The sequence below is a fragment of the Zingiber officinale genome, chromosome 8A (assembly GCF_018446385.1).
Source record: "Zingiber officinale cultivar Zhangliang chromosome 8A, Zo_v1.1, whole genome shotgun sequence".
In the NCBI taxonomy this organism is placed as follows: domain Eukaryota; kingdom Viridiplantae; phylum Streptophyta; class Magnoliopsida; order Zingiberales; family Zingiberaceae; genus Zingiber; species Zingiber officinale.
Window position 1 is genome coordinate 74190315 of NC_056000.1, and position 71820 is coordinate 74262134.

The window sequence follows — 71820 nt, forward strand, 5'->3', positions numbered from 1 at the left end:
AAGGTTAACTAAAACCTTGAAAATGCTCCTTGAGTGTCAATTTCCTCAAAGTTAGGTTAACTACCCTTCTAATCGGAGTTGACACTCTCTAACCCATCTATGGGGTAGAGAAGATGCTCCTAGGAACCCAACACCTATTGGTGCTCCTTGGATGCTCTAGGTACTCACTAGGGATAACTTCCCTAGATACCTTCCTAGTGACCTTGTTGGGCTTCTTAGAAGCCTTGGTCACATTTTCTAGGTCAACTCTAGGGATAGCCTCCCTTGTGACCTTGTTTGTGACTTTCTTAGACTTCTTAGAAGTCTTAGTCACATTTATTGCAAAAATACTCTTAGGGATGACTTCCCTAGTATTCTTGGCTTGACCACTAGACCTAGGGTTTGTTCCATAACTATATGGAACTCTATGGTAAGAGGGCACATCCTTCTTAGCCTTTGGTTTGTATCCCAAACCTCTATGGCCATTAGATGACCTTTGTGCTCCTAGACCTAGGCTATGCTCATTTTGCCCTTTTAGGATATTTTCCATCCTTTTTAGGGTCCTTTCCATTTTATCAAGCCTTGACCTCAAGACTTGATTTTCTATCACTAAGTCCTTAGTTTTAGATTTTTCATTTGATTCATGAGCATATTTGTTCTTGGGCTTGTATCTAAAATCTTTAGAGTTATTGCCCAAGTGTCTATCTACCTTCCTAACCTTAGGTTGGGTAGTTTTGGCATGTAGGGCCACATGTTTTTCCTTAAAGCCCTCATGCTTTCTATTCTTATGGTAAATTGCATTAAAATGATAAAAGTTAGAACTATCATGCTTTTCACCATAATGTAAGGGGGTAGGCTCAATAAATGTTACCTTCTTCTTTACCTTGGAGGCTCCCCCTTGACGAATGCCTCCTTGAGCCTTGACCATCTTCTTCCCCTTGGGGCATTGACTTCGGTAATGCCCTTTTTGGTTGCAAGAAAAGCACACAATGTGCTCCTTGCTCCTTTTTATTCCGGGGATGGTCTCCTTGGGCTTCGCCTTGCCCTTTTGTGCCACTTGGCCCTTCTTCTTGGCCAATTTAGGGCACTTGCTCTTGTAGTGCCCATGTTCCCTACACTCAAAGCATATAATATGATTTTTATTTTTAATTGAAATATTTATACCTTTGCTTGTAGGGGTGGCATCTTTCCCTTTGGATCCGGAGGTAGAAGCTTCCTCTTGATCCGATCTTGATTCTCCTCCATTTGATTTTTCTTGACTCGTGGAGGTAGAAGCTTCTTCAATCTCTTCATCTCTTGACCCGGATGTAGAAGCTTCTCCTTCTTCTTGATCCGGTGTCACCAAGGATTGCTCCCCCTCAATCCTAGAGGTGGAGGCTTCATCATCTTGAATATGAAACAAGGAGTATGCTCCCTCCTTGTTCCCTTCGTTGCATTCCCTTGAAGATGAAGCTTCTTCTTGAACTTCTTCTTCGGAGGTTGAGCATCTCTCAACCTCGGAGTCCTCCTCTTGGTCTTGATCCAATGAGTCGCCCTCTTTGGATTCTCCTTGATTTGGTACAGTGGAGGGGATCTCATGAATTCTTGCCAATTTGCTCCAAAGCTCCTTGGCATCTTCAAACTCTCCAATTTGTTCCAAGATGTTGCTTGGCAATAAATTGACCAAAAGCTTGGTCACTTTGTCATTGGCCTCACATCTTTGGATTTGGTCTTTGCTCCACTTGCTCCTTTTGAGTACTTTGCCCTTGGAATTTGTGGGAGCTTCAAAACCTTCCATGAGAGCAAACCATTGCTCTATCTCCATCATAAGAAAATTTTCGATTCTTGATTTCCAAGAATCGAAGCTTGTAGATGAATATGGTGGAGCCACCCTTGTGTCAAATCCAAGTCCATCTTGGAATTGCATCTTGAAGTTGAGCTTGATAAAATCTTGAACTTGAAGAATTTGCTCCAACTTCTTCACCCCCTCTAGCTTTTCTTGTTATGCTTGACCCTTCCGGCGATGATTCCGGTGAAGAGCGGCCTCGCTCTGATACCACTTGTTAGGACCAAAAGTAGCTAGAGGGGAGGGTGAATAGCTCGTCGCGTTCGCTCGGTGCTCGGCGTTGCTTGTTCCTTCAAAGATGTGCAGCGGAAATACAAAGAAACAAATCACACAACGCTAACAAGGTTGGTTTACTTGGTATCCACCTCACAAGAGGTGTCTAGTCCAAGGATCCACACCTACGCACGCACCCTCCACTAAATAAAACTCTCCTTTATGGTAACTACCAAGGGCGGAGAAGCCCTACAAGACTCAGTACAAGAAGAGAGGGAAAGGATACAAGAAATACAAGCTTACAAGCTTACAATGAGTACAAACCCTAACCCTAGCTTCTCTTCTTTGACTTTGATCCGCCTCTTGACTTGGAAACCTTCCAAGATCCTTCAAGAACTGGCGATCTGAGCTTTGTGAGTGCTGTGGAGGAGCTGGCGAGAAATCTGGAGTGAATCGGAGAAGAGATGCCGAAGGAAATGAACGCCTGCGGCCTTTATCGACGCCAACGGTCGGATCCCGATCGATTCGAATGTTCCCAATCGATCGGGGAGGCTTTGGATCGATCCACGGATCGATCCAGAGCGCCTCTGTGCTCTGGAAAAGCGCCTGGATCGATCCACGGATCGATCCAGCGCTTATCGCGCAAAGCAGCCGCGTCCCAATCGATCCACTGATCGATTGGAACATCTGGATCGATCCACGGATCGATCCAGAGGCTCTCTGTTCGCTTAGGAGAAGCCTGGATCGATCCACTGATCGATCCAACACTTGGTTTTTGCCCAAAACCAAGTTCCAAGCCTCTCAAACCAACATCCGGTCAACCTTGACCTGTTGGTACATCATGCCTAGCATCTGGTCACTCCTTTGACCTGCTAGGACTTCCCACCAAGTGTCTGGTCAATCCCTTTGACCCACTTAGACTTTTCTATTCATGCCAAGTATCTGGTCACTCCCTTGACCTACTTGGACTTCCATCAGATGTCTGGTCAATCCCTTTGACCTATCTGTATTTCCTCGTGCCAAGTATCCAGTCAATCCTTTGACCTACTTGGACTTCCCAACACCAGATGTCCGATCATCCTTGATCCATCTGGATTTTCCCTTGCCTGGCTTCACTCACCAGGACTTTCACCTAGCTTCACTCACTAGGGTTTTCCATCTGCCTAGCTTCACTCACTAGGGCTTTCACCTGGCTTCACTCACCAGGACTTTCACCTAGTTTCACTCACTAGGGTTTTCCTTCTGCCTGGCTTCACTCACCAGGACTTTCACCTAGCTTCACTCACTAGGGTTTTCACCTGGTTTCACTCACCAGGACTTTCACCTAGCTTCACTCACTAGGACTTTCACCTAGCTTCACTCACTAGGGTTTTCCTTCTGCCTGGCTTCACTCACCAGGACTTCCCTGTCAAGTATCCGGTCAACCTTGACCTACTTGACTCTTCTTCAATCAATTTCTTATTGTCAAACATCTAAACTCAAACCAAGACTCAGCTTGGTCACCCAGGTCAACCTTGACCTGAGGGATGTTGCACCAACATTTTCCACTGCGTACTGATCTTTTAAAACCAAAAAAACTAGTTTTTAAAATCATGTTATTCACCCCCCCCCTCTCATGTGTGTCTTAATTCAACAATTAGGACCTTTAAAAAGTTCTGATATTTCTGATTGTAGTGGTTGTAAACTGGCTAAATTTTATGCCTTACCATTTTTTAAAAGTTTTTATTTTTCTTCTACTCCATTTGATCTTATCCATTTTGATGTGTGGGGATCATCTCCTATTCCTACAAAAGGGGGGGGTCAAGGTATTATATTTCGTTTATTGATGATTGCACTCGTTACTCTTGGGTTTATCTTATAAAATACAAGTCTAATTATCTTATCATTTTCAACAACTTTAGAGCTCTTGTGAAAACTCAACATTCTAGTGTCATAAAGTATTTTCATTGTGATTTAAAAGGTAAATACACTTCAAATTATTTTTCACATTTACTTACTTTTGATGATACTATTCATCAAATCTCATGTACAGATACTCCTGAACAGAATGGTGTTGTTAAATGGAAATATAGACATATTGTTGAAACATCTCATTCATTTTTATTGCCTACCAGTGTTCCTAGTACCTTTTAGGGGGAAGCAATCTTTACCGCTACTCACGTAATTAATAGAATTCCAATCTCATACAATTCAAACTTGTCACCTTTTAAAAAATTATATGGGCATGCTCTTGTCTATTCCTCTTTACATATTTTTTTTTATTGTACTTGTTTCATTTTTCATCCACATGTCGAGCGTAATAAGTTAGTCTTTTAGTCTGTTCTTTATATCTTTTTGGATTATAGTGTTAGTCAAAAAAGATATCGTTGTTTTGATCCCGTTAGTCAAAAATTGTATGTCTCTTGTCATATTATGTTTCTTGAGCATATTCCATTTTTTTCTATTTTGGCTAGTTTGTATAATATGACAAAGTTAGATCTGCTTTGCATTGATCCTTTCAATACCAACAATGAGAAAGCTTCACCCACAACTCCTACTGGTAGCTCAATTGAATCTAATACTTTGATTCCCAAGATATCCGCTCCATATGCTCCTCCTTCTACCACTACCCAATAATCTCCTGAGGTTGCAGATGATCCTTCTCTCTACCATCGTTAATCCACTCATGTTTGTAAGTCTACTAAACTACCAGATTTTGCTTACTTTTGTTATTCTCGTTCTTTTGCTTCATTTGTTGCATATGTTCATTGTCTTAATAAGCATGTATCTTATAGAAAAGTTGTTCGTAACCCACTTAGGCAAAGTGTTATGGCTGAGAAACTAATTGTTTTGAATCAAACTTATAAATGGAATTTAGTACCGTTGCCACTAGGAAAATACACTATTAGTTTTCGTTGGGTATATAAGATCAAAATTAAATCTGATGGATCTATCGAATGACACAAAGCTTGTCTTGTTGGTAAAGGTTATTCTCAGGAGATGACATGGATTATGAGGAAACATTTGCTCCTACTATAAAAATGACGACTGCTCATACTCTGATTGTTGTTGCTTCTGTTTGTTGATGGAGAATATCTCATATAAATGTCAAGAATGAATTTCTAAATAGTGATTTTCTTGAAGAAGTTTATATGACACCTCCTCCTGGTATTTCACACCAACCTGGTAAAGTTTGCAAGCTTCGTAAAGTGCTTTTATGTTGGACCCCCTGGTAGCTTTGATGTGATCAACCAAGTTGGTTAGGTCTTGCGTTTTGTCTGAACCCTGTGTCTGAGTGTGCAGGAACTTAGGAGCACAGAAAGTCGAGCGTGTAACGACCCAATTTTCCTCATTAGGAGTCCTAAAAGTGCTTTAAAATATTTAGAAATACTTTAGAAAAATTCTAGAGATTTTTAGAAATTTTTAGAGTATTTTTATGGAATTTTTGGAGGTCGTTTGGTATTTTTACCAAAAGAAAGAAGTTGTGACAAAAAATGTCCAAGCCGAGGCTCGAACCGGCAACCCCTGACCCAAGCAAAACCCAGCTAACCAACTGGGCTAGCAGTTGTTACTTAATCAAATAAGGGTCGAAATTGTACTTAAGCCGTAGTTAGGAAATCGAAATTAATTAAAATGAAAAAGGGTGCTGCGGGGGAATCGAACCAGCGACGGTTTGATTTGATCAAACGCGACTGACCAGGTGATCCAACGGGAATTTCATAATAAGAAGGAAGCGAAATAATCTTAAGCTGTAACAGAAGTATTAGGTTATAAAAGGGGAATAAGAGGATGTTGATTCGGGCAGTGACCGAAAAAAAAAAACCCTCTCCTTCTTCTCTCGCTCGCGACAACAGGGCTCGGGCAGAAACAAGCCAGAGCTAAGCTCCTCTCCGGCGGCCGGCGAAGGGCAAGTCCCGAGAGTTCTTCACCCCCTTAAGACCCCCTCGTCGAAGGGAAGTCGTGGGCACAAGAAGGGCCGGGAACTCGAGCCAGCCAAAACCCTAGAAGTTCTCCTCCTCCGGTTGTGAGACCAAGAAGCCAAGTGAGTTGCTACTCACCTGCAGTAGGAGTAGTTCCGAGTTTTGATTTGTTTTCATGGCTTTCGGATTTTAGGTTGTAGAGATTTTTGGTTTTATGCTTACTGTCGTGAGTTAGATTTCTGAAGCATGTAGTAGTAGTTTTGGATTTTGTTCCTTCTTGACTTAAAGTTATGTTGTAAAGTTTGTTGTCTTGAAACCTTCTGCCGTGACCCCTAAAGAAGAAAAGATGATGGTTAGTATAGATTGAGCATGTAGGTTTGTGTTTTTTTGTGAATTCTTGCAGAATAGTTAGGAAAGAGTTTTTTTGTTTTGTTTTTCCCTACCATGGTATTGAGCATGAAGAACAGTTATACCTTGTTTCCCTTATTGCGGCATTGAGCATGAAGAATAGAGTATTGAGCATGTATTTTCCTTCATGTTGTTACCCTAATGGTTTCTATTACTAATAGATTTAATAATAGAAGAATGGTTTTCCATGCTAGATGAATGCTAGATGAATGTTACAGAAGCTCTTATTATGTTTAATTTCTGTTTAAAGTGTTCGGAGTTCTTGATCATGAGGTTTTAAGCGTTGTACCATGTTATTTTTAGGCATTTCAGTTTAGTATGGCATGCAGATTTTATTAAGTTATAATGCAGAATCTAATTAAGTTAGTATGCAGAATTGTGTTAGCTTAATATGCAGCATTTTAGTGTGCAAAATTCATTTACCCTTAGCTGAACATGTGCGGAATTTTAGATTCCTTGCTATTGGAATAACATGAGCAGATTTTTATAAGTATAGTATGCAATGTTTCAATTGTTTTTAGTTCTTTTTAGTATGAGATAGTTCTATGCTTTTAGGTTGCTTGTGACCTTAAACAGATTCAGTTTTGTTGGTTTAGCATTGGAATAGCTAGAGATTATTGAGTAGCATGCATTCTTTGCTCTCTTTCTTTATCTCTGTTGTAGCAAGATTTAAGGTTTTAATTCCAACAAGTTTTAGATTTAGTTTAAGCTTGTATGATATGCAGACTTTCATAAGTATTGCTTGCAGATTTTAGATAAGCTTAGTATGCAGATTTTAGATAAGCTTAGTATGCAGATTTTGTTAAGCTTAGTATGCAAATTTTAGATAAGCTTAATATGCAGATTTTTGTTAAGCTTTGCATGCAGATTTATGTTATGCTTTGTATACAGATTTTTGTTTAAGCATTTCAGTGTTAGAATTTGTTTAAACATTTCAGTTTTGTAAGAGACATTCTTTTATAAGAAAAGTATAAGAAAGATAAAGAAAAGTATAAGAAAGATAAAGGAAAGAAAGAAAAAGGCCAAGGCCTTAAGTAGATCCCAAAGTCAAGACTTTAGGGATTTTGACACACAAGGTGCTTATTAAAATGCCAAGACATTATATATTAGAAGTATTAAAAGATAACAAGTATTTTACTTTTATCAGTGGCACTGTACTGGACTCTCAGATGTCCTTGGGTTGGGCTCCCATAGTGGTCCTTAGGTTTAGATAACCTAGTATGCAGGACTCTCAGTAGTCCTTGGGCTGGGCTCCCATAGTCAGTCCCTAGGTTTAGATAACCTAGTAAACCCTACTAGATTCGGGACCAGCTATCTCGGGTCTAGTTAGGGATGCGCGCATAGCAAGTACAGTTGCCGGGCCCAAGAAGAAGTTGATTATTATTTTGAAGTATTATAAGTATAAGTTTTTGAACAAGTAAAGTAATTTTTACATAAGTATAAAGTATTAAAGAATAAGTTTTAAACAAGTGAAATAAAAGAATAAGTTTAGAACAAATGAACTAAGTTTCACTTTGTTTTAAAATCAGCAAGTTTAGTTTCCTTTTATGTTAGCATGTTATTTAGATTAGCTTACTGTTCTTTGCTATTAGAAGAGAATGAGTAGCTTTACATGTTTAACACTTCAGTATGTTTGTTTATTTACTAGTAGATGAGAATGAGTAGCTTTCCTTTTGAGCATTCAGTTTTAGTTTTCAGTATATTCACATGCCTATCGAGTTTTTGTGAGTTAGATAGCGCTTACTAAGCATTTTGCTTATAGTTTGCATTTCCTCTTACTGCAGATAAAGGAAGGCGACAAGGAGGTGCGGATGATGTGTGATGTCAGGACTATGGAAGTCTTGGGACTAGTAAGGAGTTCCTTTAGTCTTCTTTCCTTATTTTTAGTTTCCGCATTTTAGTTATTGTAAACATTTGAGTTGTATTTTAAGTTCATGTCATTTGAGATTATTCCGTTTAGATTGCATGTAGGATGAGTTCAGTTTAGTAAGTAGATATTTGTGTGTTGATACTTATTTAACTGCGTGAGTGATTGATAAATGTTCCAGCCGCCTGTGACTGATGTATACTATGTTTGTATCTCATTTTAAAGTCACCGGTACAGGGGAGACTCTGTCGAAATTTTTCGATAGAGACTCCTCGTGGTTTTGATCATACCGGTTAAGTAGAGTTAGTAGTTAAGTAACGGTCATCCTTAGAGTGTAGTAGTAGTAAGAAGGGTGGTCGTTACAGAGCGGAAGACGCAGCTGGTGAGAAGGATGACACGGGAAGGGAGCCGACTGGCTCGGTGCGTCCGAAGGACGAGAGGGCTGTGGAAGAGTACTCCGGTGGAGCGAGAAGAACGTGTGCGGCGTTCGAGGGACGAGAAGCCGGACGGAAGACTGCTCGAGGAGAAGGCCGAGAACTGGGTTCGGGTGAGCCCTATTCCGGATGGCCGCAATCACCCAAGGAGTCGAACCGGAGCAAGTCAACTGGGAGTTGACTTATCAACGGTTCGGTCGACCGAACCTATTGATCGGTCGATCGAACCATTCTTTAACCGAAGACAGCCGTTGGTGACACATCAGCATCACATCAGCCAGCGGTGAAGTGATCGGTCGACCGAACCTCATGATCAGTCGACCGAACCCAAGTTTATCTAGAGATCAAGTCGAGCAGTTTGATCTAGCCAACTCAACTGGAGACCGTTGGCTAATCGGTCGACCGAACAAAAGGATCGGTCGACCGAACCTAAGCTCGATCCACAGAGGTTGTACCTGGACGAAAGAATGGGCAGATACAACAGGTTCGGTCGACCGAACCTGGGGATCGGTCGACCGATCCCTCTCGAGTCAAACCTGATCCCGAAGGATCAGGTGATCTGATAAGCTCGAGAACCCCTATATAAAGAGGGTCTCGGGCAGCTTTAGAGAACAACGAATACGAACGAAATTCAACTCTTGCACTTTCTAGTTAAGCAATAGTTCTGTGCTCTTCAAAGTGTAAAAGGCTTCTCCACCTTCAGAGAAGGAGTTTCTTAGTGCGCCTTTCATCACCCTGGATTAACAACCCTCTTGGTTGTAATTAGGTTAAAATAGCTGAGTCTTTCTTTTCTGTTCATACTTTAGTTCTGTTTAATCTTGTAGCTATTGCATCTATTTGAGTTTAAATTGGTTGAGGAGGGTTTAGTTTTTACTTGCAGGCAATTCACCCCCTCTTGCCGGTCCACGCTGCACCAACACTTTATAGTCAAATAATCATCTTGTGCTTGATTTGAGAAGTTCTCTACAGTGATTGCTTCGCTTGATTTTCATTCTAGTAATTATGATTCAATATTGTTTGTCAGATGTACGAGTACAGGTCATATTCTTTTATCATTATATGTTGATGACATGATTATTACTGGTCATAATTCTGATAGAATTGCTTCCTTAAAGTCTGAGTTGGCTCATTGTTTTGCTATGAAAGATTTGAGTTTACTACGCTATTTTCTGAGCATTAAAGTTGCTTATTCCTCGAAAAGTTATATTTTATCCCAGTCAAAGTATATATCTAATTTGTTTAAGCGTGCTCATCTTACTGATAATAAAGTCGTTGATACTTATATTGAGACTAATGCTCAATATTCTCCATCTGATGACTCAGCTTTACCAGATCCTAGTTTGTACAGAACTATTATTGGAAACTTGATTGATCTCATTGTGACTCGTCTAGACATTGTATATGTTATTTATATGGTTAGTCAATTTGTCGCTGCACCAACTACAGTTCATTGGGTTGCTGTTCTTCATATTCTCAGATATCTTTGGGGTACTCAATTTTAAAGTCTTTTATTTTATTCTACTTTATCTCTAGAGCTATGTGCATATTCTGATGCTATAGATCACAAATCCACCACTGACTTCTGTGTTTTTTTATGACTCCCTCATTTCTTGAAAGAGTAAAAAATAAGATATTCTTTCTAAATCTTCCACAGAAGATCTAGAATGGATAAAATATGTTGAAATTAATTATCACATTACTCGTTTCTTGTCTGAGACCCTCAATACTTAAATATATTTTTATTTGTTTATAGTTTTAGGATAGTTTATTATTTTTTTTCTTTTATATTTTAGGTTAGGATTTTTAACTTAATTATATAATATTTTATACTCTCTATTTTCAATAATTTTTTCTCGATTAACAGTTTATACTCTTGTATGTATAATAGTTTTTCCTCATATAATAGTTTTAGCTTTTTCTTTTTTTTTAGTTAATCAAATGGCCATCATTTGTACCCGTGAAAGTTGGATTATTGAGAGGACTATTATGGAGTGTCTCTTTAGAAGATTTTAGCAGTGCAATGCTCACATTGCTCATGTATTCAAGTGACTCACGCTTGATGTATTCAAGTGACCAGATAGTTGTCTCATAGCATGAAGCGACTAAAGCATGATAAAAAAACACAAATGGTTCAACCCAATTTCTGAACCAAGTGACTGAATAACTGTGAAGTCAATCATCTATGCGATAGCTGAGATCAGATTTGGCAGCCCGCAATAAATCGGACACATCGCCGCGCTGAGTGGCCCAGGACTTTCCTAAATTGTCCGATCTTGTCACTTCAACCTACAAGTCTGCGGAGTTTATACTCTCTATTTTCAATAGTTTTTTCTTGGCTAACCGTTTATACTCTTGTATTTATAATAGCTTTTCCTCATATAACAGTTTTAGCATTTTCTTTTTTTTCAGTTAATCAAATAGACATCATTTGTACCTGTGAAAGCTATATTATTGAGAGGATGATTACGGAGTGCCTCTTCAGAAGATTTTAGCAATGCAATGTTCACATTGCTTGTGTATTCAAGTGACTCACGCTTGATGTATTCAAGTGAACAGATAGTCGACTAAAGCACGACAAAAAAACATAATTGGTTCAACCTAATTTCTGAGCCAAATGATTGAATAACTGTGAAGTCAATAATCTATGCGGCAGCCCGCAATAAATCGGACACATCACCGCGCTGAGTGGCCCAGGACTTTCCTAAATTGTCCGATCCCGTCACTTCAACCTACAAGTTTGCGGAGTTTATACTCTCTATTTTCAATAGTTTTTTCTCGAATAACCATTTATACTCTTGTATTTATAATAGCTTTTCCTCATATAACAGTTTTAGCTTTTTTTTTTTTCCAGTTAATCAAATTGACATCATTTGTACTCGTGAAAACTGGATTATTGAGAGGACGATTACGGAGTGCCTCTTCCGAAGATTTTAGCAATGCAATGTTCACTTTGCTTGTGTATTCAAGTGGCTCATGCTTGATGTATTCAAGTGACCAGATAGTTGTCCCATAGCATGAAGCGACTAAAGCACGACAAAAAAATATAATTGGTTCAACCTAATTTCTGAGCCAAATGATTGAATAACTGTGAAGTCAATAATCTATGCGGCAGCCCGCAATAAATCGGACACATCGTCGTGCTGAGTGGCCTAGGACTTTCCTAAATTGTCCGATCCCGTCACTTCAACCTACAAGTTTGCGGAGTTTATACTCTCTATTTTCAATAGTTTTTTCTCGACTAACCATTTATACTCTTGTATTTATAATAGCTTTTCCTCATATAACAATTTTAACTTTTTCTTTTTTTTCAGTTAATCAAATAGACATCATTTGTACCCGTGAAAGCTGGATTATTGAGAGGATGATTACGGAGTGCCTCTTCAAAAGATTTTAGCAATGCAATGCTCACTTTGCTTGTGTATTCAAGTGGCTCATGCTTGATGTATTCAAGTGACCATATAGTTGTCCCATAGCATGTAGCAACTAAAGCACGATAAAAAAAATATAATTGGTTCAACCCAATTTCTGAGCCAAGTGATTGAATAATGAAGTCAATAATCTATGCGATGATTGAGATCAAATTCAACAGCCCGTAATAGATCGGAAGGATTTTCCTAAATTATCTAATCCCATCACTTCAACCTATAAGTTTGCAGAGCATAGCTCATATAACATTTTATGGAGCATTTTAAATCGAGAAATTTAAGTTGTGGGACTAAGTAACTCCAAACCGAATTAGGAGTACAAATTTATTATAGCAAAAAATTGTCAAAAAACTGACAAAAAAAAAAAAAAAAAAAGTAAGAAAAGGACAATGGAGGGCGAATGAGGAGTGACGGAGCTCTCGAAGCTTGCGCTCCAGAATCGGAAGGAGTGGAGCGAGAGTATGGGCGACAAACCGCTCTGGAACAAAGATTTAATCAACATCTCTTTGAATCCGGAAAAGTCGCCTACCTTTTTCCTCTGGATTTGGATCCCTTTCCTGCTCTTTCGGCTCCTCTTCTATAAAACGCCGACCTACTGCTACTGCTTCCGCCTCTGTGTTCTCAGCCATGGTGCTCGAGGGCCATCCCCAGACCAAGGTTGGGATCGGCATTCCATCGAACGATTCGTGCGCGCCGGCGGCGGCAGCGATCAAGTCCTCAAAGAGGAGCAGGCTGAATAAGACCCCGCAGCGCGGCCTCGGGGTCGCGCAATTGGAGCGTCTCCGCTGCCTCGAAGAGCAGCACAAGAACGCCGGCGACGCTTCTTCCTCCTTGGACCCCTCACAGCCTTTTGGACTCTCGCCGCCGCCACGGCCTGTAACCGATGCCGCCCCCATGAATGAGCAGCAACGGCCGCACCAGCAACAGCCGCCAGGATTTTCCCCGACGCTTTGGGATGCTGTCGATCTTAACGATGATCCTTCAGCGAAGAAAATCGAAACCCCTTTTTTCAGTAGCAATGCCCGATCGGCAAACTTGGTCTACATGAAGCGGCAACAGCGACCGCCAACTGAACTGGTTGGCGAAGCTTGTTCTCCGATTCCTGGTCTGCTTTTACTGATTTGAAATGATGGACGTTGCATGTTTTGCAGGTGAATTCTTCTTCGACATTTCTCTTGTCACCTGGAGTGAATCAGCCTATGGAGCCCCCTTCAAACCAAAACACCTCTAACAATTACGACTTGCTTTCTTGTTGGAGAGATCAGGGAAAGGTATGAGGAAGAACTTTTGGTTCCAATGTTGTATGTATGTGTTGCGTTGTGATTGTTGTTAATTTTGCTAGAATTTAGTAGAAATAGTTGGCAACAAGCTGTCTCACCCTTCTCACCTCGACAATCCCACGGCTTATTACCCTCAAAATCCTTTGCTCTCCAGAGACGATTACTGGCCACCAATTCCGTACACTTGCAGAAAAAGGTCAGATAGATGCTCGTCGACAAATGACAGTAATTTGGGAAAACATGAATTCCAAGCTATTAGGTACTTGATGATTTTCTTCTTGTTAAGTTGAAATTTAGCTTGTTTAGCAAAGTAACATGCTCCATCTCAGAGGAACCACTTCAACTTCCTTCATGGACATGAGGAGTTCGGATAGTTATAGTGAGAAAAGGAACAAAGAAGGTTGCAGGGGTAATGATGGTGTTTGTTTTAGCTTAGGTTCGGTCTCCACATCGAGTTCGCGATCTATTGGCAACCCTGTGTATCGTCAGTATGATTGTCCTAATTTCGGCTTGCAACATAATCAGGCAAGAAAAATACATGGTGTCTTTGTTTTTGGTGGATAGTAGTTTGAGTAAATTGTTTATATTCTGCAGAAAAGCTTGGACAATGTCTCTTCATCTAATGGAGTACTGTTCTATAATTTCCTGCCTCCTGGTCCAACTAGAAATGAGAAAAGACCATCTGAGATGAGAGAACCACTAGCTGGTGGCATTGATCTCGACTTGAAACTTTAGGAGATTTTTGTGCTTTGGATGGATTCTTCATACAAATAATTATTCCACGGTCATCGTTTGCTATTTATTGTATCAAGGTAACAACAACTATGTTTATTTCCAACCATTGTTCCTTTCATATGTTACTTCTTTTCATAGTTCAGTAGTCTCACCATTCGTTGAGTAAAACATTAGTTTTGTGTTTATTTGTGGAAATCGATAGTTTTATCAATGTTTCTTTCCTTAGTGATCGTTGACTTTAAAGTCAAAATGGTTCACTATTATAATTCTATCTTCATTCATTGGTCTGATTCTTGATGACAAACTAAAGAAGTATTGTTAATAACTTTGTCAAACAATGCAATTAGATAAGTGGATCAGTGATTTTATGATAACAATTTGCATAAATGGTGAATTCCAATGCATACAAATTCTAAATTAAAATAGATAAAACAAGTAGATGCCTTAATGATATAGGTGTTTACCTCTTCAGGCCCTAGATTTTTAAATGGTACCCTCTATACAGAGGTCTCTAAATCGCTTGTGAGCCTACTTTTGTGTGTTGCTACTTGCTTACTCTTGCCACTCCATAATCTGCAATTTGAGTACAACTAAAGCATCAGCCTAATTGCTCTTATTATCTATTGGAAGCACACCTAACTACTCTCAAATACAACTTTTATATCCTATCTTTTTTGTGTAAACACAGTCATCTTAGCATTTTTATCCATGTCACATTTAACTTTTTGTCTCTTTTTCAGAAATGGATGAAAAGGCCATGCGAATGAAGAATTCCCATGGCTCAACTTGAAATGGAGAGAGTTGTTCACTTAAATACCAGAAACCTTTTGATGTAGCGTAATAAGATATTGATCTAGCGAATGTGTAAGCTGGTATTTGATGAGAGGCCAAGAGTGGTGCATGATCATATGATCCAGAACTGTCTGACCTCCACAGCCACACTACCTGCTTTCTTAGGTTGGTTACAGTCTCGCTAACAAATGTGTCCTCCCCAATCTAGTGGCGGACAAAGTGGCTGAGTTGATAGGGCTAGGCACCAACGAATGTCTTGCTGAACATCATTCCCTAATCGTGTTTGTTGGGTTGTAATGGTTGCAAACAAAGTCCCAAAAAACACATGGAAATGATCATGAACTTATAAGAGAAAGATATCTCCATTGGTACGAGGCCTTTTGGCTAGAGTCCAAAAATAAAACCATGAGAACTTAGGCTCAAAGTGAACAATATCATATCATTGTAGAGGTATCTAAATTCTTTTAGTCTTAAGTATTAATATCAGAGCTCGGACTGTCAGAAGGTCTAACCCTAGAGTCATGGTTCAATCAAGCTATGTGGATAGAATATTGACCTCTAACGAAGGAAGTGGGGGTTCACATGTCTGGATTAAGACAACCAGACATCAGGCGAAGAAGTCCTAGTAGGTCAGGTCCTAGTAGATCGGTCGGACCGAGGGGTATGATAGGCTTGAGGAGGAGGTACTTTGTTTGAGGGGGGATTGTTGGTTTGAATTGGTTTCAAACAAAGTCCCACAAGAAAAACACATGGAAAGGATTATGAACTTATAAGGGAAAGATATCTTTATTGGTATGAGGTCTTTTGAATATAGCCAAAAACAAAACCATGAGGGTTTAGATCCAAAGTGGACAATATCATATTATTGTGGAGATATCTAAATTCTTTTGGTCCAAACAGTGTCATGGTGGAAGAGAATGAGAATAGGGAATCCATGATTAGCTAATAACAATAGAAATAAAATTGGAGATATAAAGGTAATCAATAGATTTTATCCATCAGCCCTGCATCTGTCCAGTTTGGGCAGACCAAAAACATTGGATAAATTAGAATCTTTTCCTTGCGTTCATATTTTCTGGCTGATTAGTGCTTCTTATCCATCTGCTCAGTTGTCCATTGTTCGACTTACTGTAAACACTCATCAACTAGCACTAAGAAGTTTTATCATACATATGATTAGTGAGTTCATCTAATATTAACATAAAGAGACAATGATTCATATCACATCAATTTCTGTCCCTTTATTCCAGCATCCTGCTTACAGAAGCTGCATTTTATCTTCAGCAAAGTAGTTAAGTTTCCGAATCATTTTTGTTAAACTAGAGGAAACCGAATTGTGATTTCTTCACTAACAAGTCATATTTGTTTGCATAGGGAGGCTTGAATCACTAGAGGAGTTTCAGCACAGTGGACAGGCAGCGACAAGCACCGCACCCAAAATTTCAGCTACACCTTGTTGATGGGTCAAGAACAATCCATCATTGGCTTGATTCAAATTAATCGTATGGACAACCATATAAAACAGAGTAACGGTGTATCAAACGTTCAGATCTCTACTTCCATATTTGTCGTTTGTTCAGTGTCTTTTCTGATGGATTAAATTTATCCCATGTAGTTGTAATTCTTCTTTCTTTAGTAAAAGTGTAAAACCCAGAGTGTTCCGGTTATGATGCAAGTGAGAATGAAAGACACTGAACTTTTTCAATGGGAACATCTAATGTCTTTGCAACTCTTCCTGGTGAAATTACCAAAGCTCTGATTGTGCTAGTTGATCCACACAAAATAGCTTTGATAGGAGAATATCTTTAGCTCATCTCAATAGCCCACATGCATGCAACTGGTGTTTTGTGTTACGATTTAAGCATGAACTTATCGCTAAGCTGACTATGAGCTAGAACACTTACCATAAGGTATCGAGCCTCTGTTGCTTGCAATGTGCTGGGAGTGTCATAGCTCTATGAGCCTCAATTGCTATTGGAGCCGAGAAAGTCATCCTTGTTTGTTTGCTCTAAAAAAAAATGTCAAACTCAATTTGGTGTGGCTCACTTATATTCTTTATTGTCGAAAAAACATTTCAACTATTTGTAATTGGTAACTTTTTTTTGGCTCTTTCTTTCATAAAATAGGATAAAGAAAATTAATGCTAATAGAGACATTGAAACTACTAGGCAAGTTCCATGTAAATTTTTTCCATATTATTCTACATTGTCAGTCAACTTAGTCATTCCTCTAAATCTAGAAAATATAGATAAGAATTATTGCCCTCTCCGTGAAGAGCTACATGCATGAAGATGAAAGGAGAGAGCAAGTAAAATGTTTATTCCATTTTCATAGTTAGCTAACATTTAGGATTTATTTTATTGATGATTACGCTCACGCCCCCTCACAACCCTAGGAAGGTAAATCATAAATCAATTTATAATATACCATGACCAAGAGATGGGAGAAATTTTTCTTACATATAGGATTTTTTTTCCCGAAAAGATAAATATGGTAGGATCCTCAAGTTATGCAAATAAAGATAAATCATCAATTAATTTATAGTCAACTGCTAAGTTGATTAGGGGTAGGAAAAATTTTCTTCCGAGGACATACACTCCTTGGGAATTGATCTTTGCTCTATTATAGGAGTGCGGATCCTCTGGTCCGCAAAACACGAACCAGAGGATGGGTCACTCTCCACCATTGGTGGAGATTGATGACCCCCACTTATTTTACAGGTGGGGTCATCACTCTCTACCAATGGCCCATCCTCTGGTCCACGTTTTGCGGACCAGAGGATCTGAGATGCTATTATAGTAAATCTGTCGCCCTCTTACTCATTTAAGCATCCCGTGGAGACGGTAGAATTTCTTTTATTTAAAAAAATAATAAATCAGATAACACTAAATCTAGGACGACTGATTCGACCTGTCGAAAATTTCTCACCAATAGGATTTCTTTTGTTGGATAAATCCTACAAAAGTTTTTTACTAGTGGAATTTGTTTTATTATGTAAAAGAGTGAAATCCACCATCTTAACGACCCATCTCCCACGACTACCCCACATCATTAGGAGAAAATAAATTAAGAAACTAAAATTAATCATCACATACAAGGATAATTCAACGATTATTATCATAATTCAACTCTTACTCAGTATTATAAATCTACCATATGACGGTGGAAATAAATGAAGAGGACCTCTGGAGAGAAGAAACCAGCTGGAGTTTCACGAGGCGATCGAAGAACCAGCCAACCTCTTAGGATGAGATGGTTAACCTCCATTAATGACCCACACCCCACATCTCCACCTTCTCAAGTCTTCTGCACCATATGGAAAGGCAGGACAAAACACATGGGAACAAAGCCAAATCTTCACAATACATCTATGGACTACATCAAGCTTTATGATCTTGAGAAATTTATCAAAACAGTTCGGGACAAGTCTCCATTCTCAGCATGTGATTCGTCCTTGAGCCAGACAATCCATGTTGAATCTTTCCTTTCTTTGTCACTGTTGTGTATAAAGTCCCAGCTATAACTGCTTTCCTCCACTCAACTACCTTCCCCTTTCCAGCCCAAGCAAGCAAAACATGCTCCTCTCGGGTGCATAGTCCAGTTTCCAGGCCTTTTGTCTTGTTGGCTGCTTCCATGGGGGGCTACAGCTTCTCCAGTGACCTCCTGGGGCACATATCAACCAGTCAGTGAAGCTGAGGAGGTTCATGATATCGCCGTTCGATCCTCGTTACAGGTGAAGCACTGAACAATAGAATGATGGTATTCATCATTAACCTGCTGACTGACTGATTGACTGCTTAATCTTGAATCGATTCACAGAGCATGGCAGCTGTTCCTGATTCTACTTGTCATTTATTCAGCCTGGATTTGCTCATTTGAATTAGCTTCCCTGAGATATATAACTCCCAGCAAAGCTTTTATGGATTGAGAACATTCTCAGCAGTTTCTTCGCAATTGATAGTTGGCAACAAGCTATCTCGGCCTTCTCATCTCGACAATCTCACGGCTTATTCTCCTCAAAATCCTTTGCTCTCCAGAGATGATTACTGGCCACCAATTCCGTACACTTCCCGAAAAAGGTCAGATCGATGCTCGTCGACAAATGGCAGTAATTTTGGAAAACATTAGTTCAAAGCTGTTAGGTACTCGATGCTTTTCTTCTTGTTAAGTTGAAATTAATTAGCTTGTTTAGCGAAGTAACATGCTCCATCTCAGAGGAACCGCTTCAACTTCTTTCATGGACTTAACGAGTTCGGATCATGAAAAGGAACAAAGAAGGTTGCAGAAGAAATGATGGTGGTTTTTTTAACTTAGGTTTGGTCTCCACGTCGAGTTCGAGTTCTATTGGCAACCCTTGGTATCGTCAGGATGATTGTCCTAATTTCAGCTTGCAACATAGCAGGGCGTCTCAAGATTCCTTGAAAAAATTTTTAAAATAAAATTTTTTAATATATTTTTAATTTTCTTTAATATTTTTCATTTAGATTTGGGATGAAAATAATGATTAAAAAAAAATATTTTTAAAATTAGTTATTAAAAAGAATTAAATATTATTTTTAAAAAAACTAATTTTTGATATAAAATTTAGTTTTGATATTTTGATAATAATTTTATTTTTTATTAATAAAATTATTAAATTATTTAATCTTTTTAGTTAGAATGTCAAATAGACTTTATTAATTTTAATTTTAAAAAATTTATTTTTGCTAATGAATTTTACTTTGTATTTTATGATAAAAAATCAAAATTTATTTTTACTAATGGATTTTACTTTGTATTTTATGATAAAAAAATCTCTAATTCATATTATTATTGAGAAATAAAAAGAAAGAACGAGGAAGAAATATTATCGGCAAAGGAAGAGAAGGACGTTCTCTGCGAGTATCATCGGTGAGGATGGATAAACATGCAAAATTGCTGATGAAAAAAAGGAAAGGGCATAATGCACTAATGAAAGAACTATTAGGATTTTTAAGAATTATTGAGGAGCAAAGAATTCATTAGGTTTTATAAGAATAGTATTACTAATTGCAAACTAAAATGGGAATCGGAGTAATAATAAAAAAAAAAGAAAAAATATGTCAATTTAAAAATGAATTATATTTAAGGTAGAATAAAATCTCATATAAAATTATAGTAGGCAATTAATGAGGAAATAAAGATAAGTACAATGTATAAATAGGAAGTGGAATCGATAATGAATTAATTGACAAGGTGTTATTAATGAATTAGTAAGATATTTATAATTAATTAATATTAACGATGCTAATTTAATTTTTTTAATATCTTAATTAATTAATCAATGGGCCCCAATAAAATTGGGATGCCTAAGCATAGACCTTAATGACTTATACCTTGAACCGAGCCTGCAACATAATCCGTATGTTGTTCCACTTAAGCTCTCAGTACCTTACAAGCATTGTTGCTATTTACACTTTATTATAGTCACTTGTTAATGATCATTCCACATTTGTTTCCAACAAGTAAATCTACTGTGAAGTAAATTGTCAAAGCCAAATCCTCAAGAGTGTCAGTAGTGTTATTTGACACATAAGTCGAATCCTTCATTGGTGATGTACTACAATAAAATTATCTGCATCCTATACTACTGTGTCTTTGAGTGATTAAGATCTCTCATAAAGGGCTAGACTTAAAAAATTTATTTTATAGCATTTATTTCATAACCATTTACTGCCTTTAAGGTTTGCAAATTAAAGTGTTATTACACTTTGTGTTTACACTATAGTTCATAGGATTGTGATGATCTATTTGAAGTCAGGATCTGAGCCGTAGGATAAAATTGGCGAGAATTGAATCGGTAGAATCGGACCTTTAGGGTCTAGAATCTTTGGGTAAAAAAAAACATCATAAGATGACCTAATTTAAAGGGCAACAAAATAGTCTAATAAAAATTAAATAGAATTGTTGCAACATAGGATCATACTGATTTTATCGATCCTATGTGATCTCACTGATTTTGCTCTGATTTCATCACAAAAAAATTCTAAATGATCCCGAAACGATTTGGTACTTTTAGACAGTAGGATCTTACTATCAAGATGAAGATTAGCTAAATCATAATTTATATTCACTATAATTAATTTAAGTAACTACCATAATAAAATAGTGTAATTATTTTAAATTTAAACTACTTTTAACTTTCTTTCATATCAAAAGTTTCACTGTTAGAAAATACCTCAAGAATATGTCAAGGAATACAACCTAAAGAGCAACATGATACTTTTGCAGGAGACCATAGTTTCTAGGATCACCATCCTACGTAAAATTGATTTGGAATCAAAATTAGATTGGTCAGAATAGAATTTGTTGGATAGGGATGCACGTGAAAGAAAGGAGAGAGGGGGATGAATCATGTGGTTTTAAAAACTTTTTTTTTTTTTTTTGTTTTAAAAAGTGAGTACGCAGTAGAATTAAAATATAGAAACAAAAAGTCAAAACATAAGTACACAAGCGGTTTATTTGGTTCAGAGCTTTTGGCGACTCCTACTCCAAAACCTGAGTCTCGCGGAGCTATCGATGGATAGTTCACTAATAACTTTTTCTAGAATAGCCGAAAGAGGGGATCAAATACAAAAATAATAATAGGAATAATGTAACACGCTACACTTTCCTTTTAAGCAATAATTAAGTACACGAAAAGAACTTTGTTACCCAACACTTGTTAATAATCGAATCAGGCTCGGTGTTGATCGGCTCCTCAGTAGTAATCGAGGGCAGCAACGTCATAGCAAAGCAGCAACAGGAAATCGGAGTAGTCGGAACGTCAAACGAACGTGTAGAAGCTTGTAGAATTGATGTTGAAGAACTCTTAGTTGAAGTGCTCTTTTATAAGAGATGGAAGGCGTCTTCCATAGCATTGAAGGAGCTTTCAATGCCAAATTCTATCCCCTTAAAAAGCGGCTCCTTAATTATCATCGATGACATCTCTATTTTATCCGACCGAAGGTGCCTTCCAAGTACTCGGAGGTGCCTTCCATGAACAGCCTGGAAGGTGCCTCGAGTACTGTTCACCCGAGACTCTTTGTGCTTCATTTTCCCTGCAAGAAGTATTAGTCTAATACAAAAATATTTAACATGCAAAATATGGTTAGCACAATAATAGTAAGCAGTAATAATTAGTTCATGTCCTTCCAAGACCAGAAACTAGTCAGAGTCTCAGTTTAGAGATCCAAAATGGACCTAAATTAGACCAGCGCCTAAAGTTCAAACTTGGACTCGTTCTCTTTGGAACTTTCTCCTCTAATGACTTACTTTCACTTACCAACTTGTAGTCTATTGACTAACCTCTTGACCCTCCGGGTCTTCTCACCAGTTGTCAGGTCCGCAGACCTAACTAGATTTCGGCCAGTTGTCATACCCCGCGGACCCAGCCAGACTTTCTGCCAAATATCAGGTTGACCCTTTGACGTATTTAGGGTTCGTACCAACTATTAGGTCCTCAAAGCTAGTTAGGTTTCATCCTGGTGTTAAGTCTCTTAAACCCGTCAATCCCTGCACTTGATAAATGCATTAGATTAAAAAAATACCTAACTTAATTAACTTATCATTTATCAAAATATGAGTTAGATCGTTAGTGTAAATTACACCAATAGGATTAGAGAATAGTATGATTCTATTAAAATTATTGAAATTTAAGTTAATATTTGATAGAATAGTCCATAAAAATTAAAGAATGATATTTGAGTGAAATTCTTATGGAAGTTAAATCAAATTAATAATAATATTAATAATGATATTAATAATAAAAAATAAGTTGTAGAAATATATAATAAACAAATATAATTTATTTATATTTTTTTTAAAATTTAAAATAAAATTTTATATATCTTTTCATAAGATAATTTCGTTAGATTTTAAGAAAGTATATTTAAAATATGAATTAATTAATTAAAGTTTTAATTAAACCTAAAACATAAAATGATATCTCCTCTTTCCATCAATTCATTGTGCCACTCTTTTCGCCCCCAGGGCTGGATCAGTTGGTAAGTGGCTGGGAAGTTGTACCATGAAGCAGCAGGTTCGAGTGTCGACGGTTGCAATGTGGGATAATATCCCCGTCTGCCGGCTTAAAGCCTCGAACCCCCAGCCACTTGTCAACCCAGCATTCACCCTGATTAACCCTCCTCCTACATCACCATGGGGCAGGCGTAGGGGGCCATCGGGGCGGCGGATTCCGCCTTTTTTTGTACCATTGTGCCACTCTTTTTTCTTTGGACTCTGTATATCTAATCCCTCTTGGATTGGGTGCAACGGAGCGCTGAGGATGAGGGATTTTACTTTTTACAACAAATTATGCGACTCTCCTCTCTCGTGAAATGCTCACCGCTCCCCTTTTTCCCATCTAGCAGTAAGAGTCGTAGATGACGTCTTCTCGCACGTCCCCCTCTGCAAGCCGTGAGAAACTAGCAACGGCATTTGTGCGTCTCCCGTCCCCCTCCGCAAGCTGCTTGTGTCGCCTCCTCATGCACACTCGCGTGTCCCCCCGACTGCTGCTGGTCGCAAAGACACCGACGAGGACAGTTGGTTCGGGTACTTCATCCGGATCATTTAGAATGTAAGATCAACCAATTCCATGCAATACTGTAATATTCCAAATGATCCATTTTCAATTCTATTGCAAAAATTTGATCAAAATCGATCCCAGATCGTGCGATCGTAAGATTTGAATCGTGATTTTAGAAAGCATGAGCCTCTACGAACAAACATAAACACAACTTAGTAATTATTAAAAAAAAAAAAACTTGCTACGACCATCACAATATGGGTGATGTGAATTACAAACCTAACAAATTTTAAAAATGAAGGTGGGATGTCATCAATTGTGACGAAATAGATTATTGATACAAAATGACTTTAGTTACTAACTTTGCACGCTACCGCTATATATTATACTATATATATAGCTGGCAATGCTGACTTGGAATACTAAAAAAGTATCGTATGAATGACAATAGTTATTGACCCCAAGAAAGTCACCCTTGTTTGTTTGCTCTAAAAAAAATGATCAAACTCAGTTTTGCGTGGCTCACGTATAATCTCTGTTATTGAAAAAACATTTCTAACTGTTTGTAATACGTCACTTTTTGGCTCATCTTTCATAAATATAGGATAAAGAAAATTAATATTGATAGCGAAATTGGAACTGCGAGGCACGTTCCATGGGAAAGGAAAAAACACTTCCCCTTTTGCTTCCCGTAGAGAAAACTCCGATTCCCTTTTGTTTTCATTATTTCTTACTTTTCAACAAAATTGCAGCTGGAAACATAATCTACTCTATCATTCAGCTCTACTTCTCCAGCAAAAATGGCCGATATCATTTCAGGCATCTCCTCTATCTTCACTTGTCTCAAGGGTTGCTGTTTCCAATCTTGCAACTACATCGTCTCATTTGAGGGGGCCATCTCGTCTTTGATCGCAGAGCTCGACCAACTCAAGAGCAAAAGCATGGATATTAAGAGGCAAGTCGAGGCGGCCCAAAGGGATGAGCTCAATGTAAAGCAAGAAGTCCTCGGTTGGGTTAAATCTCTCGAAGACCTCTCTTCGGAGGCTGAAAACATAAATGCCGCGTACCGCCGGAAGTTCAAGTGTCTCTGCAACTTTCCTATTAATGTGTGCTCCAGCTACCCCCTCAGAACCAGAGCTGAGGCGGCGCTCACGGCGGCGGCCGATCTTAAGAAGAAGGCCGGAGAGTTCGCCGACGTGGCTGATGACCTGGATGTCGATCGCGTTCTTGAGGTGCCGAATCCTAAAGTCATCGGCATGGATACAGCCTTGGAGGAACTGCAAGGCCATGTAAGAGATGACGACGTCATCATCATTGGCATTCACGGCATGGGCGGCGTCGGCAAGACGGCACTTTTGAGAAGATTCAACAATGATTTCGCAGGGAAGGAATTGGACAATCTGGATGTCGTCATCTACCTCGACTTACCGACGGAGTACCAAGTGGAGGAGCTCCAGAAGCCCCTCTTCTCTCAATTGAAACTCACATGGAAAGACGAGGCAACGCAGAGGGACAGAGCCGGCCGCCTTTTCCGCGTGCTGAGCAAGATGAGATTTTTACTGTTGCTGGATAACGTATGGGAGCCCTTGAACTGTCAGGTCGTGGGAATTCCACTTCCCCAGCCGCCGTCCAAGAGCAAGATCGTGTTCGCCACCCGCATGGAGGATGTCTGCAGCCGCATGGGCGCCGAGAAGACGATCAAACTAGAATGCTTGTCGAGTGAGGAGGCTTGGGATCTCTTCAGATTCAACGCAAAGCTGAATCTCGCCAGCACCGACGCATCGATACTGGATCTGGCGAGAGCTTTGGCTCGACAGTGCGCCGGCTTACCGGCGGCGCTCATCTCCGTGGCGCATGCAATGGCGAGCAAAAGGACGTTCGCGGAGTGGAGGCATGTGCTGGCCATCATGAAGGAGGCTCCGTTCCAGCTTCCAGGAATGGAGGAGCATGTCTATCATCCACTTAAACTCTCCTACGACCGTCTGAGCGACACATTGCGAACGTGCGCGTCCAACTTCGCCCTGGTGCAGGAAGGACGGTTGCTGAGCAAACAATACGTTACGGATCTCTGGATCGGCCAAGGTTTCATCAACGACTTCGAGAAATCATCAGATACTTCAGACAAAGCATCATATCTGCTCGGAATGCTACTCGCGGCGTCTCTGATACAAAGATTCGACGACAAGTACTTCAAAATGCACCCTATGGTTCGCTCCATGATATTGTGGATGGAATGCGATTGCGGGAAGAAGGAGAGCAAATGGCTGAAAAGAGATGGACATGGTCTTGCAGAAGCACCTGGAGCAGAGAAGTGGAGAGTCGCCGAGAGGATATCTTTGGGCTGGAACAACATAGCTCTTCTTCCTGACGAGCCTCAGTGCCCCGATTTGATCTACTTGAATCTCCGAAAAAATCCTCCTCTCAGGAACATACCCAACAAGTTTTTCTCCCACATGCCTTGTCTCAGAATCCTTGATCTTCAGCAGACATCCATAGAAGAGCTTCCATCGGGGATTGGCAATCTTTCCCAGCTCCAATTGCTTGATTTATCTTTTACAAAGATTGCGTCTCTGCCGAGGGAGATTCAAGCTCTGGTGAATCTCAGATATTTGGCGATGCCATCAGCTACACATTTGAGAAGCATTTCTAGCGCTGTCATACCTTGTCTTCACCGACTGCAATGGCTGGATATATACAACAGCTACAGTGGGTGGAGAGTGGCGGGAGCCCTGCAATCGGATGGAGAGGGGATACTTCTCGACGAGTTAGAAAGCTTGAAGAAATTGAAGGTTCTTGGCATCACCATAAGCTCGGAAACTGCTCTTCGAAGACTCTCCGAGTTGCAAAGGCTTGCAGCCGCTGTGCATTGGCTCCAGATCGAAGGCTGTGGAACCTTGGCGCGTCTCGACATTCCATCTACTTATTGTTTTGGAGAAAACATGAAGAATTTGAAACAGATCCGACTCCAAGCGATGCCTGATCTTGAAGAGGTAATCATTGGTGGTGATCTTCATGCGCGCAATGCTCTATCATGCCTTAACTTCCTTTATCTCTCGGCTCTCCCAAAAGCTAAGATTATATGGAAGAACAGGTGTTTAGCGAATCTATGTGGGCTGGACATTCAAGATTGCAATGTAATTGATCGGCTACTGAAGTTGGAAGACAATGCAGCTAATTCTACGGAGACTATTACAATCTTCCCTAGATTAACAAAAATTGTGCTTCGAAAGTTACCAGAGTTGGAGAGTTTGAGTGACGGAGATCGAGTAATAGCATTCCCTTCCCTGAAGACCATGGAAGTGAGGAATTGTCCCAAGCTAAAGAAGCTGACATTGGTTGCTGAAAACCTGCGAGAGATCCAATGTGACAAAGAATGGTGGGATAAGCTAGATTGGTCAGATGAAAGAACATTGTCCTTCCAGAAACTCTTCAAGCAAGCGGATTGAAGAATTATTGTCTAGATTGGTGAGTTTTTTTACTGGTTGCAGTGTGCTTTTGAGAGAACTATATCTTCATGACTATTAGAATCTAGTAACACTTGCTAATAGAATCTATCACAATATCTAAATCACACAAGTTTTCTTCACCTATTTGAATGATTCTATATATCACATACTTCATAGTGATCTGAAGGAATGAAGTCTCTATAAAAACAATTTGTTTCTCAAAATAACCTACTTGTCACAATGACTTACAGAATCGGAAACACGACAAATGTTTATCTCTAAGTTGTAGGTATGCATGAATATCTTGTGTATAAGAAATATTGTAGATCAATTGGATGTGTCATAATAGATGAAGCATTTCTTTAATTGTCTTCCCTATGATAAACAAGCAAAAACAAGCAGTATAATAATCAATGTATTATCCCTAAGAATGCCATAGCTGGACTCTAATTTTTTATTTTAATGCGAAATTTTTTTTTATAGCATAAATATGTTTATGCAGTTCATCGTGCAGTATGTTGCGGTGGTGGCTAGCTTTTGTTCATTGTAATTCTCTCTTGGAGTTCTTGAAGACGGTCCCTTTCTTATTGCTTTGAAGTGCTTTTGATTTTGTTGGTTTGTGCGTGCTGGGAAAGATACAGGTTATTTTCTAGAAAGTTAATTATAGGAATAAACTTTGCACTATGATGCTGGAGATTCCAAAAACTTTCTTAGCGGAGGTTTCTTGTATTCCGATTCTTTCAAGCTTTTATATGGGCTCGATGTTGTGTTGTTTAGTTGATGTGGTTTCAGTTTTTTCAGTTTAACATTGTGAAAGCCTATTTGTATCTGACTATTCTTCACATTGAGTGATGAAGTTCTTAAAAGTGAATTTTTCTTGATTCATGAATACCATATAGATTCTGAACAATTCTAAACTGGATCATATCATTGATGTATAGTGATTCCGAACACCAACGTGGTTGTTCTCCATAGCCCTCCGAAGAGGGAAGCTGGGTAGTACCCGACCATGGTGTTGCCGTACACCACCCTCAATCTCTAATCTTCGCAGTCTTGAAAATTACATTCTTGAGCTCGTCGACTTGGAATTCGTTAAATATATCGATCCTCGTTTACCTTCCATACTTCTAGTGAGAATTCATACTAAAGTTCAGTCGCCCAAGACATGGGACAAGGAAGATCCTTGTTTACTTTCCATACTTCTAGTGAGAATTCATACTGATGTTCCTGTTAGAGAAAATTGGAAGGGGGATAAGAGGATAAGATGGACAAGTGGAACACAATAATCTTTCACATTTCTTCTTAAATCATAAAATATGTAGCCTATTTATAAGCTACTTACATAACTCATTACAACTCACTAACTCCACAATTCACCCTACTAACTCAACTACTTTATCCCACTACTACCACTCATTGACACCTCTTCAATCTACTAACTTAATTTTGAGTAATTTTATCAACACTCCTCCTTGATTCAAAATTACTAACACCAAGACACAATCTAAAATAAATAAACTTCTCTCTTGGAAGTGACTTTGTCAAGATATCCGACACTTGTTCATGTGTGCTACAGTGCTCTAATATAATTTCATTATTTGCAATTAAGTTTCAAATGAAGTGTAAACGAATATCAATATGCTTACATGGAAAGCCGGATTTTTTGTCATTGTAATTGTTGCCTTGTTACCACAAAAAATAATAGTTGGATCTTTTTGTTGTTGGTGAAGATCTGCAAGTAATCTTCTAACCCAAATTGCTTGACATGCTGCTGAAGTTGCTGTTACATATTCTGCTTCTGAAGACGATAAGACTGTAGTAGCCTGCTTCTATGAACTCCATAAAATTGCTCCTGATCCAATGTTAAAAACATTAGCTGAGGTGCTCTTTTGATCATCCACTAAACTTGCCCAATCACTATCAGTGAACCCGCAAAGATCAAATTTTGAAACTTTAGTATAATAAATTTCATAATCCACGATTCTAGCAACATAGCGTAAAATCCTTTTAGCTGCTTCAAGATGATGCTTTGTAGGATTTTACATAAACCTGGAGATTACACCAATAGAAAAAAGCAATATCTGGTTAGTATGAGTTAAATAAATTAAACCTCCAACTAAATTTCTAAAATATCTTGCATTAGCTTTTTCTAAACCATCATCCAATTGTAATTTCTCATTTATATTCATAGATGTAGTGGCTAGATTGTAATTGAATAAGTTGAACCTTTTCAGAAGATCTGTCGCATATTTTTTTTATGAGATAAAAATCCCATTAACTCCTTGCTTCACTTCAAGACCAAGAAAATAATGCAATATTCCCATATCTGATATCTCAAATCTCTTCATCATAATAGATTTAAAATCGGCCAATAGAGAATCAGAAGAACTCATATAAATTATATCATCAACATAAAGGCACACAATAATATAATCATCTCTATCTTGTTTCTTCACATAAAGAGTGGCTTCATTTTCACTTCTTGTGAAACCATGTTGTCGAAAGTCACGCTCTAGAGGAGTCTCTGTCAGACGAAAATCTAGCAGCACCTCCCCTATACCGATGACAATCTGAATCCTGAAATACATAGCCCTAAGGGCCTCTCAATCCTCGGTCAATACGATTGGAACATATATGATAAAATAAGTAAACATTCCACACAGTTTAATATAAAACCTACTCCACTACAAAGAGGTAAACACAACCCACAACGGAAAACCATCGCAGCGGAAAAACATGGGCAACGTACCAAAAAATCGATATAAAATACACGAGTGCAAGAACTACACATTACAAGTCTGTAGATCACATAACAAGGAAACCAAAGTCCGAAAATAGAAAATCAGCTCGACACAGAGTGGAGACTAGCAACTGGAACCTCTTGACGACTTCAACTTAAAATAAGAATAAATCAACAGAGTGAATTCAAGAACTCAGTGGGTATCGATCAGACATGCATAGTAAAATATAACTATTAGTAATAATCATGTAGTACAATCTCCTGAACAATAACAAATAATGCAAACTGAACAACAGAAGAGACTGTACTCACCAGAACCTCCTATCCGAACATAAGGGTGTGAATCATACCAACAGGTACAGGGTCGTCAGATCAAATACATAATGTCTCATGTATGCATGTCAATCATATGCAACCACCAAAATACAGTATCCAAAATGTAGTAATCACAAGCAATAAATGCAATCCGTGCATATGATGCAAATGACATGGTCACCCCTGACGCAGTTAGCCACCTCACACGCGATGGTGAGGTCAAGTGGATAGGGCTATGATAACTGTGCACTCTGCCATCACTACTCCTGAGTGACAGAGTGGATAGGATGTTATCGGAGTACACCTATCCTCCCACCCCAACTAAATGGGGGAGCCGAAGCTCTCATCTCCCTATATCATAGTCAAGAGGAGGGATCCATGCCCGCTACTACGCTATGTCACCACTACCCATGAGCGGATCAGCGGAGCCCTGACAGAGCAAACTGCACACCCTGCCTGATGTACCACTAACCCATGAGTGGTTGTGTGTGTAGACCATGTAACTGGCGATGTGCTTAACTATAAAGGAGCCGGCAATCGCTCAGCATGCAATCATGCAAAATGGTTCATGATACTAAAACATGTAACTCCTGAAAATATCAGCCTCCATATAATATGTACCAAAAGGAAAAAAACTGAGTTCATAACAATGATTTAGGTATCATAAATCTAAGTACACATACCAGGTAATAAATCTAGGTACACATGTCAGGTAATAAATCTAGGTACACATGCCAAGCAATAAATCTATGTACACATGTCAAGTATATCTAGTAGCTAGACCTGTATCCAGAAATGCATTGTATGTCACTACTTTTATGAATATAAATATACATGGCAAGAATCAAGAGGGCATAAGCATAAATATATAATAGATAACAATATGTGCATACTACAGGTATCACGTAGTGACATACCAAGGCAGATATAAACATAACTATTACTACTAGCTATAATTGATTATGTATATTAGAATGACAATATCAAAAGAGATAAGTCAAGGGCACCCGCCTTTATCTGTCGGTCGTGATAAACAATCTCACGTCGAGACTCTCATCTCGAATCAAAGTCCTGCAAATCAAATGTATAATTTAGCTACTCTAACATGTATCAAATAACTATATCAAATTCCTAATTCAATTAGGAAACCCTAATTATTAATCAACCTTAATTGATCATTGATTAACTCTTTAATCAAACTCATTTGATTAAATTAGATTTAGCCAAATCTTAACCCTCCCATAATCAAATTAGACTAGGCTAAGCATGAATCAATTCATTCATCCCTATTCCACAATCAGTATTCCCATTAAGCAATTCATATTCAATTAAACATAACACCATCATTAATTTAATCAAATTAATCTCTTGTTAATTCACCTAGGCGATATCCAATCAATTTCAACAATTCTCACCAATCAACCACTATCAAATCTCATTATAAATCCTTCTAACTCCACTAATCAATAATTATCCAATCAACTACAGATTACAAAATCTCCAACATAATCTGATACAAAATCATATCCACCAAATCCATCACAAAAATGTAACCAAAACTCCATACATAACTTACCTTGAATCAAAGTTCCCAATCCAGATCTAAAACCTTCACATTTCACATGCCCAATGAATTTACAATCCAAGCACCCTTAAACAGAATAATCTAACATAAGAATCAAAGAGGGCAACCTTGAAAAGAAACTAAACCCACAAAGGAGCAATGATCGGATGCATATACCTCATCAGTGATTTGATGGAGCCGCTCCTTGTCAACCAGAGAACCAATCGAGGTAGAAGAGACGAGGTCAAGCTCACTGCCAAAACAAAGGTAGGTGATCAACGGGTATGTTGGAGCTCGTTCCTGGCAAGAGCATGCATAAAGGACTAGTCACAGTGAGGAAGAAAATCCACTCACTGTTAGGGCAAACGACGATAGGAGGAGGTGGGGACAAAGAAGAGGTGACGGCGCGGCCCTCGCGGCTCACATGAATAAATGGATTGGCGATAGTAGCCCCTACGCAACTGAAGGTGAGTTGGCAGCGATAGATCTGAGATGCCATCGAGCATAGATCCAATAAAATCGACGACGCTGAGGAGTCGAGCAAGAAGATGTCAGCAGATCTGTGTCGACGATGAGATGTGTTGCAGCGTCTTGCGGCAGAGAGGGAACGGAGTCGCCACTCTTCCTCGTGTCGGTTCCTCCCTTCTAGCAATGGCGAAGTGACTGGGATAAGTGACACAGTGGCTCGCCTTTCGTTGGGCGGCACGACGTCAGGCGGTGTCCGTCAGGCAGCGCAGCATCGGGCGGCGTCGGTAATGTTGGGCAGAGGCAACGCAACGAGAGGCGAGAGGGGAGAGGGCAAGGGATCGGGCGGAGAAAGGGGGAAAATGAGGGATATTACCTAGGTATTTAATATTTATACTTAGGTTTAAGTAATCAACCTCTAAGTTAATTCTGTTGGGATATATACTATAAGTCTAGCTTTTGTATGAACATCTGTTTTTGAGATATTTTGAAATGAGAACTATTTTGGTCAAACGTTTGCATTTTATATTTATATATATACAGTTATCTATTTAATTTATATTGTAAATAACATGGTGTGTGGTGCCACACAAAAGATCATGTTATCGGTTATTTATAAATTATAAATAGTAGCTCACAACCAAGATGGATTGGGATAAACCATTGGAACGGTTGTAGTGTAATTTGGTATTAGTCTGTCTTGACTATAAAATTATACTAGTACACTATGTGTGTATTGAGCAGGATCATTTGAGGTTGTTTGATTTATACTAACTATATAAAAGAACAGAACCTCTATTATTATGGATGCGCGTACTCTTAATCCCGATGTAATAACAAACACATATACTTAGTATTTAGGGGGCGTTTGGTATGAGCATGGGAATGGGAATTGGAATGAGAATCATTGTATTGTGGAATGGGAATGGGTATGAGCATGAATACCACTCTTAAAAGCAATGTTTAGTTAGTTGCATACTTTCTATCGGAATAAATTAATATTTCCTTTTTTACCCTTAAAGGAAAATAAGAGAAAAAAATTAGATGTGAGAGAAAGATGAATGTGAGAGAAAAATATGATGAAAGAGAATGATGAGAGAGAAAGTATAATGAGAGAGAAAATGTGATGAGAAAGAATGAAGAGAGAGAAAGTGTGATGAGAGAAAATGAGAAAAGAGAATGTGATAAAAGAGAGCATGATGAGAGATAAAATATAATGTGAGAGAAATTATGATGGAAGATGATGAAGAGATAGAAAATGTAATGAGAAAAAATGAGGGGAGAGAGAGTGTGTGATGAGAGAGATTGAGGAGAGAGAAAGTATGATGAGAGAGAAAGTGTGATAAGAAAAAAAAAAGAACAGTGAGTGTGATGGGAGAGATGATGAGAGAGAAAGTATGTTGAGGAAAAAAAGGAGGGAGTGACAAGAGAGATTGAGGAGAGAGAAAGTGTGATGAGAGCGAAAGTGTGATGAGAAAAAAAAGAGAAATGAGAGTGTGATGGGAGAGATTAAGGAGAGAAAAAGTATGCTGAGAGAGAGTATGATGAAAAAAAAGAAAGAAGAGAATGTGATGGGAGAGATTGAGGAGAGAGAAAGTATGATGAGAGAGTATGATGAAAAAAAGAAAGAAGAGAGTGTGATGGAAGAGATTGAGGAGAGAGAAAGTATGTTGAGAGAGAAAGTGTAATGAGAAAAAAGAGGAAAGAGAGTGTGATAGGAGAGAGGAAGTGTGTGATAAAATGATGAGAGAGAACAAGGAGAGAGAAGTGATATGAAGAAAAAATAAATCAATAAATTTTGATATTTGATATTAAGGGAGAAAATTTTAGTTTTAGGTCAAGGGTATTTTTGGAATAAGAGAATATTTTGATTGATGAAAATAGGGTAATGGCTCATTGAATGGGAGGTATATGGGAATGAGTTATTACCCAATTTCAAGGATTCATTCCCTTATTCATATTCCTATTCCTATAATCCAAACATTAACAATGACAATCAATGATTCTCATTCCCATTCTCCACTCCTATTCCCCAAAACCAAACGCCCCCTTATTTCTTTAACTTATCAATGGGTGAGATTTATTCGTTAAATCAATAGGCTTGATAAGTTGAGAGATAGTACCATTTATATAGTGTGTTGTTGATTATAAAAGGAAACTGTGTCCTATTTGTTTATGTTGATGATGTCCCTTGAGGAGCTCATAAGGATTATCATGTAAACCCTGCAGGTGGACTTAGTTCGACATGATAATAAAGTTGAGTGGTACTACTCTTGGAGTCAAATGTTAATTAAGTGAGTTGTCAGTAACTCATTTAATTAACTGACATACAATATCTTAAACACAGGGAGATTAACGCACTCATGATAAGTAGGAGCCCATATTGTAATATGGGATTGGTGCGGTAGTTTAATAATAACCCTTTAGCGGTATGGGTTATTATTGATGGACTTGAGTTGGGTGTTCGGGGCGAACACGGGAAACCCAAGCCCATCGGGAGACCTAAACCAATTCCTCCTCTAGATCCCTGTTGTAGCCTCTATATATAAAGCCTCGCATCCACCCATCCATAGCCGGGTTTGGTTTAACTTGGTTTGATTTAACTTAACTCAGTTTGGTTTAATTTAACTTGATTTGGTTTAACTTAACTTAGTTTGGTTTAACATAGTTTGTTTAGATTTTTTCTAAACAAAAATTTTTGTTAATTGTTCTTTCCTTGTAACCGACGGTGAGTCTATAAAAAGAGTAGGATGTAGCCCCTAAAACTTAACTTTCTTATTCTCCACAATCCCTTCTCTTCTTGTGGTTGTCGTCCCCTCTCCTCCTCCTAGGGCCAGCGGCACAAACCTATTCTCCTCCCCCCTTTCCCTCTCCTCCTCCTTGCTTAGGGTCGGCGCCCTTATCCCTTGGTGGTCAACACCCCTTCCCATCCACTTGTGGGCGGCGACTTGAAGAAAGGGAAGAAGAGCAAGAAAAGCAAGAAGAGGAAGAAGAGGAAGAAGAAGAGAAGGAAGAAGATTAGGAGGTGCCTCATCCTAGCGACTCTTTTGTGGCTTGTGGTTTTGGAAGAGAAGAAAAGAGGGTGGTGTTGTCTTGGTAGATCGTCTCCCACATGATGTCTAAGAAGAGGAAAGGAATACGGTAGAAGATCAAGAGGTCTTTAGCTACGAAGAAAGGTACAACTAGTTCTTTAATTCCGTTGCGTAATTAGTTTTGTTTTCTTCATATCGATTTTGGATATCAATTTTGAATACCAACACAAGAGGCCAGCGATCTTGTACTTCGATCAAGGTGTGCTTTGATCATTCAAGAACTTACTTGATTGATCAAACACATGTCTGATCGAACGTGCAGGTTGCTAGGAATACTTTTGTACTTGTACAATTTTTGAACGGCAAATTTAAATAGAATGGAATTCCCAGCGCCAACAATTGGTATCAGAACAAGTTTTTTGGTTCTGTGTGATTGGTTTTCGATTAAATTATGCACTGTTCATATATAATTTAGGCAGGATAATAGTAAGATATGCAAAATAGAGTAACTCTGTGGTTACATGCATCCTAGTCGCAAATATTATGATCTATTGTGTTTGTATGTGATTTGAACCCTCGGGCATGTCGAGGGTATTTTGTGTGTGCATAATTATAATTATTAAATATAGTCAGACATGTATTAGTTTATTTTACATTTTGTTCGATCTGCATTACATGTGCATTCTGTTAGGATCGATGGACACGGCTAGAGAGGGGGGTGTGAATAGCTGCCCCAAATCACTCGTTTCTTCCTACAATTCGTTAGCGCAGCAGAAAAATAAACTAGAAACGAAAGGAAGAATATCGAACCTTAACACAGCGATGTACGAGGTTCGGAGATGATGCTCCTACTCCTCGGCGTGTCCGTAAGGTGGACGAACTCAATCAATCCGTCGGTGGATGAGTCCCCGGAAAATCGGCTAATAAAAACTCTCCTTCTGGGTGGAGAAACCTCGCCACAGAAACTTCTTGCAACAGCAAGAAAAGAGTACAAGGAAAACAAGAAATAAAGTACAATACAAATGTAAACTTTCTTGCCTTCTCTTCGACTGGAAGAAGCAGCCGCTCCCAAGCGCCTACAACAGCAGGTGACCCAGCCGGAAGCTCACGCGAAGCTTGAAAGCAGCTCAACAAAGCTCAACAGCAAGCTTAGCAGCACCAAGAACCGGAAGAAGGAAGAAGAAGGGAGAGGAGAGGCTCGCAGCAGCAGCCCTCCTTTTATAACCTGCGAAGAAAACGAAGAAACACAGAAGAAATCTAGCCGTTGCGTCGCAACGGCTAGTGCCTGGATCGGTCTGTGGACCGATCGGGAGGATGCCTGATCGGTCCATGGTCCAACTCCTCTTCGGTGCTCACTCGACACATTCCTCGAACCGAGTGGAGGAACATCGAGCTCGATTGACCTTGAGGTCCGACCGATTCTGACCGCGGATCGGGAATTGTTATTCACCGATGACCGATCAGTTAACACACAGTATGCTACTGATGTGTTACTGATCGGTCACCAGACCGATCAGAATATTCTCGGTATCACTGGATCGATCACCAGATCGATCCAGCTCATGGTTTTCGCCCAAACCAAGTCCAAACCAACATCTGGTCAATCTTGACCTGTTGGTACATTGCGCCTAGCATCCGGTCACTCCCTTGACCTGCTAGGACTCCCCGCTAAGTGTCCGGTCAATCCCTTTTACCCACTTAGACTTTTCTCTCCGTACCAAGTATCCGATCACTCCTATGACCTACTTGGACTTCCCATCACCAGATGTCCGATCACCCTTGATCCATCTGGATTTTCCCTTGCCCGGCTTCACTCACCAGGACTTTCACCTAGCTTCACTCACTAGGGTTTTCACCTGGCTTCACTCACCAGGACTTTCCACCTGGCTTCACTCACCAGGATTTCACACTGCCTAACATCCCAGTTAGGACTTTCTCATTCACCTAGCTTCACTCACTAGGATTTTCACCTGGCTTCACTCACCAGGATTTTCCCGAATGCCTGGCTTCACTCACCAGGACTTTCACCTTCACCTAGCTTCACTCACTAGGATTTTCACCTGGATTCACTCACCAGGATTTCCCGACTGCCTGGCTTCACTCACCAGGACTTTTCAACTGCCTAACATCCCAGTTAGGACTTTCCCACTGCCTGGCTTCACTCACCAGGACTTTCCACACTGCCTAACATCCCAGTTAGGACTTTTCCGTGCCAAGTCTCCATACTTGGACTTTTCCAGTGCCAAGTCTCCATACTTGGACTTTTCCCGTGCCAAGTCTCCATACTTGGACTTTTCGCGTGCCAAGCTCCTGTTTGAACTTTTCCAGTGCCAAGTCTCCATACTTGGACTTTTTCCCGAATCAGGTCAACCAGGTCAACCTTGACCTAAGGTTGCACCAACAATCTCCCAAACATCTATTCTTGTCCCATATCAAGAATACAACTCTTCCACGAGTGTCAAACATCAACATGCAGCTCAACTAGGTCAACCTTGACCTAAGGTTGCACCGACAATCTTCCCAAGTCAAACATCAAAATACAACTCGAGTCAGGTCAACCAGGTCAACCTTGACCCAAGGTTGCACCAACAATCTCCCCTTTTTGATGTTTGACAAAACCCATAATCAAGTTAGGTTAACCCGATAACCTAACTTAGGTTTTTCAATCATCTTCCAATGTCCAATGTTCTTTCCTTGAACATTCTCTGGACATTCTCCCCTTAGGTTAACCCGATAACCTAACTTGGGTTCTCCAATAATTCTCCCCCTTTTTGACACACATCAAAAAGAATTCCAATGTTCTTCCTCGAACATTCCTTGACATTCTTCCCCTAGCTTAGGTTAACCCGATAACCTAGCTTGGGTTCTCCAATAATTCTCCAATGAACATTCTCCCCTTTTGACACACATCAAAAAGAAAAAGAGGGTATCAAGATCAAGAGTTTCTTCCTAATGAAAGTCCCATACCTTTCATTGAAACTCTTAATTTCCCCCTTGATACTAAACTCAACAATCAACTTAGTGATAATCCCATATCACTAATCCTCAAAAGTCTTAAGGAGTAAAACTCCCCCTAAAAGTCAACTCCCCTTGACAATTAGGTAAAACTCCCCCTAAAGGTCAACTCCCCCTTGACCATTGCACCAACAATGTCTTTGTGAGTTCCAAACCTTTAGAAATCCACAAAAACACCATTTCCATAACTGAAATTTCAGACAACAGCTGAAAATCAGAAACTGGCACGCTCTGATCGGTCCCCAGACCGATCAGGCCTTCACCAGATCGCACTCGCGCTACCGGAACTCACAAGATCGGTCTACAGACCGATCCATGCTTCACTGGATCGGGCCACAGACCGATCAGGACTTACCTGGATCGGTCCCCAGACCGATCCAGACTCTGATAGGCAGATTTCTGAAATTTCCTTTCCGAAATTCAGAAACTCCTAGAAAATTCCAGAAAATTCGAAAAATTGTGAAATTTTGAGGATACATTCCTCATAACATATACTATCATGGAAAAATAGTTTTCTATGAAAATAACTTCCATTTTTCAATCTTGATACAAAGTTCTAAAACTTTGAAATAGTTCAAGTTTAACTCAACTTTGTATCACAATGTTCAATGATGAATGCTATCACTAGGAAAGCTTCATCAAGGTTTTTCAAATCAATTTTAAAATGATTTTAAACCTTTTAATTTAGGACCATAATCTTAGGGCTAAATGTACATGACTTGTACACAAGCTTTCCCTATGATCCTCCATTTCTTGAATTAGGCTCATCTAGGTACAAAAACTATGCACCTTGATCCTAACTCATGATCCTAATATCTCACATACATCTAAAGTGTATCAAACACATCCAAGTCAATGTTGATGTGAGATATGGGTTTAGGTATCTTAGACTAAGGTCTCATGCATTTTCTAAACACAAATTTGATCTCAATATCAAAATGTGTTTTTCATCCTTAAATCAATTTCATTGATTATTAATGCAAGAGATGATGACATGGCATAAAATGATATCATAAGTAAAAACATGTGCCAATGTCATGATGTCATGGCATAAAGTTTGAAAACTTAAATAAACATGACATATAGATAACCTAAGCATTATCATGACATTTCAAATGATAATAAAATAAATATGATGTCATGGCATGACATATGGCAACCAATCATGGCAAGTTAGCACAAATAAAATACCTAAATTCCTATCTAAGTATCCTTAGCCTTGGCTAACTTAAAATCTAACCCTAGATTGCCCATATATCCCTAAGAGAAAACCAAAATCCCAATTATGGTATTTCTCTAGGTTTTCTTAAATTGTGCCAAATAAGATTAAAATCGATATTTTTCAAATATGGCACAATTTACTCTTCAAGGAGTAAACGATAATTCCTTTTCATTTTCAAAGGTTCACAAAACCTTGAAAATGCTTCTTGAGTGTCAATTTCCTCAAAGTTGGGTTAACTACCCTTCTTATTGGAGTTGACACTCTCTAACCCATTTATGGGGTAGAGAAGATGCTCCTAGGAACCCAATACCTATTTGAGCTCATTGGGTTCACTAAATATTCACTAGGGATGACTTCCCTAGCAACCCTCCTAATGACCCTCTTAGGCTTTGTAGCCTTGGTGTTTGGGTCTCGTCAAGGTCAACTATAGGGGTGACTCCCCTTGTAACCTTGGTAATGGTCTTCCTAGCCCTAGGTTTTGTTCCATAATCGAATGGAACATTGTGGTAAGTGGGCTTGACCATTTGGGACTTAGGTTTGTGACCCAAACCTTTCTTGTCCTTGGACTTGGGTTTTTGACCCCTAGACCCTAGAGTCAAATCCTCAAGAGCCTTTTCTAGAGAGTCAAGTCTTGACCTCAAGACTTGATTTTCTTTCTCTAATACCTCAAGCTTTAATTTATCATTTTTCTTTGAGGTATTCCTAGGCATATGTCTAGATGATTTTGGATTCCTACCTAGGTTTTCCTTAGCCTTAGATGAGCTAATTCTAGGGTTGGCTTTCCTAGTGTTATCCTTATCTAGGCTCACATGTTTGGCACCTAAGCATGTGTATCGATTTCTATAATTAACATGCTTATCATTCTTGACAATAGCAATAAGGCTACTAGCATGCATCCTACTAGAATTGCAAGAATGTGCCTTAGAGATTACCTTAGGGTTTGCCCTAGCTTCCCCTATACATGTACTCGATCTCTTGTCCTTGTGAGATTGCCTCCCTCTCGGACATTGGCTCCGATAATGTCCCCTTCGCTTGCATTGGAAGCACACCACGTGCTCCTTGCCCTTGCGTGTTGGGACTCCGGCTTCCTTGACCTTTGGCGCCGGTGGAGTCTTTCTAACTCTATTTGGACATTTACTCTTGTAATGTCCATACTCCCTACACTCAAAGCACATTATGTGTAATTTGCTAGAAATTAAAATGCTTGAGTTACCTAGGTTTGAGGGTGGATGAAAGCTCTCTTCTTCATCCCTTCCGGAGGTAGACGCTTCTTCTTCTTCTTGCTCTGAACTTGAAGAAGAACTCTCCTCCTCTTCTTCTTTAGATGTTGAGTGGCCCTCAACTTCTAAATTCATTCCTTCATGAAGTGAGCTCCTTGGCTCACTTGACTCCTCTTCATGACTTGAAGTGGAGTTCTCCTCATGGAGCTTTGCCAAGTTATTCCACAACTCCTTGGCATCGTTATACCCACCTATCCTACACAAAACATCATTAGGTAAAGAAAATTCAATGATTTTCGTTACCTCATCGTTGATGGTTGATTTGTGGATTTGCTCCTTCGTCCACCTCTTCTTCTTGAGAGGTTTTCCTTCTTCATCCTCCGGAGGAGTGAAACCTACTTGCACACACCTCCAATTCTCAAGATTAGTCATAAGAAAATATTTCATTCTTACCTTCCAAAACGCGAAGTCGTCGCAATCGTAGAAGGGTGGAATCGTGATGTCCTCTCCGAGTTGATCCATCTCTAGCTTGTGCTCCCTCGGGTGTTAATCCGGCGAAGAGCGACCTTGCTCTGATACCACTTGTTAGGATCGTACGTACTCGGCTAGAGAGGGGGGTGTGAATAGCCGCCCCAAATCACTCGTTTCTTCCTACAATTCGTTAGCGCAGCGGAAAAATAAACTAGAAACGAAAGGAAGAATATCGAACCTTAACACAGCGATGTACGAGGTTCGGAGATGATGCTCCTACCCCTCGGCGTGTCCGTAAGGTGGACGAACCCAATCAATCCGTCGGTGGATGAGTCCCCGGAAAACCGGATAATAAAAACTCTCCTTCTGGGTGGAGAAACCTCGCCACAGAAACTTCTTGCAACAGCAAGAAAAGAGTACAAGGAAAACAAGAAATAAAGTACAATACAAATGTAAACTTTCTTGCCTTCTCTTCGACTGGAAGAAGCAGCCGCTCCCAAGCGCCTACAACAGCAGGTGACCCAGCCGGAAGCTCACGCGAAGCTTCAAAGCAGCTCAACAAAGCTCAACAGCAAGCTTAGCAGCACCAAGAACCGGAAGAAGGGAGAGGAGAGGCTCGCAGCAGCAGCCCTCCTTTTATAACCTGCGAAGAAAACGAAGAAACACAGAAGAAATCTAGCCGTTGCGTCGCAACGGCTAGATGTCTTCTGTGTTTTCCATGTGGATCGGTCCACAGACCGATCCATTCCCTCCTCCTTCGCTTCTCCCCGATCGGTCCATGGACCGATCAGGAACCTCTGATCGGTCCGGGACCGATCAGGCTTTGATCGGTCCCCGGACCGATCAGCCCCTCGCCCGCTCATGTTCGGCTCGATCGACTCGATCGGTCACCGATCGATCAGTTAACACTGATATCGATGTGTTCCGATCGGTCACCGACCGATCGAATATTTCAGATCCCGGATCGATCACCGATCGATCCAACTCATGGTTTTCGCCCAAACCAAGTCCAAACCAACATCTGGTCAATCTTGACTGTTGGTACATTGCGCCTAGCATCCGGTCACTCCTTGACCTGCTAGGACTCCCAAGTGTCCGGTCAATCCCTTTTACCCACTTAGATTTTTCTCTCCGTACCAAGTATCCGATCACTCCTATGACCTACTTGAACTTCCCATCACCGGATGTCCGATCACCCTTGATCCATCTGGATTTTCCTGCCCGGCTTCACTCACGGGACTTTCACCTAGCTTCACTCACTAGGGTTTTCACCGGCTTCACTCACCATTTCCAACTGCGCCTTCACTCACGGGACTTTCCAACCGCCTAACATCCCGTTAGGACTTTCTCATTCACCTAGCTTCACTCACTAGATTTTCACCGCTTCACAGGATTTTCCCGAATGCCCGGCTTCACTCACCGGAACTTTCACCTTCACCTAGCTTCACTCACTAGGATTTTCACTGGATTCACTCACCATTCCAACACTGACTTCACTCACCGGGACTTTTCAACCGCCTAACATCCAGTTAGGACTTTCCCACTGCTTCCTCACCAGGACTTTCCACACCGCCTAACATCCCCTTAGGACTTTTCCGTGCAAGTCTCCATACTTGGACTTTTCCACAAGTCTCCATACTTGGACTTTTCCCGTGCCAAGTCTCCATACTTGGACTTTTCGCGTGCCAAGCTCCTGTTTGAACTTTTCCAGTGCCAAGTCTCCATACTTGGACTTTTTCCCGAATCAGGTCAACCAGGTCAACCTTGACCTAAGGTTGCACCAACAATCTCCCAAACATCTATTCTTGTCCCATATCAAGAATACAACTCTTCCACGAGTGTCAAACATCAACATGCAACTCAACTAGGTCAACCTTGACCTAAGGTTGCACCGACAATCTTCCTAAGTCAAACATCAAAATACAACTCGAGTCAGGTCAACTCGAGTCAGGTCAACCTTGACCTAAGGTTGCACCAACACATTCCTTCATAGAATATAGGATCAATAAATGTAATTTTTTATTTATTTTTGTTGTGGCTTGTATCCTTGCTATGCGTGGTGCTACCTTGAGGATCGAAGGCACAACGAAGAAGGAAGCAGGATAGACACGATGGCATAAACCCTAGGGTCGGTAGCTAGGTTTTCTCCTCCTCACCTAGCTGGGGTTAGCGGCGGCTAGAGTTGGTGGCATACGGAGGACGACGATGGATAATGTCATAATAGTTGGAAATTTATTTTCATATTTATTGCCTTTATATGTTGCGTTTGTGTGCTTGTGTGTTTGTGTGCATGTGTGATGTGTGTGCATGTTAAAATTTCTCGATTTTAAATAACTAAGTGGGAGAGGAGCCCAAGCCAAACATCGCCCTAAAAGTATCGAGAGGTGAACCTGAGTCAGAGTCTTCCCTCGACGACGAGGAAATTGTCATGATGGTAAGACGCTTTAAGAAGTTATGTAATTCTAGAAAAACTAACAATCCGCAGGGTAGAAAGAAAAGGACGATCCACTGCTACCACTACAATGAAAAAGGGCACGTCAAGGACAACTACCCCAAGCTAAGGAACAAGGACACAGACAAAGGAAAGAAGTCTGTCCAAAAACACAAGATCTTAAAGACGACATGGGACGATACGTCGTCCGAATTGGAAGTCGAGGCTTTCTCTGGACTTGCACTAATGGCAAGTCATCAAGACGAGGACTACGATTCAAGCTCGTCCGAAATGAGCATCGATGAAGGGGGAGCTACGTCGGAAGAAAGCAGTAGTTCAGGGGGAGACTCGGATAACGAGATCGATAAAATAAGTCAGGTACGATCTCTTTCTCCCGATAAACTCTTTAAATTTGTTAAATTATTAACTAAAGACTGCTGCTAGTTAGAAAAGGAAATTAAAAATTTAAAAGTAATTCTAGCTAAGTCTTACCCATTAGAAGAGTTAGATAAATTAAAGTTAGAAAATGAAAATTTGAAAAGACAAATAGATTCTTTAAAAAATCATGCATGTTCCCATAATACAAATTTTAGAAAATATAATAATTTAAATTGATATTTTAGATATCACCAAGGACAAATTAGAAATATTTTAAAAAGGTATGCCCCTAAGAAATTTTTAGTTAATCCAGTAGGTTGGAACCTATATTGGGTTCCAAAGTCTTATCTAACTTGAACTATTAATTAGATTTAGCGTTTTCAGCGAGAAAATTAAACAGTTAATTTCTTTATGAGGCTTTATCTAAGAAATTGGTTGTTTCTCCAATAATCAAGAAGGCCTAGTGCCTCGCCACTGTCTGAAAGCCAAAATATTGAAATGAAATGTTTAATTAACTTTCTGATAAAAAATTAAAATTAAAATTAAATAATACTTTAGAAAGTCTTTCAAATATTTTTTTGAAAATAAAAAAAAAATCTTAGAAAAATTTTCTTGCTTAAGTTTTCTCAAAATAATTTTGATTACAAAAACTTAGAAAATTTCAAAATATTTTTTTCATGCAAAATTGCCTAACTTAGAAATTTTCTTTGAGATTTTCTTTCACTTAGAAATGTTATCTAAAAATCATTGAAATAATTTTTAAAATTTTCTAAGTTTTAACCCTTAGATTTTTCTTGGAACCCCATTTTTTATGTGATCAAAGGGGGAGAAGGAAAATTATAAGTCTAGGGGGAGGTAGACTAATTTTTTCTACAATTTTTCTATCTCTTTGCACTTTATTGCAATATTAGTTATTTCATTTTTATGTCTATTTACCCTAACTTAACTTAGGTTACTTACATCAAAAAGAGAGAGATTGTTGGAACCCCAAGATTGTTTTGATGTGATCAACAAGTTAAGTTAGGTCCTGTTATGTTTTTAACCTTGTGTCTAAGTGTGCAGGAGCTTAGGAGTACAGGGAGTCGAGCAAAAGACACAGCTAGTGAGAAGGACGGCATGGGAGAGAGCCGACGGGCTCGGTGCATCTGAGATACGAGGTGCTGCGGAAGAGTACACGGGCAGATGAGAAGGAGGCGCGCGACATTTCCGAGAGACGAGAAGGCGGAGCGGAAGGTTGCTTGAGAAGGTCGAAATTGGGTTCGGGTGAGCCTTATTTCGGTTGGCTTAAATCACCCAAGCGAGCGGAGGCGGAGCGGAAGACCCGGACCGAGGCGAGCAACATCGGAGCAGAGAGCCCGGATCAAAAGTCAACTTTGTTGACTATAGTGGTCCGAGCACCCGGAGCCATTCCGAGCTTCCGGAGTTGAGTTTTGACCGGATCACGGTCAAACGCGATCCGTTGCGAAGGGGATAAAATTTTATCCCCTCCTAGGCTATAAATACAGCCTTGGTCCAGAAGCTTTTCATCAACTCAAGCAATTAGCATTTCTAACACTTATACGCTTTGTTTAGAGTTTAGCTTCTATTTTTCTGTGCGTTATTGCTGTAAGAGACTTCTCCGCCTGAAGGAGATACTAGTACGACACATTCCTTGGATTAATAACCTCCTCGGTTGTAACCAAGTTAAATCCGGTGCCTCTTATTCTTGTTATTTTTCTGCTTACTTTATTTATGCAAGTGTTCTTTTGAAAGTTCGAGAATGGTAGTTTTCTTTTACTTTTACAGGGTTATTCAACCCCCCTTCTAGCCGGCCAACGCGGTCCAACAGTAAATAAAAATATAAATGAAAACCTCTTCTTGTTTGATATCTTGTTGAAGAAGATGCCTCTGGACCCATTGGAAAGTGCAACAACACTTGTCTTCCAAGCTCAAAGTCTGACGAACAGTAGTGGAGAAGAATCATGTTAACGTTGTTGCATTTGAACCTCGCCAATGGCTTATCCTTCGCAATCTAGGGTTCCCAATCGATTGGGTTTACTCCCAATTGATTGTGACATCATATCCAAGCGATACCAATCATCTAAAGCTCGTAATCTGTTCAACGATCATAATCCAATCGATCGGTTGATCGATTGGAGGAGCTAGGTCAATCAATTGATTGATGCAAAGTGCCTTTGTGTTCTCGCGAGAAGTCCCGGAATCGATTAGGCACCTTCCCAATTGATTCCTCACAACATGTACTATGCATCGCGAAAAACCTCTCTCAATCGATTAATTGATTGATTGAGAGTGCTCTGGATTGATTGCCCAATCGATACAGAGACTCTATGTTCTCTCGTGAATTCCTCTCGATCGATTAAGCTCCTCACGATAGAAACACACTACTCAATCGATCCACATGGACTTTCCTCCTTGTACCAAGTGTCTAATCAACCTTAATCCACTTGGACTTACCATCTCGTGCCAAGTGTCTGATCATCCATGACCCACTTGGACTTCCAAACTCCAGATGTCTAGTCAACCTTAATTTACCTGGATTTCCATATATCTGACTTCGCTTACCATGACTTTTCATTATCTTACTTCACTCACTAGGATTTTTCTCTACATAATTTCACTCACTAAGGTAGAGGAAAATCCCAGTGAATGAAGAAAAGTACGATAGAAAAAAAGAAATAGGGGGAAAATAGGAAGAAGACACGCTAAATCGGAGAGGAGATGAACAATAATTTTTTTCATCCCCTAATTTATTATTAATTGGTAGAAACTCATATATTAATATATGAAATTTACTATTTAATAAACAATCTCACTAAATATATCAATTGATTCGCATATCGTTTCCTATAACTAACTCCCTCTAACCACATAGGCCATGATTAGTTTTAGCTTTTCCCCCGCTAACGGTTGGTTTTCGAGGGCAGTTTTCCATTCCACGGCCATCGCTTCTAGAAGCATCCTTTTTCCAATTACTCTAATGGCTATCATTTGTACTTCGAAAGTCAAGTGCCTCTTCAGAAGATTTAAGCAGTGCCCCACATTGCTTGGATGATTCAACAGAAAAGCTCATTAAGTCACTCACACTTGTTAATGGATACAACTAACCAGATCGGTGTCCCATAGCATGAAGCCATAACCAACCGAACCAGAGAAAAAAACAGAAAAAGGAAAAAATAATTGCTCGTAGGAGTGAGCCCCGTTATGTAAACCCTATTGCTTGGCCAAGAGATTACTGAATCACGGTCAAGAATCTGTTGAACTGATCTAAAGGCTCCACGCAGGTCTTGGCCCATCTCCTTTCCCTGCAGGAGATGGGATCAGATCCAGCAACCCGTGGCAAAGCGGACCCATCGCTGAGATTAGTGACTCTAGGATTTCCCTGAATCGTTTTCATCATACGAGCTAAGATAAACCCCTAACTCATATCTTATTTTATAAATATTGTAAATCGTATGGTAAAAACTGATTCGCTCGCCCAAGCATCCCGCTAAACAAATACAGTATCTTCCAAAATTAAAACCCTAATAGCAAGCCATGATAAACATGATAAATCGTGAAAGTTAAAATGTGGGACTAAATAACTCCTAACTAAGTAGAAGTACACAGTTTGTTATTAATTGTTTTCTTTTACTTATTATAAAAGTTTCTTATTATAAGAAAGCTTGCTCTGGATCAAAACTAGCCAAAAAGGAAAGAAAAGGGACGTGGAGGACGAATGAGGAGTGACGGAGCTCTCGAAGTTTGCGCTCGAGAATCGGAAGGAGTGGGGCGAGAATATGGGCGACACACCCCTCTGGGACACGATTTAATCAACATCTCTTTGAATCCGGAAAATTCGCCTACCTTTTCCCTCTCCACTTCCTGCTCTTCCGCCTCCTCTTTTATAAAACGCCGATCTGCTCTACTTCCTCCGCCTGTCTTCTCAGCCATGGTGTTCGAAGGTCATCACCATATCAAGGTTGGGCTCTGCATTCCATCGAACGACTCGTGCGCGCCGGCGGCGGCGGCAGCGATCAAATTCTCAAAGAAGAGCAGGCTCAATAAGACCCCGCAAAGCGGCCTCGGGGTCGCGCAATTAGAGCGTCTCCGCTATCTCGAAGAGCAGGACAAGAACGGCGGCGACGCGTCTTCCTCCTTGGACCCCTCGCAGCCTTTCGGACTCTCGCCGCCGCCCGCTCGCCAAGCCACGAGCCTCTTCTGCTTTCTTCGCTATACCTCCGGTTCGCAACCTCCTAACCTTCGCGCCGCCGCGGCCTGTAACCGATGCCGCCGCCATCAATGAGCAGCAACGGCCGCATCAACTGCAACCCGCCAGGGTTTTCCTCGACGCTTTGGGATGCTGTCGATCTTAACGATGATCCTTCAGAAGCAATACCCGATCGATAAGCTTGGCCTGCATGAAGCAGCAACAGAGGCCACCAACTGAACTGGTTGGCGAAGCTTGTTCTCGGATTCCTGGCTTCCTTTTACTGATTTGAAATGATGGATGTTGCATGTTTGCAGGTGAATTCTTCGACATTTCTCATGTCACCTGGAGTGAATCATCCCATCAAGCCCCCTTCAAACCAAAATACCTCTAACAATTACGACTTGCTTTCTTGTTGGAAAGATCAGGGAAAGGTATGAGGAAGAACTTTTGGTACCACTGGCCAATGTTGTGTGTATGTGTTGCGTTGTGATTGTTGTTAATTTTGCTAGAATTTAGTAGAAATAGTTGGCAACAGGCTGTCTCGCCCTTCTCATCTCGACAATCCCACGGCTTATTACCCTCAAAATCCTTTGCTCTCCAGAGATGATTACTGGCCACCAATTCCGCACACTTCACGAAAAAGGTCAGATGGATGCTTGTACAAATGACAGTAATTTGGGAAAACATGAATTCCAAGCTATTAGGTAGATGGTTTTCTTGTTGTTAAGTTGAAATTTTGCTTGTTTAGCAAAGTAACATGCTCCATCTCAGAGGAACCACTTCAACTTCCTTCATGGACATAAGGAGTTCGGATAGTTATAGTGAGAAAAGGAACAAAGAAGGTTGCAGGGGTAATAATGGTGTTTGTTTTAGCTTAGGTTTGGTCTCCACATCGAATTCGCGATCTATTGGCAACCCTGCGTATCGTCAGTATGATTGTCCTAATTTCGGCTTGCAACATAATCAGGCAAGAAAAATACTTCATGGTGTCTTTGTTTTTGGTGGATAGTAGTTTGAGTAAATTGTTTATATTCTGCAGAAAAGCTCAGACAATGTCTCTTCATCTATTCTATAATTTCCTGTCTCCTGGTCCAACTAGAAATGAGAAAAGACCATCTGTGATGAGAGAACCACTAGTTGGTGGAATTGATCTCGACCGGAAACTTTAGGAGATTTTTGTGCTTTGGATGGATTCTTCATACAAATAATTATTCCATGGTCATCTTTTGTTATTTATTGTATCAAGGTAACAACAACTATGTTTATTTCCAACCATTGTTCCTTTCATATGTTACTTCTTTTGCTAGTTCAGTAGTCTTGCCATTCATTGAGTAAAACATTAGTTTTGTGTTTATTTGTGGAAATCGTTAATTTTATTTGAGCATGACAGATATCATTGTTTCTTTCCTTAGTGTTCGTTGACTTTAAAGTCAAAATGGTTCACTATTACAATTCTATCTTCATTCATTGGTCTGATTCTTGATGACAAACTAAAGAAGTATTATTTATAACTTTGTCAAACAATGCAATTAGATAAGTGGATCAGTAATTTTGTGATAACAATTTGCATAAATAGTGAATTCCAATGCATACAAATTCTAAATTAAAATAGATAAAACAAATAGATGCCTTCATGATATAGGTGGCATCTCTTCAGGCCGTAGATTTTGAAATGGTACCCTTTATACAGAGGTATCTAAATCGCTTGTGAACCTACTTTTGTGTGTTGCTACTTGCTTATTCTCGCCACTCCATAATCTGCAATTTGAGTACAACTAAAGCATCAGCCTAAATGCTCTTATTATCTATTGGAACTAAAGCATCAGCCTAATTGCTCTTATTATCTATTGGAAGCACACCTAACTACTCTCAAATAAAACTATTTATATCCTATCTTATTTGTGTAAACACAGTCATCTTAGCATTTTCATCCATGGCACATTTAATTTTTGTTACATATGTTGTTTTCTAACTATCTAAGGCTCCAATTTATTAAATAGTGGTAGGTGATACATCACAATGTTATAAAATTCTCTTTGTAGACAAAGTGGCACATAACAACCACATAAGACATCAGAAGCTCTATCTCTTCAGAAATGGATGAAAAAGGCCATGCGAATGAAGAACTCCCATGGCTCAACTTAAAATGGAGCGAGTTGCTCACTTAAGTACCAGAAACCTTTTGTTTCAGCTCTTTTGAGTATTTTCTTCTCTGTTGAATTGTGGCGTGATAAGATATTGATCTGGCGAATGTGTAAGCTGGTATTTGATGAGACGCCAAGAGTGGTAGAAACCAAATTGTGATTTCTTCACTATCAAGCCCTATTTGTTTACATAGGGAGACTTGAATCACTAAAGGAGTTTCAGCACAGTGGACAGACAGCGACAAGCACCCAAAATTTCAGCTACACCTTGTTGATGGGTCAAGAACAATCCATCATTCGCTTGATTCAAATTAATCGTATGGACAACCATATAAAACAGAAACGGTGTATCAAACATTCAAACGTTCAGATCTCTACTTCAATATTTGTCGTTTGTTCAGTGTCTTTCCTGACGGATTAAATTTATCCCATGTGGTTGTAATTCTTCTTTCTTTAGTAAAACCCACAGAGTGTTCCAGTTATGATGCAAGTGAGAATGAAAGACGCTGAACTTTCTCAATGGGAACATCTAATGTGTTTGCATCTCTTCCTGGTGAAATTACCAAAGTTCTGATTATGCTAGTTGATCCACACAAAATAACTTTGATAGGAGAATATCTTTGCCTCATCTCAATAGCCCACGAGCATGTAACTGGTGTTTTGTGTTACAATTTAAGCATGAACTTATCGCTAAGCTGACTATGAGCTAGAACACTTACCATAAGGCATCGAGCCTCAGTTACTTGCAATGTGCTGGGAGTGTCATTAGCTCTATGAGCCTCAATTGTTATTGGTGCCGAGACAGTCATCCTTGTTTGTCTTCTCTAAAAAAAGCTCAAACTCAATTTTGTGTGGTTCACTTGTATTCTTTGTTGTCGAAAAAACATTTCAACTACTTGTAATTGGTCACTTTTGTGGCTCTTTCTTTCATAAAGATAGGATAAAGAAAATTAATGCTAATAGAGACATTCGAACAACTAGGCAAGTTCCATGTAGTTTTTTTTCCCATATTATTCTACACAATTAGTCAACTTAGTCATTCCTCTGAATATAGAAAATATAGATATGAGAATTATTGTCCTCTTCAAGGAGAGCTACCTGCATGATGCTGAAAGGAGAGAGCAAGTAAAATGAGGAAGGTGTGACTATGGTCTCCTTGCCACTATTTTCCCACACTTTATTCCATTTTTTGTAGTTGGGTAACATTTAGGATTTCTTCTTTTTTTTGATGAATTTAGGATTTCTCTTATTGGATGGACAAGTAGTGGTCATCATCATTTTGACTAACAACTAATCATTGTGCTACATTTGTGGTGATTCACTTGGATTGGATTGTAGCTTAAGTTTGTGGTTGAAACCAAGCATTCTACACAGAAAGAGAGAGAGGTCTAGTTGTTTTTACAAATATCTACAGAAATTTTTTTAGATATCATAAATATTCTTTTCGGATAATCATAAGTCTAAATATAGAGGTGGTTCCATTTTTTGACGAAATGAAATATAAGGAAAAAAGTAAAGGAATTTGACAATTTCTTATATTTATTCAAAATGGAAAAGGGAAATAATAAAATATTCAATTTAAATTTAAATTATATTGGTTTGCTTTTTTTTTGGTTAAAAATGAAAAAAAAGAGAACCTAAAAAAGGCATGAGCCCTGGTTAAATGTCAATATTCAAAATCGAAACTAAATTATGAGCCCTTGGTTGTTATTTTTCTCGTCTGTTTAGTGGTTCGAATGCGAGGAACAAATTCAAAGCATGAGTAATGCTTATATATAGAGTGACTGAATAACTGGCCATGACTAATTTTTAAACAAGTTAAATGAATTAAAATTGATTGTTTCTACTGAATTTTTTTTAGTTGGTACTATATATTTAACTTATACTGAGTAATCTTGAGATGATAATTTAGTCTTACGAAAATTTTATATTAGTCATAAAAAATACTTGCAGTAGACGTTCTATCAAGCCAAAATCAACCCTTATTATGACAAATTCATCTGTAAAACTCTCTCACTCAACTGACTCATATGACAATGACTAATTAACAAAAGATTTACTTGCTTTTTCCAATCTAAAGAGGCCACTAGAGTGCAAAGCCACTAGACACAGTTAACAAATAATGACCGGAGAATTCAGCTTAAACTAAGCCATGGTGGAAATAAATGAAGAGGGCGACAAGAGAGGAGAAACCAGTTGGAGTTTCACGAGGAGAAGGACCACCCAACCTCCTAGGATGAGGATGGTTAGCCTCCATTAATGACCCACACCCCACAACTCCCACCTCCTCAAGGTTGCTGCATCATATGGAAAGGCAGGACAAAACACATGAGAAATCTTCACACATGTCTATGGACTGCATCAAGCTTTATGATCTTGAGAAATTTATCAATACAGTTCTGGACAAGTCTCCATTCTCAGCATGTGATTCGTCCTTGAGCCAGACAATCCATGTTGTATCTTTCCTTTCTTTGTCACTGTTGTGTATAAAGTCCCAGCCATAACTGCTCTCCTCCACTCAACTACCTACCTTCCCCTTTCCAACCAAAGCAAGCAAAGCATGCTCCTCTCGGGTGCAAAGTCCAGTTTTCAGGCCTTTTGTCTTGTTGGCTGCTTCCATGGGGAAAGCAGTGGCTACAGCTTCTCCAGTGACCTCCTGCCATCTCTGGGGGCACATATCAACCAGTCAGTGAAGCTGAGGAGGTTCATGATATCGCCTTTCGATCCTCGTTACAGGTGAAGCACTGGACAATCGAATGATGGTATTCATCATTAACCTGCTGACTGACTGACTGCTTAATCTTGTGTTGATTAACAGAGCATGGCAGATGTTCTTGATTCTACTTGTCATTTATTCAGCCTGGATTTGCCCATTTGAATTAGCTTTCCTGAGATATCTCCCGGCAAAGCTTTTATGGATTGAGAACATTCTCAACAGTTTTTTCGCAATTGATATAGTGCTTACCTTTTTTGTTGCTTGCCTCGATCGAAAATCGTATGTCTTGATTGATGATCCAAAGAGAATCGCAGTCAGGTTTGTCTGTGCATGATTCTTTGTCCTAAGATTCAAGATTCATTTATTTATCATGTAGCCAGATCATACAGATATCTGTCCTCCTGGTTCGTCTTTGATGTCTTATCGACTGCTCCGTTTGAGGCAATCAGCCTTCTGTTTAGAGGCAATGGCAATGATCTCGGTTTCAAGATACTGAACATGTTGAGACTATGGCGGCTGCGGCGAGTTAGTTCACTCTTCTCAAGGTCTGCATCCTAAAAATTACAGTGTGTTCAAAGTCAGATCGAGAGTGAAAATGGTTTAACATCATGTGCCATTTTCTTTCGATAGGCTCGAGAAGGACATCAGGTTCAACTATTTCTTGACTCGATGCACAAAGCTTGTGTTAGTAAGCTTTCGAGCTATCCTCCACTTTTTTGTGTCCAAACAAATTATGTACTCACAATCGTTGTTGTCTTCAGGTAACTCTCTTTGCTGTGCATTGTGCTGGATGCTTCAATTATCTCATTGCCGACCGATACCCCGACCCGAGGAGGACATGGATAGGTGCCACCATGCCAAACTTTCGATCGTCAAGTCTATGGGTCAGATATGTGACTGCAATTTACTGGTCCATTACAACACTGACAACAACTGGTTATGGGGACCTGCATGCTGAAAACACAAGAGAAATGCTATTTGGCATCTTCTACATGTTGTTTAATTTGGGGCTCACAGCTTACCTTATCGGAAATATGACAAACCTTGTTGTTCATGGAACCAGCCGCACTCAACACTTTGTATGTGTTCTTCCTGTTTCCGACTATCAGAAATCATTATAATCCATCTTATAAACTGTCTGGTTGATTTTGTATGCTTAGCAAATGAGTCTAGTTGACACAGCTGAGCTCTAGGAAGTAAAGAAGTTACAATTAGATTTGAATTGTTATCGTACTGCTATCCTAGAAAACATACTACTCGTTACCGTGTTTAGTTGCTGATCTATATTGCTTAGGCTAATACAAAATCATCTTCGAGGCTGAATGCTATCTTGGAAAGTAACCATTTGAATTCCATATTCTTCTTTTGACAATGATTTGATGCGACAGAGGGACACAATTGAGGCAGCCACAGAATTTGCAGCAAGGAATCAGCTTCCGAAGCGGATCAAGGATCAAATGTTGTCTCACATATGTCTAAGATTCAAAACAGAAGGGCTAAAGCAGCAAGAGACCTTGAATGATCTCCCCAAGGGTATCCGTTCGAGCATAGCATACAACCTCTTCTTTCCAATTCTACGGCAAGCCTACCTTTTCTGTGGAGTTTCCTTCAAATCCCTTAATCAACTGGTAGATATCATCGAAATATATAAACTCGCAACTTCTTGATTGTAGTCTCCAAACCTCAATAACAGTTAACATTTTTGTATCACTTTCTTGCGATAAGTAGGTAGTAGAGACTCAGGCCGAGTATTTCCTGCCAGGGGAAGATGTGATACTACAAAATGAGGCACCAACAGATCTATACATAGTAGTAACAGGAGCAGTGGTAAGTAATAAACAATCATTTTTGTTTGTTAAAAATGAGGTTCCTGTATAGCTAGCTGATCACAGTTACTTGCTTAACTTAATGGCAGGTCTTGAGATCAGACATTGATGGAACTGAACAAGTATGTTAATTTTATTATTTGTGTGATAAGTTTCATACTGAAGTTTGTCTCTAAATGTGTGTTTTTATTCGAACAGGTTCATGGAAGGCTAGGACCAGGAGAAGTATTTGGGGAGATTGGGGTCCTGTGTTGTAGCCCGCAGACATTTACTGCTCGAACCATCGAACTATCACAAATATTAAGGCTGAGTAGCACCATAGTTATGAGCATGATCAAGGAGAATGTAGACGATGCGAACAGAGTTATGAAGAATCTTTTAGAGGTATATAGATTGAGTTAGCCTCCCTAATAGACTGCATTTCTGACACCTTGTCCTTAATTTTATTTTACAGAAACTAAAACAACAAGGATTAGCTGCTGGAGTTGAGGAACATGATTTGTATAGCGAAAACCAGAGCCTTGTTTCTAGTAAGGAGAGTAGTAACATGGAGATGCCTAGAAGAAGAGTTGTCCTTCATAGGCTTTCGAGAAAGATAAGAAGTTCAAAAGAAGACATAGGGAAACTCATAAACCTGCCTGATTCTTTGGAGAACCTCTTCCAAATTGCTAGTAAGTTTTACTTTTCAACAGTTAAAATTTAAAGAAAGAATTCAGTGCACCATATTGATCAACTATTGAGACTATGTGCAGGTGAAAAGTTCACTGGCCATCATCCAATAAAGGTACTCAATCGAGACAATGCAGAAGTTGACGACATTAGAGTTATTCGAGATGGAGATCATTTGTTTCTCGCAGAGGAGGAAGATGAATGTGTTTGATAATAGGCAAGGTGAAGATACCTGCTTCCTCACAGAAAATATATACCACAGTTCTCAACTACACTGTCACCAACTGTATCACTAACAACAATGTGTAGTTTAGTAGAAAATCAATTATTCAGAATTAGAATGAGAAATTTAAGTAAACAAGCTAATTTAGCTTCGAAAGAACTAGTTTCAGTAAGGGATGAAGCAAATAGAACGTTTTATAATTCCAATTTAAGGTTATGGACAAGGGGTTTAGGGAATGAAATTGGAGTTTCATGTGGACTTCAAACCCCAAAATGGAATTGACTTCAAAACAAAGTAAAAGAATTTAAAAACATTGCCTTTAAACTCAAGTGAAGTAACTAGAAGTGTTTTTTTTTCACCCAGTGGAAAACTTTCGTGGAGTCGAATTGGTCACCCCCAGAATTAATCAGTGTAAGCTGAATACTTGATGCCAACTAAAAAAATAAACTAGAAGTGTTTTTGGATCTTATGAATGTGTTAAATGATGGTCATTAAAGTCTAATTTGGCAAATTACACTACAAAAAACTTCAAGTTTATCGATGGAAATATCCGTCAGAATTTCGTTGGTACATGGATATATTGATGGAATTTCGACGGAAAATTAGTCGTCAGTATAATATCCGTCAGAATGTGTTTTCGGACGGATTAAGGAATTCCGTCGTTAATATTTTAACGATGAAATTATAATTCCGTCATTAGTTGCCGGAAACACTGTACCAGCATTCGGGTGTCTTCTGACGGAAAATATGTTTTCGTCAGTAGACAAAACTTAAATTATTCGGTTTTACCGACGGAAACTAGTTTTCCGATGGTAAATACTGACGGAAACCATTATTCTGTCGGTAATTACCGATGGAATCAAGTCTTTCGTTGGTAATTACCGACGAAAACAAGTTTTCTGTCGGTAATCTATCGAAATACTGACGGAATATAGTGGTTCTGTCGGTAATTATTTGCGATACTTACCGACGAAAACTTGTTTCCATCAGAAATAAAAAAAAAAATCACTAGATTTTCTTTGTTTACACACTCTTCTCTATATACATTTTCTAAATATACAAAAACCATCACAAACGATGGTATAATACAATCCACATACAAACAAATCAAATATAATCCATACACATACATCATATAACAATCATACACAAATAATTACACTTATAAAATCCACACAAAAAATACATTCCATACATTTTAACGATTCATTCTTTTTTTTCATATAATCCATATAAGCGCAAATAAACTAACATTCATACTAATAGAAACAATTATAATTATCTAAAAGAAATAAAATTAAACAAATCTGCAGAATACATATGCAAATATCCATATCTAAATTCAAGTTTACAGAATATATACCACAATAGAAAGTACTCCAAAAAAAATACAAGAACACTAAATAATAAAGAAAATCTTGTAAAAAGTCAAATACAAAATGATCATGTTCATGTATAAGTAAACAGTTTGCATATATATATAACGAATTTTATATGAAATGATACATGAACAAAAATGAGTATATATATGATGACATGAAGAGCCAATATGTAAATAGGACCAAATGTGACTCCTGAAACATATAGTATTAAAATATTTAGAAATGAGCATATTATAATATTAAAACAGAATAAATATATTACCACGGTGTATATATGATAAATAAAAACTAAAGTGTAGTAGAACAAACCTCCGAGAAAGCTACTTATCATCATTTGATGGATCTTGAGTCTCTTGTAACTCAAAACCATGTGATGCGTGAGTGAATTTAGCCGTGATCGCTCGCATCTGGGCCATGAGAGCTTCATTACTCGCATCACGCTCGGTTCTCTTCTTCTCCTCATCCGCCCTCCACTGATCTATGTCGGTTATCCTCTGATCCATTGATTTCAGTTGAGTACGCAGTTCTTGATTTTCACGTCTTAAATACTGCATCTCACTAGAAGAAGAGGAACTAACACGGCCCACCTGATTCCACAAACAATCAAATGCAATTTTAGCCTGAGAGTCAAGGTCATAGAGGGTGGAGTTTTTTATCCTTCCACCGACAATATCATAATAAATCTCATTTAAAGCGTCGGTGGATAGAGACTGTAGCTCTCCTCCCTCTACTGATGGCTGAGATGTCTACTTTCTTTGTCATTTGTTGCTGTATGGAAAAATACAATATCTAATTTTGTCAGTATTACTAAATACTAATCAAGATAGAAATAACAAATATAATAAAGTTAATAATCTTACATGTAGAGTCTGAGATCGAGAATCAACAAATGATCCATCCTTCTTCTTGTGGGTCTTGAGAAAGACCTCCATATATGTGGGTTGTCGAGCAAGCTCACATTTCTACATACAAAATAATTTGGGATAAAATTATATAAGTTTGGTAATAAATACAAAATTTGTTACAAAATATAACTTTAAATTATACTCATCAAATACATGGTATGATCAACAATAAATCTGAATCCTGACGTAGGCCGAGCGATTTCGGTGCTCGGACCACCTGGCTCTGTATTTCTATTTGCTTTTGCCTTTTCAGCATTTGCTTGCCACCTTTCTACAGCCCAGGTGGCCGTCCAAGCACTCCATATCGCCTCAGATACATACGCAAGCCTAGTGCCCTTCTTTCTCATATAATACATATAATCTATGTATATTTTGGCACAATAAGTATTCAATGTAACTTTAAATTCTTCTTCATGTCCGTCCTTCCGTGTATATCTTTTCTGCAATTATAAGTTAAATATTTAGTTAAATGATAACTATATTATAGAATAACAAATATATTAAAATTACTTATCACAAATTCATTATAATAAAAACAACTTCATCTCCTGGTCTACATGCCTCCATGTAGTACTAGACGTGCAAATTCGTTCCTTGAATTTTCCAGTGATATATGTGGCAACTCAGTGGTCATCTGGAGTGAACCTGCATGAAATATTATTAAGTTGTGAGAAATATATTATAAGTAAAGTTTATATATGAACTTAAATTATTAATAAGAAAAGTACTTACAAGTTCCCGACAACTCTAAGGACCTTGTCGTCACGGGGAGCTACAGGCTGCTGCTCTGCCATAATGATATCTGCAAAATAACATTGCAACACATCATAATAAGGTTTGAAAACATGATAATATAAATACAAAATAATATAAAAACATTACTTACTTGATGAATAATAATGTTAATATTTATTCATTATTAACATCTGACTAATCAACATTAACAGTTTGTATGTCCTCATCGCTAGATAAGCTTAGTTCCACTTCATCCTCACTGTTGGGCATCTCTCTATCATCTATGTCTTCGTAAGTGACATTAACATCTACAAGTAATTGAGAAGTAAATTGGATAAATCAACTGAATGTCTCTCCACTTCATCATTCTGAAATGCATCATAGTTTTGAGCAATGACTGTGTTCGGCATCTCTATGGTCGAGTGAGGCTTGATTCGCCAAACAGACAATCATTCACTAGTTCTTTTTCTCTTCGTAAGGTATTCAAGATAGAAAATTTGATTCGCTTGTATCATGAAAGTAAAAGGTTCAAACTTGTTGAATCTTTTGTTTGCATTAATAACAGCTAAATTATAATTTGGACGTATTGTGGTACCTATTCTTGGGGTCGGATCATACCATGAATATTTAACAACACACATCTCTTTATAGGTAATATAGGATATTCAATATCTATGATTTCTTTAAGTTTACCATAGTAATCAATCTCAGTGTTATTGTTGTTCATAGATCCTTTGACGCAAACACATGAATTATAGGTTAATCTTTGTGAATCTCGTTGTGCCACGTGAAATTTAAGGTCATTTACATAGTAACCAAAGTATACCTTTATTTTACGGAGGGGCCCTGATGCAATATTGATTAACCTATCATCTCTCACATTTGATATTCTACGGTCTTTCACCTATAAAAATAGTTAACATATAAATTAGGACACTTCTTCATAGGCATGAACTAAAAAATTTCACAAATTCTCTAACTTACATATTGATCCGGTGGTAAGGATAGGGGACCCCCTTTGAGGGGAGCCAATGACACGTAGAGGTCAAAAGTCAAAAGGGTTAGCATGAGGTCCGACCGATCGGAGAAGGGTTGGGTCGACCGGCCGAACGGGTCCGAGCGGAATCAAAGACAACCCGACGGGGAGTCGGGTTTCCGACGCTCGTGGTGAAAAGGGTCGCCGGGCCAAGCGGGTAGTCCGCTCGGCCGAGGCATAGAGCAACATGGGCAGGAACAATATCAACCGAGCACCCGACCGGGAATCTCCCCGGTCGGACCAACACCTACGCCAGGTCGGAAGTGATGTGCCTGTCGAGCAGCTGGACGCTCAGCGCAGGGAAAAAGGAGACAAGGACAAGGGGACATTGGGGAACATCTTCTGACAACAGGCATGTTCGACGACGAAGCCATACGCAGAATCCTACGACGGAAGGTTCTGCCGTCCCATCAGAGAGGTGCTCGGACTGTAGCAGTATGGTGTCAGGCTGTTAGAGTGTATACTAAAAGCCTAGCTTTTGGTATAAACATTTATCTAGAAATAAGAATCACATTGGTCAAATGTCTACATTTATGATAAATGTAGTTGTTCAATTAATTTATATTGTAGATAACATAGTGTGTGGTGTCACACACAGAAGATCATGTTATCAGTACCTTATAAATTATAAACAGTAGCTCACGACCATGATGGAAAGGAACAAACCATTGGAAGGTCGTAGTGTAATTAGGTGTTAGTTTATCTTAACTATATAATTACACTAGTACACTAAGAGTGTATTGAGTAGGACCATTAGAGATCGTTTCTTTTATACTAACTTTATAAAGAAACAAAAACCTCAGTTATTATGGAAGTGTGTGCTCTTAATCCTAATATAATAACAAACACATATATTTGATATTTATTTCTTTAATTTATCAATGGGTGAGATTTAGTTCGATGAATCAATAAGCCCGATAAGTTGGAAAATGATATCACTTATAGTGTGTGTTGTTGATTATAGAAGGAAACTGTGTCCTAGTAATCTAGGTTGAGAATGTCCCCAAGAGGAGCTCATAAGGATTGTCATGTTAAACCCTGCAGGTGGACTTAGTCCAACATGACGATAAGGTTGAGTGGTACTACTCTTGGAGCTAGATATTAATTAAGTGAGTTGTCAGTAACTTACTTAATTAGTGGACATTTGTTATCTTAAACACAGGGAGACTGACATACTCATAATAAGAAGGAGCCCAAAATGTAATTTGGGATTGGTGCGGTAGTTCAATAATAGTTCTTTAGTGGAATGAATTATTATTGATGAAATTAAGTTGTGTGTTCGGGGCGAACACGAGATGCTTAATTTTATCGGGAGACCAAAACCAATTCCTCCTCTCGGTCCCTATCGTAGCCTCTAGTATATAGAGATTTATACCCACCGCATACCCACCTTCTTACCCATCCAATGGGGCCGGCCAAGCTAGCTTGGAACCCAAGCTAGGGCCGGCCAAGACCAAGTGGATGAGCCACGTAGGTGGCCGGCCAAAGCTTGGGTCCCAAGCTTAGGTGGCTGACCACTAGAATATTAAAAAGGATTTTTATTAAAATTATTTCTTATGTGGATATCATGATTTTAAAAGAGAGTTTAAAAATTAAAAATTTCCTTTTATAACTTTCTACAAAAGATTAAGAGAAGAGATTAATCTCTTTCCTTATTTGTAGTTTAAAAGGATGATTTTAATTTTTGGTAAAAACTTTCCTTATTTGTAAATCATCTACATGTTTAAAAGAGAGTTTAAAATTTGAAATCTTTCCTTATTTGTTGATTAAAGGAGGATTTTAAATTTCAAGAAAACTTTCCTTTTTAATCATGTTCATGATTTAAAAGAGAGTTTAAAATTAAATATTCTCTTTTATAAGTTTCTACAAAAGATTAAGAAAGGATTTGATATCTTTCCTTATTTGTAGATTAAAAGAGATTTTAATTTATAGAGATAACTTTCTTTTTATCCACATGTTTAAAAGAAAGATTTTAATTTATTAAATTTCCTTTTTATAAACCAATCATGAAGGGATAAAAATTATTGAAAAAATTTTATAAATTTCCGGAAGCAAATAAGGAAGTTTTAATTTGTGTTTAAAATTGTATTTGCTTGGAGATTTGTATAATGACCGGCCATTGTAAATTTAGAAGAGAAAAATTATTTTTAATTAAATAAATTTTCCTTTTCATGGCAAAAGAATTAAGGAAGTTTTTATTTAAATTTCCTTATTTGCCAAGACCAAGGATTATAAAAGAGGGGGTAGAGGTGCCTTCATGGGTGAACGACTATATTATTTTTCTCCCTCTTTTCTTCCTTGGGTGTGGCCGGCCCTTTCTTTCCTCTCCTCTCCTTTGTGTGGCCGAAACCTTCTCATGGTGGAGATAGCTTTGGTGGCCGGATCTAATAAGGAGAAGAAGGAGAGAAAAGAAGCCTCTTTTCTAGCATCCCTTGGAGCATGGTGGTGGTGGCCGAACCTCTTCATCCCAGGAGAAGTTTTGATGGCCGAAACTTGCAAGGAAGAAGAAGGTGTTTGGTGGTTCTCATCTCGGAAGATCGTTGCCCACACAACGTCCGAGGTTAGAAGAGGAATACGGTAGAAGATCAAGAGGTCTTTCTAAAAGGTATAACTAGTAATTTTTCTTTCCGCATCATACTAGTTATTTTTGGAAATGATACCAAATACAAGAGGCATACGATTCTAGAGTTTCGAATTTGTTTTCGATATAGTGTTCTTTTGTTTTTCTTTCCCTTGTGATTTGATTGTTCTTTTCGGTTAACCTAAAGTTATTTTAGGAAATTAAATATTAGCTTTCCATAAAAGGTTCTGTCTAGTCGGTGGTGGTTGCTCCCATATCCAAGAAGGCCATGTGCCTCGCCACGTCAGTACTGGGAACAAATTATGGAAATTAATATTTAATGGAATTAATAACTTAAGGTGATTTGGGTCGAACGTGTTAAGTTCCGCAGGAGACCCAAGTCAAAACCTAAAAGAACGAATAGATTAAGTTTTGGATCAAACGTGTTAAGTTCCGCAGGCGATCCAAAATTTAATTTAAAAGAACACATGGTAGCTAGGAAAAGGTTCAGACCTTTGTACAAAATTTTTGTACAGTGGAACCTCTAGGTTTTCCGAGTAGCAACCAACACAGGCATGCTTCTCTGGTAAGCCCATACTAAGGTATGGTAAAGGACACGTGTACGCCTCGGTAGGTGTGCATAAGCCTCCCCATAGCTCTATATAAGAGCCCTCAGACTTCGCCGGAGGTACGTGATCCCTCATCTTTGGAGCCACTTCATCGTTTTCCTCTTGCCTGACTTGAGCGTCGGAGGGTCGTCGCCGGGAACCCCTTCCCGGCTCGACTTCCTTGCAGGTTCGCCGAAGATTCGTTCAGCCAGTCGAAGACAGCGGAGAGCACCACGTCCCCAGCGTCCATCGACTCAGCGCTCGGACAGGATCAAATTGGCGTCGTCTGTGGGAACGCACCTGCATCCGAGTGGAAGAGATGGACGAAGCTGGACGACCTCACACCGTGATGCTCTCCCAGGAGGAGCTCGACGCTCTAATCGAGGCAAGAGCAGCTAAGCTCGTGGAGCAACAAAAACAGAAGGCGCAAGCCGAGCGACAGGAGCAACAAGCGACGTCAGTGTCAAGAGGCCGAGCGGTCTGACTGGAGAATATCTCAGCGTGGAGCCGAGATAAGGATCCGATCGGCATCCAAGGAGAAGCACCGCCTGCCCCGGTTCCATTTCATCGGGCCCTATTCCGTACGCCTCCTGAAGTCGCACCAGCTAACCTTGATCGAGGATCTTCATCCGACGAGGCGCCCAGGTGAGACTACAGAAAAGGCAAGGCTCCCCGAACGGACGCCTCCCCTGAGCGGATCAACCGGCAGTTTTCAGAGGTCATCCTGCAGGACCCTTTGCCAAAGCATTATGTGCCCCCAGCGATCGGGGAATACAACGGAACCACCGACCCGGACGACCATCTAGGTAAGTTCGACAACACAGCTACACTACATCAATACACAGATAGAGTGAAATGCCGGGTGTTCCTTACCACCCTCTCGGGATCGGCGCAACGATGGTTCCGGAGGCTGTCGGACGGATCCATCACCAGCTTTAAAGAGTTCCGCATCGCTTTTCTCCATCATTTTACGAGTAGTTGACGTTACCAGAAGACCAGTGTCAGTCTATTTGCCATCAAGCAAGAGCCCAGGGAGTCGCTCCGAGCTTACATCCAGCGATTCAACCGGGTGACCATGGATATTTCAACGGCCACCTCAGAAACAATGATGAATGCGTTCACGCAAGGCCTTGTGGACGGTGACTTCTTCCGTTCACTTATTCGAAAGCCGCCCCGAGACTATGATCATATGTTACACCGGGCCAATGAGTACATTAATGTGGAGGAAGCTCAGGCGGCCCGAAGAAAAGAAGCTCCAACTGAGCGGCTAGCCCCTGCCGAGCGGAAGATCACGCAAGGTCCCACATCATCCAAGAGGTAGCCGCCGAGCGGCCCAAACCAAAAAAGAAGGTATGGATCCCCCATGTTTTGCTCGTTCCACCGGACCGACACGCATAACACACGAGATTGCTGAAGCCTTCCCCTGATCGCCCACCCCGCTCCCCGGAGTGGCAGTCGTCGATCGACATCGCCCGACAGGCGACAGCGACACCATGAAGCCGGTCGGCGGATATCCAGAAAGTCTCCCGAGCGGTATCATCCTCAGAGGCACGAGGACAATCTCCGGGTATCCAAGGAGCGGCCTAGGCCGTCCGCACGGGAGGAAGAAAATAGAAGCAACACGTCCCGGGGCGAAATCAACATCATCGCTGGCGGACCGACTGGAGGTGACTCCAACAAAGCGAGGAAGGCGAGTGTCAGGCAGCTCAAGATCCATGCGGTCGGCTGTAGTCAAGAACGGGCGAGCGGGCACGAAATCAGCTTCGGGCCCAGGGACCTTGAGGGAGTCGAAGTGCCACATGACGACGCCCTCATCATCAAAGCGATAATAGCTAACTATACAATTCACCGTATTTTCATCGATACAGGCAGCTCGGTCAACATTATATTTAAAAAGACTTTCGACCAACTGCAAATTGATCGAGCTGAGTTGCTGCCCATGACAAACCCCCTCTACGGGTTTACGGGCAATGAAGTTCTACCGGTCGGACAGGTCCGACTGGCTATTTCGCTGGGAGAAGAGCCGTTCAGAAGGACGCGGACTGCCAATTTCGTCGTGGTCGACTCTCCCTCAGCATACAATGTTATCCTGGGGAGACCAGCGCTCAGTGAGTTCCGAGCGGCCGTCTCCACCTTCTATCAGAAAATTAAGTTCCCGGTTGAAGATAAAGTTGGAGAAGTGCGAGGAGACCAGCTGGCAGCTCGGCAATGCTACGTCGAAATGGTCCGAGCCGAAGCTAATTCCGCGCGGAAGATGCCACGGATCGAGGTGAACGTCATAACCGAAAAACCACCCTCTTTGGTTTATGAAGAAAAAGAGAAGGTGCAGATCCACCCGACCCGATCGGAGGCCACCACATTCATTGCGGCCGATCTGGAGGCAAGCCAGAAAAAGGAGGTGATCAAATATCTCCAGAGAAATTGCGACGTCTTCGTTTGGTCGACGCATGAGCTGCCGGGAATTTCGCCAAGTATAGCACAGCATGAGCTTCATGTTCGACTAGACGCTCGGCCGGTGAAGCAAAGGAAGAGGGACTTTAGCGCCGAACAAAACGCCATCATCCGAGCGGAGGTCGAAAAGCTCCTGGAGGTCGGCCATATAAGGGAGGTCCAGTTCCCGAGCTGGCTCGAAAATGTAGTGCTAGTCTCCAAGCCGGGCAACAAGTGGAGGGTTTGCATCAATTTCCGGGATCTCAACAAAGCATGCCCAAAGGATTTCTACCCTCTGCCCCGGATTGATCAACTGGTGGACTCCACAACCGGGTGCGAGCTGATATGCATGCTAGACGCCTATCAGGGCTACCATTAGGTACCGCTCGCCCGAGAAGATCAAGAGAAGGTCAGCTTCGTCACAGCCGACGACACTTACTGTTACAATGTAATGTCGTTCGGACTGAAGAACGCGGGAGCAACCTACCAGCGCTTGATAAACAAAGTATTCAAGGAGCAGATCAGACGCAATTTAGAAGTGTACGTGGATGATATTCTCATCAAGTCCGTCCGAGCGGCTGATCTTTTTACGGACATGGAGGAGACCTTCCAAACGCTAAGGAAGTATGGAGTCAAGCTGAACCCTCAGAAATGTTTGTTCGGAGCAAAAGGCGGGCGTTTCTTGGGCTATATAGTGACCGAGCGGGGCATAGAGGCAAATCCCAACAAGGTAAAAGCATTGCAAAATATGTCGCCCCCAAGAAATCTGAGGGAAGTACAGCGCCTGACCGGGCGGATAACTGCATTGTCAAGATTCATCTCTAAGCCTGCCGACCAGAGTCTCCCTTTTTTCAAGATCCTATGCAAAACTACTAAGTTTCATTGGGACGAGGAATGCGATCGGGCGTTTGAGGAGCTGAAGACATACCTGAACTCCTTGCCCGTGCTAGCCAAGCCAGCTGTAGCTGAGCCGCTCTGTATTTATTTATCTTCAACCGAGCAGGCAGTAGGCTCGGCATTAGTGAGCACGAGCGGTGAAGAACAACCCGTGTACTTCTTGAGCCATATTCTAAAAGATGCTGAATCTCGCTACACGGGGCTCGAGAAGCTGGCTTTTGCTTTGGTCCTCACCGCTCGGAGACTTCGTCCTTATTTCCTAGCACATACGATCATCGTCCGGACAAATAGCCCATTGGGAAGAGTGCTGCTGAACCCAGAAGCGTCCGGATGGCTCATCAAATGGACAACGGAGTTAAGTGAATTTGACATTCAGTATCAACCCCGTTCGGCGATAAAGGCGCAGTCCTTAGCAGATTTTGTTACCGAAGTACAAAATCCCGAGCCCGAAGCTATGTGGAAAATATTTGTGGATGGATCATCCACTCGGCTCGGGAGCGGGATTGGTGTGCTATTACTCTCTCCCCAAGAAGAACGGATGCACCTATCCGTCCGGCTGGACTACAGAGCCACAAATAATGAAGCGGAGTATGAGACCCTCATAGCCAGCTTGCAGGCAGCCCAGCATGTAGGAGCCGGTCTGGTGACACTCCATTCAGACTCTCAGCTGGCCGCCCAGCAGCTCTTGGGCACTTTTGAGATTAACAACGCTCGGCTCAAACTCTACGCTGAGGCCTTCGAAAAGCTCAAGACCCACTTCAGAGAAGTCATTATCCAGAAGATACCCCGAGCAGAGAACCAGGCGGCAGATCAGTTAGCCAAGCTCGCAAGTTCAATATCACCGGTCGTCATCCAGCAGCCAATTGAGCAAGTATCCTTGGTGGCGCACATTGACCGGATGGAGGGCCTCGCATTCCCGAGCGATTAGAGGACAGCCATCATGGAGTTTCTGTGCTCAGGTGCGACACCGTCCGATCGGGAGGAAGCCCAGCTATTGAGGAGGAGAGTCGGCCGGTTCACACTCGTTGGAGACCAACTCTACAAGAAGGCTTTCTCCCGTCCACTTTTGAAATGTGTGAGCTCGGAGGACGCGGAGTACATCCTACAGGAAGTGCACCAAGGATCGTGCGGAGGACATCCGGGCGGGCGATCGCTGGCTAGGAAGATCCTACTGGCCGGGTACTTCTAGCCAACCCTGCAAGCAGACGTTGCTCGGACCGTCGCGACATGCCTCTCCTGCCAGAAGTACCACAACATCTTCCACCGACCGGCAGAGGAGATGAAAGCATCTACAGTGTCCTGTCCGTTCGATCAGTGGGGAATGGATATCGTAGGTCCGTTCCCTATGGCGACCGGTCAGCGGAAGTTTCTATTAGTGGCGGTCGACTACTTTTCCAAATGGGTGGAGGCCGAGCCACTGGCCAAGATCACCAAGCAGATGGTCAAAAGGTTTATCTGGCAGATATCAGTTTGGAATTCCTCGCCGGCTCATATCTGATAACGGGCGACAGTTCGTCGGGAAGCAGCTCGAAGAATGGTGCAAAAGTTATGGCATCGAACAACACTTTACTTCCGTGGCGTATCCCCAGAGCAACGACCAAGCTGAAGTAACCAACCGAGAAATTCTCAGAATTCTTCGGGCTCGACTTAACCACATAGGAGGAAGCTGGGTGGATGAGCTGCCGGGTGTCCTATGGGCTATCCGCACGACCCCAAAGGAGGGAACGGGCGTCACGCCATTCCATTTAGTGTACGGAGGCGAAGCAGTTATCCCAGTTGAAGTCGGCGTAGAGTCCATCCGGATCCAGAACTATGATGATGACAATGCCGAGTGGAGGAAGATGGAGTTGGACTTGATCGACGAGGAGCGAGCCAAGGCGTCCGTCCGGCTGATGGCATACCGGCAAAGAATGAAGCAGAACTACAACCGGCGCGTGATCCCTAGAGCATTCCAGGTCGGTGACCTAGTATGGAAGAAAGTAAAGCCGGTCGGGGACGTTGGCAAGCTGGAGGCTCCTTGGGCTGGCCCCTTCAAAGTCATCTAAAAGCTCCGCTCGGGTGCCTATTATTTGGAAGATGAAGACGGACGGCAGCTGGATCGACCGTGGAGCGCAAATCATCTCCAACCGTACCGAACTGGGTGAGAGGTGCGTCGATGTAATTTATTTTATGTATGTCTTGGTCGCCTGTGTCCTTTTAATGCAGGAAGCAAAGTGATAAAATGCATTTGGCATTATTCGCCGAACGGATGACTACACGAAGACCCCGTGCCGCTCGGCAGGGCGTATATCATCCGTGTTGAAATTAGCCTTGAAAGTGGTCGAGCTCCGACGTTAAACCCGAGAGTCGAATCGGCGACTATAAACCCCCCGGCCGGAAGACCGTCGAGCTCCGACGTTAAACCCGAGAGTCGAACCGGCGACTATAAACCCCCCGGCCAGAAGACCGTCGAGCTTCGACGTTAAACCCGAGAGTCGAACCGGCGACTATAAACCCCCCGGCCGGAAGACCGTCGAGCTCCGACGTTAAACCCTAGGTCGGAAGACCGTCGAGCTCCGACGTTAAACCCGAGAGTCGAACCGGCGACTATAAACCCCCCGGCCGGAAGACCGTCGAGCTCCGACGTTAAACCCGAGAGTCGAACCGGCGACTATAAACCCCCCGGCTAGAAGACCGTCGAGCTCCGACGTTAAACACAAGAGTCGAACCGGCGACTATAAACCCCCCGGCCGGAAGACCGCCGAGCTCCGACGTTAAATCCGAGAGTCGAACCGGCGACTATAAACCCCCCGGCTAGAAGACCGTCGAGCTCCGACGTTAAACCCGAGAGTCGAACCGACGACTATAAACTCCCCCGCCGGAAGACCGTCGAGCTCCGACCGGTGATTATAAACCCCCACCGGAAGACCGTCGAGCTCCGACGTTAAACCCGAGAGTCGGACCGGTGACTATAAACCCCCCGGTCGGAACGAAAGACGCTTGAAGAGGAGCAGCAAGGGAAAGTAGTGACAAGTCATATGCCACCTACGCCCGCTCGGGAGGCCTAGTTGGTCGAGTTGTGTATCATAGGTCCCGACCAATCACCCACAAGCATGCAAAGTAAAAACGAAGTTGCACAACATAGATAAATTTTTCATTGAAAACAGAGGAATCAAGGCCGAGCGGCCGAATTACAAAAAGGGAAGTTTGTGGCCGAACGACCGAATTACATAAAGACTTCTATTCCAGAAAATCATAAAGGTCCTTAGGGATGGTGCTAAGGAGCGCCGCATAGTCTTGGGCCAGGATGCTGGCGGAGTCAGGGAGCTGACCCTTGGACTTCAGATAGTCCGTCGTGGCGGTGATGGCAAGATCAAAGGCAGTATACATCCGTTCGCACACTTTTTCTGAAAATTCGGTCGAGCGGATGTGCTTCAGCCTCAGGGCTGCGACTCGGCCGGGCTCATCCTTCTGGTACTCCTTGAAGGTAGCTTGGGAAGCTTCAAGAGCCTCCTGTAATTTCTTCAGCTCGTCCTTATGTTTGATGGCTTCGTCCGAGCGGCTCGCCTTCTCGCCATTCAGCTGCTCCATCAGCTCTTTGACCCGTTGCTCCAGGCCCCGCGCCTCGACGTTTTTTTTTCTCCAGATCGGCGATGGTTGTCTTTTGCCGATCGGTGGCTAGGCTTATTTTCCGGTCAAGTGACTTGACCTGTCGTTCGAGTTCGACCATAGTATGGGCCTGGGCGGCCGTCTTCTTTTGCTCAGCCGCCAACAGATCTTGGGTCTTCTTGAGCTCTTTCTGCAGCTCGACGTATGAAGGACCCTGGGAGGGCGCGCCGCCCGAACTCCTTAACCTCTTTAACTCTTCGTCCACCATGGCCAGACGATTGGAGACAGCGATCTCCTCTACCCATCTCTGACATAAATAAAATCATTAATAGCCGATCGGAGAAAGCGCGTAGAAGACTCTAAAGAAAACATAGTTACCCCAGTGGCCTGCTGCATATGGCTGTTGGCCAGATTGTCGAGTGGAATCATCGTGACACGTGCCTAGGGCTGTAAACAAGCCGAGCCGAGCCGAGCTTTGGGGGGTTCAAGCTTGTTTGATAAGATAACCGAGCCGAACCGAGCCGAGCTTAAAATGAACCAAGCTTTTGAAATGAGTGTTCAAGCTTGGCTTGGTTTATTTTTTATGAGCTTGAGCTTGTTTGAAGCTTGGCTTGAGCTTGGTTCGTTTAGATGTTATCAAGCTCTCAATTCGAGCTTGGCTTGAGCTTGGTTCAAGCTTGGCTTGAGCTTGGTTTGAGCTTGGTTCGTTTAGATGTTATCAAGCTCTTAATTCAAGCTTGGCTTGAGCTTGATTCGAGCTTGGCTTGAGCTTGGTTTGAGCTTGGTTCGTTTATATGTTATCAAGCTCTCAATTCAATAATTTAAATTTATTTATTTTATTTTATTGTTTATTTAGCATATTGAAAAGAATTTTATTAATAATATTGTTCGTGAACATTGTTCACGAACGTTGTTCGTGAACATTGTTCACAAACGTTGTTCACGAACGTTAACGAGCTGAACACATATGTGTTCAAGCTTGTTTGTTTAGCTTAACGAGCTGTTCAAGCTTGTTTGTTTAATTAATCTAATGTATATTGAACGAACATAAACAAGCTCTTACCAAGCCGAACACCAAGCTTGTTCACGAACGCTTGGTTCATTTACAACCCTACACGTGCCTGAGCGTCGGCCCACATCTCGGCTAGGGGCCCCTTCATGGTGATCATGTGCTCAGGCGCGGTTGGCCGATCAGACTCGGACATCAACTCTTCGGTGGGGAGATGCAGGACGACTGTGATGGTATGACGCCGACCGAGAGTCGTCTGAGCATAAGCTGGTGAAGGATCAGAGGCCGATGAAGAAAACTGGGACAAAATGGCCGAGCGTTGGACTCGGCGGGGAGAGGGCGGAAGGGCGCTGACAGGTATGACCTCGAGGGGGTCCGCGGACGCGTCCAGTTGGGATGGGGTCCGATCGGACGAGATCGCCTCAACCGCTGGGGCTTTGCCGCGAGAATCGGCGGTGGTCCGTTCGGACGGCTGGACCGCGGAAGTGGTCGATTGAAGTGGTGTCTCCGTTCAGCGCCTCTTTTGTCAGAGAGGGTGCTCTTCCTCCTGAGCGGAGCCTTCCTCCTGGACGGTTGGTCCCCTGCTGGGGGTGGCACCTCTTGCCACATCCCGGGGAGAGGCTTGAGCGGCCGACTCCTCGTGGGTTTCGCTCTCCCCTTCGTGTGAGTCGACCGGCTCAATACTAAGCAACCCATCTCCTTGGCAGCTGCGGCCTCGAGCGCCGCCGCTTTCCTCTTCAAAATCCCGGCCATCACGGACTCCATGACAATGTCCGCAGCAAAGGAACAAGGAGAAAATTAGTTAGCAATCAAGGCGAATGCACAAGTAAAATTCTTACCGAAGCTGCTCGGGAGGGGAGTCCGGATCGGACTCAGACCAAATATGTACATCGCCCCTTCAGGTAAGAACTTATTGATGTCAAACTTCAGACCGGCTAGCATGTTGGTAACGTGAAGATAGTCCGATCGGGTCTTGAACCTCTTTAGCTCAGGGGAGGTTAGCGGTCCGATCTGCCACTGGGTTCGGAAAAGGGCCCATTCGGGAAGACGAAGATAGAAGTAGTACTCTTTCCAATGTTTATTGGAAGAGGGCAGTTTATTAAAGAAGACTAAACCGGGCCGAGCCTGGAACATGTAAGTACCCAGCTCGGACTGTTTAGGATAATAAAAAATAGTAGAAGCCCTCCGGTCGGAGGGGAATGTTGTGGATTCTGAACAAGACA

General features: G+C 40.8%; 4 protein-coding genes across 8 annotated transcripts; all 4 read left to right on the forward strand.

Moving 5' to 3' along the window:
• Positions 1–12453: 12453 nt before the first annotated feature.
• LOC122009554 lies at positions 12454–50595 on the forward strand. 4 transcript variants are annotated; one of them, XM_042565754.1, is made up of 6 exons: positions 12454–13127; positions 13202–13321; positions 48379–48512; positions 48641–48836; positions 48909–49115; positions 49912–50595. In XM_042565754.1, the coding sequence occupies exons 1-5, from the start codon at positions 12678–12680 to the stop codon at positions 48942–48944; spliced, it is 936 nt and encodes a 311-aa protein (XP_042421688.1). In that variant the 5' UTR covers positions 12454–12677; the 3' UTR covers positions 48945–49115; positions 49912–50595. The 4 variants fall into 4 exon arrangements, with proteins under 4 accessions (XP_042421688.1, XP_042421687.1, XP_042421689.1 ...); XM_042565753.1 differs by lacking the exons at positions 48379–48512; positions 48641–48836; positions 48909–49115; positions 49912–50595 and adding exons at positions 13393–13589; positions 13660–13855; positions 13925–14142; positions 16232–16577; XM_042565755.1 differs by lacking the exon at positions 49912–50595 and having other exon boundaries at positions 48909–49223.
• Positions 24011–27708, forward strand: LOC122009551 (disease resistance protein RPS2-like). 2 transcript variants are annotated; one of them, XM_042565750.1, is made up of 2 exons: positions 24011–26846; positions 27330–27708. In XM_042565750.1, the coding sequence occupies exon 1, from the start codon at positions 24182–24184 to the stop codon at positions 26825–26827; it is 2646 nt and encodes an 881-aa protein (XP_042421684.1). In that variant the 5' UTR covers positions 24011–24181; the 3' UTR covers positions 26828–26846; positions 27330–27708. The 2 variants fall into 2 exon arrangements, with proteins under 2 accessions (XP_042421684.1, XP_042421685.1); XM_042565751.1 differs by having other exon boundaries at positions 27342–27708.
• On the forward strand, positions 47360–48384 carry LOC122009555. Its single transcript, XM_042565757.1, has 2 exons — positions 47360–48110; positions 48184–48384. Exon 1 carries the CDS (start codon positions 47396–47398, stop codon positions 47960–47962), a length of 567 nt encoding a protein of 188 aa, XP_042421691.1. The 5' UTR covers positions 47360–47395; the 3' UTR covers positions 47963–48110; positions 48184–48384.
• Positions 50596–52156: 1561 nt separating the features above from the next.
• Positions 52157–55577, forward strand: LOC122009553 (potassium channel KAT3-like). Its single transcript, XM_042565752.1, has 11 exons — positions 52157–52749; positions 52832–53047; positions 53119–53274; positions 53360–53417; positions 53491–53808; positions 54118–54357; positions 54458–54556; positions 54645–54677; positions 54754–54939; positions 55010–55226; positions 55308–55577. Exons 1-11 carry the CDS (start codon positions 52574–52576, stop codon positions 55433–55435), a joined length of 1827 nt encoding a protein of 608 aa, XP_042421686.1. The 5' UTR covers positions 52157–52573; the 3' UTR covers positions 55436–55577.
• The last annotated feature ends 16243 nt before the right edge of the window (positions 55578–71820 follow it).

Excerpts from the sequence above, each read along its gene's own strand:
- LOC122009554 (XM_042565753.1), top strand. The coding sequence starts at position 12,678 with ATGGTGCTCGAGGGCCATCCCCAGACCAAGGTTGGGATCGGCATTCCA. Across the intron at positions 13,128-13,201 it reads AGCGACCGCCAACTGAACTG|GTGAATTCTTCTTCGACATT; the intron begins GTTGGCGAAGCT and ends CATGTTTTGCAG. Across the intron at positions 13,322-13,392 it reads GTTGGAGAGATCAGGGAAAG|AATTTAGTAGAAATAGTTGG; the intron begins GTATGAGGAAGA and ends TAATTTTGCTAG.
- LOC122009551 (XM_042565750.1), top strand. The coding sequence starts at position 24,182 with ATGGCCGATATCATTTCAGGCATCTCCTCTATCTTCACTTGTCTCAAG.
- LOC122009555 (XM_042565757.1), top strand. The coding sequence starts at position 47,396 with ATGAGGAGTGACGGAGCTCTCGAAGTTTGCGCTCGAGAATCGGAAGGA.
- LOC122009553 (XM_042565752.1), top strand. The coding sequence starts at position 52,574 with ATGCTCCTCTCGGGTGCAAAGTCCAGTTTTCAGGCCTTTTGTCTTGTT. Across the intron at positions 53,048-53,118 it reads CCAAAGAGAATCGCAGTCAG|ATATCTGTCCTCCTGGTTCG; the intron begins GTTTGTCTGTGC and ends CAGATCATACAG. Across the intron at positions 54,557-54,644 it reads TAGTAGTAACAGGAGCAGTG|GTCTTGAGATCAGACATTGA; the intron begins GTAAGTAATAAA and ends ACTTAATGGCAG.